Genomic DNA, 66,892 nt, shown 5'->3' on the forward strand with positions numbered 1-66,892 from the left:
TATTACTCATTCAAAACTCAGTTGTGTTAATAAAGAAACAAAATCAGAAAAAATAACAACGCAGGAAGTTGCTCATATCAAATATAATTTATGTAGCATTCTCAACGTGTGTTATTTTCACAATTAATTCCATGTAAGTAATATAAAAGTTCCTAATTTCGAAACAGATTATGATAAACGCTATTTATTTCTTAATAAGTGCTTTGAATAAAAATAAAAAGTCAGCTTTTCAAAGGAAAATATTGTGAACAATGTTCTTGATATTTAAGTTTTTTTTAATTTTTTGGTTGTTGTTGTTGAGCTTATGTTTGACACGGCGTTACATCGTAAACACAAAAATACCCCATTTATTATATTGTATACTATCTTGGTTACGTCTCAATTTATACGTCATGACTCATTTGTAATTTATTCTTTTTGATAAATAAACGAAACTTAATAAGTTATGAATGAATTCAAAGAAGGGATGTGTGTAAATCAAAAACTAAGTATAGCAATTAGAAAAGGAAAAATGATATTAACAAAGGTCTTAATTCAGTAATACCATCCATCAGTATCGCTCCCGCCTTTTTCTTGCACTCTTGCAAAAAAATTATATGAATGGTATACTTATGATACGGATTCCAAAGGGACAGGAATACAATTTTTTGTTGAACCCTCGTAGTCGTTGTATACTTATATAAATAATATATGTTAACCATTTTATTATTTCTATAAAGAAGTTTTGGCTATCATATACAAATAGAAAAGTATGGCTACGCTTATAGTAAAATATTAATAAGCAAATTTATAATATGGTTTTAAATACTACTATCTAGGATTTTAATGTTATCAAAATATATGTGTAATTCATTTTAAAAATTGTGATGAAAGTAATATCACAATGTTAATCTGAGAGTACTTCAGAAATAAATCGCAGTAGGTATGATTGACTAGTCTGGATAACTACCAGATGATTTCACCCCTTTTTTATGTATTTCTTTTTGGAGCAAAGGCTCTGTGATACAATGAAGACCCAAATATTTGGAAATATTTTCAAATTAATTTTTTAAGTTGCACATGTTAATTTTAAAAATCAGAAGGGAAAGAAATACATCGAAGCTACAAGATGTACAAATGATTGAGCAAAGGTATTAGCTGACAAAAGGGGTATAACATAACGTCAAATTAGTTTTTTTTCTTTTACATTAATAATCGGGAATTCCAATTAGAGAAGTAATATTGAACTCTGATTGATTTCCATGGCTTAATTAAAAAAAATTAGTCAACTTATTTAACTATAATAATATTTTACAGGGGCTTCTGCAAGGGGTGAGCTGGACGTACTGTTATCCCCCCCCAAAAAAAAAAAAAAAAAAAAAGTATTTTTAATTTTTACCAAATTTTTTTCTAGTAAGGAAGAATTTTTTTTAAAGATTTCTTTGCTCAAAAAAATGGTCCAGGATAATTATGCAGCAAGGTAAAAAATTAAATTTTTGAATTTTTTTTTCCAAAAATTTAATTTTTCGTAAATAGTTATGAATTTTTGAAAAAAATTCCACAAATTTAATATTAGAATTTTTTATTATTGTGAATACCTGAGGATTTTTAAGATTTGTTCCAAAAAAATGTAATTTTGGAGAATAGTTATGGATTTTTGAAATTTTTTTGGAAAAAAAATGGAATTTTTTCATTCCAGAAACTAAGCCCCCACCCCCACAGAAAAATTATCATCCGGACGCCCCTGCAAATACCTTGAGATAAAATAATATACAGTTATACCTGGACATACCAATTTAATTCGTTCATAAGCTGGAGTAAGTACGTCAAAGCAGTTTATCCCAAAACAAAATGAAGCTTGAAGTGGCTAACCTGCTCCGTAGCCAACTTTCAACCAGCTTGGTTCTTAATAAACAAAAATCGAATTTTTTGCCCTTGTATCTCAAAATATTAATGAATATTTGTTTCTACCCTTTGCCATAGTTGACGTTCAATACTGCAGACAAAATATTTTAATCAACAATGTTCTTACTATGTTGAACTACCAATAAGAATCCCTTTGTTGAAAACATTATACACGAAGTACTTATAAGATAATCTTGCCTTCGAAAATAAACCTGAAATACGCTCTTATACCAGAAACTCGAAATACATGGTCTGATCGAATAATATATAGTATAAATTCCAATAAATATAGGTAGTAAATAGTTAAGATATTGTTTAAATTATTTTTTATTATAGTTAGAGACAGATAAGTTTGATATAATGTACATAGCAGACAGATTCTTCATGACACGATCCTCTACGATGACGATATATGGTGTGATGTGAGTATCTTCCAACAAATTAATCTAACAATCTAACTGCATCCATACAAATAAGTCCATGAAGTTGAGTTCCTGTGAGCCTGGAGGCCAACAAAGTCAAAAAAAAAAAAAAAAAAAAAAAATTGACAATTAAGTCACCGTTTTCATAAAGTTGTTGATTAATAATAACCTGCAGACTCTTCCAGTTCCTTGCTGACTGTCCAGACAAAGAATTTTTTCAGGTTGAAGAAGATTGCAATCTCGTCCGGCGCTGATCGCAAACAAGGGAACTGCTTTCTCCATGATTGTGGTATAAATACTTCAAGGATCGATGCCATTTGTATAAACTTATGGCTAGCCACCAAAACAATAAACAATGTCCTACCTTATGCTCAAAGTTCGTAATTAAACAACGACCACACGCTCTATGTATAAAAATATTATGTTAAAAAGATTGAAGTGTTGCAGGTGTTTAGGTAACATCATTAATGGGTTTTTGTAAGAGTGCGAGGAGAAGATGGGAGCGAGACATATGGTATCATTGAATTAAGACTTTTATTCCCCCCCTGTTATATGATCATCATGATTTTTTTATTTTTTTTATTGAAAGGGAAGAAATTGAATTGCTCCTATAAAAAGGAGAACTTTCTATATTTAAAATAGCATTGTTGCAAGGAAAATATTATAATTATATTTAAATTCCTATATGTGTATTTATTCTATTATACATTTTTAAAACAATTTACACCATAAATAGGCGAAAATACATAATATAGAGGAAGTAATTAAGACCACGAAGAACTATTAAATGGTGTATGGCAACTTCGTATAAAACATATTCATATAAGGACAATTCGTATAAAACATTTTCTTTTAAGGATATTTCGTATAAAAACAATTTCGTATAAATTTATGAGGAAACGGGGCATAGACTTTATGAATCGTCATTTTATACCCCGAATTTTGGGGGTGTTTTTGAGTACCTGCAATACTTAAGTAACTACTAAGAGACCCTTACATCCTCCCAATTGTATCCCGAATGTTGAGGGTGTTTCCGGATATTGCCGGATCCCAAAACGGGATGCAACTTACCCCCAAAAATTGAAAAAATGATTACAAGCCCCTCACAACCCCCCAAATCGTAGCCGAATGTTTAGTGGTTTTTTCAGGTTCTTATTGGCTTAAAATTATAATCTGCTATATGCTCCTCCTATATGTTCGGGGTACGATTGAGAGGGGGGGGGTATGTGAAGAGTCTTAGTAGTTTCTTCAAGTATCGGCGGTGGGTTGCACACCGTTTTGGGATCCGGCGGTACCTGAAAACCCGGAAAATACTTGGAGAATGGTGAGGGGGCTCTTAGTAGTTTCTTCAGGTATCGGTGGCGGGTTGAATCCCATTTTGGTACCTAGCGGTATCCGAAAACACCCCCAACATTCAGGAGGACAAATGGGAGCTCTTAATAGTTACTAAAATATAGTCCGTACCCGAAAACACCCCCAACATTTGGGGTATAAAATGACAAAAGTCTAGGCCCCGTTTCCTCATAAATTTATACGAATTGTTACCTATTACCCTATTAAATAATGAACAAAAAAGAAGAAAGTGAACAAGCAACAACCGTTTTCCTTTCCTAATCCCTAAACTAGTTTTTTCTTTACACAGATCCCTGTTATACTCATATTATCATAATTTATACATAGAGTTTCATAAAATATGAATGATTATAACAATGAGCGTGAGTAGCTAAAGCTCATATTAAAAAAAAGTGCAATATATAAAATAATGAATGTGACTTTGGATGAGAACCTGAGCAATATTTTTTTATTTTTTTCAAGCAGTTGTCACTATAATTTCATTCTTGAGGAGATAAAATCTAAGTATTGAGTAACTAAATGTGAATGTAATCATGAAAAGCGTCGAATCACACTGAAAATTTCTTGGACAGTTATATTCTATATTCACAAGCAAATCTATATACATTATTAAAACAAAGTTACTCTGTTCATCGACGCCTATTAGCAGCGGGCAATTCGGATACTACTACTATTTAATTAATAAAAGCATAAGTTTATAGGAAAAAGATATTACGCTCGCCGTTTTTTTATGTTTGCATACCTTTTAGCAGAAAGTAAGTTGAATGAGTTTTATAAAATATGTATAACATGATTTTTATTTTCCAAAGCTGCTATCATTACAATTTAATTTATTGAGAGAGGAATATCTAAGAACAAAGTAATAACTAGTGCGTATCCTCATGAGAGTAACAATGAAGTTTTGATAGATAATTGAAGGTGTAAGTCTTTTTTGGACTCGGAGTAGAGTTGAGGATCAACATTAGAGTACTTTATATGTTCTGTCTATATAAGGATTTGCATCCATTTCCTTCCTCCCCACGACTGCTTGCAACTGATATAATAGAACGTCATCACGACTAAGCTCCTCTCCTTCAAATTGTAAAAATTACGACGTTTATTTAAGGTTTCTATTATTTGTACATACCGGTTGGACATATTTTATGCAACTCTTCCTTTTAATATCTAAATAAAAGCCTGGCTATGAATAATGATGAGTCTACGTTAGACCAAGAGCAAAGGAGACACTGCCACTTGCCGCATATCACCTCAACTGAGACCCAGATTTATGTAATTTAAAAAAACGATACTAACTTATATGTTATACCCACCCACGTCTTCATGGCACTTCTTCGACTTCTTGGTATCATCATGGAATGCTGGAGCCGGTCATACTATAAGTTAAAACAAATTGGGAGTTCTTACTTTTTAGATGTTACGTTAAGGTCGGGTTACTCTCATATAGACACAAAATATATTATCACGTAAAAACATGGCATCGAAATTTATTTTTAACTTTTTTTGGTTTATTTGAATATATTTTATTTATTTCTATTAGGTATATCAATATAAAATAAAGGAACTGAATGAAATAGTTAAGCATGAATAGTTCTTCAAATCCAGCTACAAAAAGAAATTGTTATCACAAATGTATTTGACACTTTGGAGAATCAACTTTTTTTCCTTTTTCATCTCACTAGATAAAAGTTTCTCAAGGAGTGTTTTATTCTGTTTGCTAATTCGATTAAATCTAACACGAGGAAGGGTAGGAGGTTCAATACAATAAGGGGATTTGGTCAAATTCTGTTTATTTTTTAGTAATAGAGATTGAGTTGAAGGCTCCTTTGATTTTATTTCTGGTTTTTGTTCAGGAGTAGGTATATGGGAATCATCTTCATTTCTTTCAAGAAAATGATGACCACTATTTTCACTCTTACTCCTATGTTTTCGTTTCCTGGAAGCCTTTTCTTTTTCATTACCACCTTTACAAACTGTTTTTTGAGAGTCAAGAGCTTCTGGATCATATGAATTTTCATCTTTTACAAGGACATTTTCCTCATTCTTTTTGGGATAGTGTGTTTCATTATTTTGTGGAAGGATTTCATTAGTCTTTTTGATTATTGCAATTTCTTCAGGAGGTTCATCGTCTTCGTCACTCTCAGGATTTGCGATATTTTCATCATCACACACTTCCACCTTTATTTTTCGAATATTCTTTTCTAATTGACGTTTTTCCTTGAGTTGCGTATGTAAGAGTACATCTTCCTCATCGTCACTAATGTCAAAAGTATCCTGGATCATTTGATCTTCCTCTTCTTCTTCACTTTCAGACTCACTCAATTCGTCAAAGTTTTTTGTCCCAGGAAAAGACATGAGAGGTCCATTCCAACCAGGAGGATCTTCTTCATCATCGAGGAAATCTTCTTTTTTCTTATTTTCCAACCGATTTTGTCTTCTCTTGGCCTGCTTTTTATTATTTCTTTTCCGTTTAAATGAAAATGGAGTCTTTTCCGTGACTTTTTTCCTTTCCTCCATAAATAGATCAAATGCCTCAGCTCGAGCTTTACTAATGTCTTCATATTGTTCTTTACGGGATTGTTGATCTAATCGATGAGACTCCGTTTGAGTAAACGTTGGATATTTACTATTTAAAAAAATCAGTAAAAAATGAGGAAGAATTCATTTACAATATGTTACAACACATTCATATTGATACCAAACCTTGAAATTGATCTATGTAGTCAGTAATATTTGAGAAGTGAACAAGAAAGCAAATAATAATAGAGAACAAAATAATTATTTATAATAATACAAGTCAACAAAATTATGTATTTATTCCAAGTGTTGAATGGCGTGTTACATACATAGTTTTACCATCTATTTTTTTTATGAAAATGTATTTTTTTTTTGTAATTCAGAAGGTTTGGGACAATATTCCAGAATGAAGGAATTGCCTTTTAACTAAGCGAGCTGTAATTTTAATTTTTTAAATACATCTCAAAATAGTTAGTTAATCCTTAGTGAAAATTTTACTTCAGTAAAAAAATAGTAGGATCAAATTGTTCCCAGTCATTTCGAAGAATGTGGAAAAAAAATAATTAATATATTCGATGATGATTCATGCTCCAATATTATGTAATTATGATTCCCATTCATGTTACACGCAGTTTAAATGATAAAATGTTTAATTATTTCCCAAAAATTGCAATGATTTAGTGTTTATTAATTAATAGTTTATTTATTGTATTATGGAGATGCTTCAACAGCTGAGTCTAACCGCTATTAAAACAGTTGAAGCAAAAAGTATGACAACCATTTCTATAAATAAATTAGAAAGATAAAAAAATATATTTTTAAGAGAAGGAGTCAATCAATCAATGATTAAGACTCATACGTTTGGATCAAATATGTTGGAGCTCAAATGTACCTGGTAAAATCTTGACCGATACTCCTCTATCACGAGATTGTCTCTGACTCTATATTTATTAAGATCCGTTTGTCATTGGAGTATTCTAGTAGATAATTAGACGGTACTTGCAGCATGAATCATCACCAAACATATTATATTGTTTTCTCGCCCAAGTGTCTGTTTGGCAATAAGGTTTTCGGCAAAGTGTTGGATCAAGTATATAAAACGGTTATTATTTTGTTCTGAGGAGAAGATATTAATATGCAAAAGATCGTTTTCAGCTACATTTATGGTATCTGATCCATCATATCTATTATTTCAACAGAAATAACAGAAATAACAGAAATAATAGATTCAATTGACACTTGAAAATTTATAAAAAATATATTTAAGTAAAAATGAATATCTTTGCAATGAAATACAAACTAAAATTGTTAAACTGTGAAATTGTTAAAATAATGTATACTTTTTTCGATGTTTTCTCCATGCCGCAATTTCTTCGGGATCATTTTCACGGGTCAGACGATTGTATACCCCTGTTCTATGTAAATATAAGATGTGATCTTGGAGAACCTAAAAATATATCCCAAATCAATAGAAAAATTTATTCAATGAATCCGAGCTTAATTACACTTTTAGAACCCTTAAAGGGACATCCATCTAGACCACAGACTTCTAAATCTTCTTTACTCCAAGATCCTTCTTCATCGTATATCCAATCTCCTTCCGTATCCATGCTTCGTTTTGTTTATTGTTTTGAAGTAAACATTGACAACAGCTAACAAATAGCTAGAAATATTTATTCGTAATTAAAGCTTTTTAAAACAAAATAGCCAGGGTGACTTTCTATAGTCACCTTGGATAAAGGCAAAGTGCAAACCACGTGGTCAATATTTGTACATGCTAACATTGATTGTGACAATGTTACTAGAATGTCTTAGTAACACTGAATTGTGACAACTTTTTTGTTTTGTTCTTTGTTTGATAGCTATACACGTACGTAGTACGTACAGCTACATAGCTAGAATGTTGTGTTGTGATGGTCGCACTTAAAGCTTTAGTCGCACATTTGTGTTTTTTTATAAACGAAGGATAATATGTAGGGTAGACTGGGAGCAGTTGAACAACTAGAGTTTTGGCTCCATTACTATGGCAAAGATTTCACTATTGCGAAATTTGCGTCTTTACTATAGAAATGAACGTACATAACTCTATTTTTGAGGGTCATCTACCCCCCTTTTTGTACTGAAACGTTTCTGTATGAAATAAAATATGTTTGTTTTGCGTCATTTAAAAAACATTATAAAAAACAAACATATGAATTATCATATAATTAATATCTTATATTATTAAAAAAATTGTCAAGTGTTACTGTATTTCAAAAATAAGACATACATCAAAATTATTTTTTAAACATCTACAAATAATATTGATATTACATTATTGTTATTAAATTATATTTTAATTCGTATAAAAATTATAAACTATATATATACTATTAAATGGAGTACAAAGCAAAGTTCATTATAATTTAAGCGATTCTCATTTGGAAAAGCAATATATTGCATTTGTCACATACAACAGCGACGAACAAATCTACGCTACTGTGATGTTCTAGAACGGAGAGGATTTCCGTGTTTGATCTTTAACTTTGTAACTTTTAAAGGCACTTGGTTTGGTCGTTTTATTCTTAACCAAGTTATTTAATAATGGAAACAAATATATAGTTTATTATTTCTCATACTAATTAAAATCAAATTTAAAAATAATGTAATTTTAACTTATATTTAATCATGACTAAATGTTATTCTTTTTATGCGCAGAAAATGTTATAACTTATTTAATTGATTCCGTTATCACATTTTTTCATTTTCATCCAGAGATTTGACCATGATTTGATTTGTCTCATCAATCCCAAGGTTAATAGAAATAAAACGACAGATGTTTAACTTCAACCACAATTTTTAATATTGGCGTCATAGTGTATGAGTGGTTGCGTGTTTTGTCAAAATCTGTCTTTCTTAGCCAGCAGTCGGTACGATAAATCAAATTGAAAATTCTACCATTACATGATAGTCTAAACTAAGATAACTTGAAATACAATTAGCTCGGACTAACCTTGTATTTCTATTAAACTTGGGTTGGTCAATCCTTGAATCGAAACCAATACATATTCTTATTGCTCATCATATATTTTCATTATTATCTGCCTCTCCCTTCAAAAAAATTTCCGAAAGAAATCAGTGAAAACATTATTTTGTTGTTATACATTAATATTTTCGAATTAGGATGTTTATATATAGAATGTAGATGTTTATTAGAAAAATTATTTTTATTTATATGCGACGTTATTACGTAAGACATAAAGTATGTTAAAATTTTTAAGTAGAGTTTAAATGTAAGTGACGTCATATGTTCAGAGTTTAATTTAAGTTGATTTGATGCAACCGGACCTTTGTTCCCGAGAAAATTAATTATGTGGTCAAGACTCAAGAGTTAACAAGTCATTTTCCGTGTTTAAGATAAGTAAATTACTTATTTTAAAGATTTTGGTAATTTTAAACTTGCGTATTAAAATCTAAATTCTGATACATAGTTAGGAAAAATGGTTTTGGTGACACATTATTTTGAATCAAAATTAGTATTGTGTCAGTCCTTATTTATTCATTCCAGTTCAGTCAGTCAAGTCTTAGGACCGGTCCTTAAGACTGACAGTCCTTCAGATTGTTAAATTGCCATTTAGTTCATGGCAATTTCTGTCCTTTAATACACCCGCAAGTTCTACTACGTCTGATTGAAATAAACAACGCAACATAATTTAACCTTCACACTTATTCAAGTGAATAGAAATGAGAGTGTCCATCAGTGACCCATATGCACTAAAATCAGTTTATTATTGGGGCAATTGATATAAAATTGTCATCATACGAGTGTATTCTCACCTTGCTTTATGATGAGGTATATTTTCCTTTTAGCTATTTTTATCAATTTTCATAATTTTACTCTTCAATTATTTAAAGCAGCCCACTTTAGACATTATGAAATCAAAAAAAGAATTACATAGAACTTGGATTTTTATATTAGTTTATATCAAATAAGGTCCTTCGTATAAAATAAGTCACTGATAAAATGATCAGTTCAATATATATAATGATTATTAACTATTCTCTAAATTATAATTCAAAGTTGGTAACAGGAAAAATATAGAAGCATAGCTACCATATATACATAGAATCCATTTTTCCTTCACCTTTTGACAGTTGAAGTTTAGATGGATAAAAAAGCTTGTCGTGACGGATGACTCTCTCTATAATCGGCCAAATTTTATTTATTTTTCAAAAAGTGGGAGTTGGGCACTAATGTCCCCTCTGTTCCAGTGTCTATGCAGTGGGTCTTCCAAGGCATCTTTAAGTACTTATTTATGTAATCAGTAGAAAAAATACAATGGCTGTAAATCCATATCAGAAAGTTATTGGTCCATTAAAGCTTAATTAAAAGAAATTTGAGCTTGTACCCTACTATTAATCAATTATGGAATGTTATAACTCATTAACACGAAATAAAAACATTGTTTTTATTAGTATATGTTTTATACATGAAACCCTATCAAGATATTTTTTTTTTTTTTTTTTTGCTAACTTAAGTAACGATACACTTAAGACAAAATTTAAGCATTGCGGTGGTTTGTGGTGTTTCCATAGATAAATCAATATATAGGGTCACAATGCATACAAAAAGCTGTTCCATAGCCTTCAGCTGTTAGCTTTGGTACTATGTAGGAATATATTCAGGGCTGTCATTCAGCATTTCATAAAATTCCAAGATCACCCCTCCCCCTAAAAATCCCAAGAGTCAACTCTGAAACCCTAAAAAATAATTAAAGTTCACAGAATATCAAGACAATTTGACTCTCACATTGAATTGAGTGTATTTAATTTTTTAAGTGTTTCTCTGTATCGGGATGAACAAACTCCTGTTCAAGTTTCGTACTAAGGGTATAGAAAGATGACAGTTGGATCATGTTCAAAGGTTCTTTCTAATATATTATTTAGCTTCAGTTAAAATCAGACGAAACGGTAACGAGTTGAAAACGACTAATCGAGGAGAAAACTCTTAAAGGCTTAGATCAGGGATCCTCCACCTTTTTTTAGTGATGTACCACTTGTAAAATATTTATTTAATCCAAGTATCCCCTTACAAGCACAAAGCATTTTTGGATTCAATGATAGGAATATATTTAGAAGGGGGTCTTGATTTTTTAGTTTTTTTAAAAAGAAATCCAAAATTAGAACTATTAGGAAAAAATTTCAAAAATTAAAAACATTTTTTTAAAAAACATTTAAAATATTAAATTTTTTTCAAAAACATTTTTTAAAATTTTTTTTTTCAAAAAACATTTTTTTCAAAATATTAAAATTTTTTTTTTCAAAAAACATTTAAAATATTAAATTTTTTTCAAAAAACATTTAAAATATTAAAATTTTTTCAAAAAACATTTAAAATATTAAATTTTTTTCAAATAAAAATTCAAAATCCATATCTTGCACAAAAAATTAATTTTTTGGAATTTTTTTTTTTTCAAAAATCCATAAGTATTGTCAAAAAATAGATTTTTTGAAAAAAAAAAAATTTAAAATCTTTATCTATTCGGAAAAAATAATTTGTTTTGGAAAAAAATTTCAAAAATCGATATCTATGCACAAAAAATTAATTTTTATTTCGAAAAAAAATCCAAGTACAAAGCTGTTCACAAAAAAAATTAATTAAAATTAAAACAAGTTGAAATATTATATTTTCTAGTTAAAAACGAAAATTTCACAATTGTCCAGTGGGGGGGGGAGGGTTACAGCCCCTCCACCCAACCCCCAGTGGACGCAGACTTTTAAAATATTTATTCAAATCTCAAGTACCCCCTGGAGTGCCTCCAAGTACCCAAAGGATACGCGTACTCCCATTTGAGAACCAATGGTTTAGATAAACAAAGTTTGAAGATATAATCAAACGAGAGTAATCAACAGATCATGAGGGTTGTTTACTTATATAAGTTTGTAAATAAGGCGGCAGAGAGTGGCGCCGTATTGTGACAAAATATTGCAACTCATTTTATACAAGTGAATTCAAGCCAAAAAAGGACTTTATCTTTTAGTGCAGAATCCAAAAATGATCCCAGTTTTTTCTCAGTCCTCTGAATTCTGAAATATCTGGGATTATAGTAACTTCGGCACTACTGTCGTTCAGAGTCATTTTTCTCTTGTGATATAAGCTTTGCTTTAAGCTTGGATTTTTCACATTTAATAATGTTTTCATTGATAATCATCGTTTCAAATCTTATTGAGTTTTCCTGCGATACTAGAGCTGTTCATCTGTTGAAGAGTCGTACTGGACGTTAAACAGCCCCCTTTAGCGAACAAGGGCACTATATATATATAAATATAGTTTTTATAGGGATCGTTGTCAGCAGCAAATAGGGAAGACAAAAGTTCTAAGCGGGTTTTTTTGCTTTATTTTGACAATAAAATTAACATAGTTAAGATTATCCAATTTAGGTGGTTCCAAACGGATTTCTGGCTAATCTTCAGTTCCTGAGCAATGGAGTGAATACTCACATGCCAGTCCAACTCGACGATTTCTATTATTTTATCTATATTTTCGACGTACATATTACCCGAACGGAATCGTTGGAACCACTGCCTTGATGTTGGATTCGATACTGTATTGAGCCCATAAGCAGCACAATTTTTTGGGCCGCTTGCTCCCTCTTTCATCACGAGGATTTAGACGATTTTCATATCCCTAGTGATTGGATAAAGTTATAGTATTATTTTTTTTGTCTTAAAACAACGGCTTTCATTAATAAAAAAATAGTAATATTGATAAAGCGTAAATGTGTATCGCATGACAATGAAACACAATGCTTAGGGGTTTGATTAATTAATAGTGGGGCCATTAATCAATTGCCTTGGTTTATGAGATACTTATTCCTCATGCATGTTGCAACATGCAATTTGTTACATAGCTGTAAAGAGTGGATTATATGTGGAATGAATTGATTTGATTTTTAAATACGTATATTAATGGTTTAGTTATTGTTCAAAATAAAAGATATCTTAAAATGGAATATTATCTCTAATTAATTGAATAAAGAAATAAAACTAATGAAATTTGTTGGGGTTTCCTTTATTTATGTATTTAATATGAAATAATAGAATATCATTGGTAAATGAATATTTTCTGCATCCCAGAATAGTGATCAAGGAGTAATCATTATGCTATAAAATTCATCGAATCCAATTTGTCCATTCCCATCCAAATCCGCTTCATATACCATTTCATTTAATTCATCATTAGAAAATTGCATATAGAGCCGTGATGTTACGTGCTTGATTTCTGCAGTTGAAATGAATCCATTCCCATCCTTGTCAAAGACGCGGAATATCTGAAATATATAGGCTCTGTTAGTCCATATGCATGCAAAATCAATTAAGTGGATCTGAGATTTATTGATTTTCAACTGGTCATTATAAATCAGAGGCTCTACACTAATTTGGGAATATTGAGTGTTTGATGCTCAAATCGTAATCCAGTCGATAACTCTCATCCTAAATAATAAGAGACCCATGTTGTTAAAATCCATATATTTTTATGTAAAAAGGGCTCAAATCCAAGTCTAATATCACCTTTTGACGTTGAAGTTCAAATAGAATCTCTAGTTTTTCTCATGAAAACAACAACTCCAGTCCAATTCATGTAACTAGTGGTCACACCTCTGTTACAAACCGAACGGAAATATAAGGGGTTAAATATTAATATTTGGGTATGTTATATAAAAGCAGTCTATAGGATACAGATGTACAGCTAATAGATAAATAAATCATGCATAGTTAGAGTTTAAAAGTTGTACTTGGGCCTTTTTTTTTTAAATTCCCAAACTAGGTAGTATTTAATATATGCTTGTATCAAGGATGGACCCAAGTACATACATACATTGGTTCCTACTTGTACTTAAGTGTAATTAATTGCTATAATTTACAACTTCTACTTGTTGTAAAAAGTAGTCTTTATGAATACTTGAACACTTCTAAGCACTTTTGACAGAAAATAATAAAAAGTATGTAACTTATTACGTTTAAAAATAAAAAATATTTTCAGTAATAAGAAATATGTACATTGTACGTGTGACAAAGTATCGTTACTTATTTAGGACTTCAGTCCAATCCAAGCTATTAACAGAAAATTAAATTTATGAGCAAAAAAATTTAAAAATAAGATTTTTTGGAAAGAAAAATTTAAAAATCCATAGCTATTCTTTAGAAATTAAATTTTTTGGAAAAAATTCAAATATTACATTCTTTGCTCTGCTGTATAATTTGCCCGAATGACGAAAAAATTACTAGTAAAAAGAAATAATTCCTTTATTTGGAAGGAGGACTACAGACCCTCCAACCCACCCCTACAGACTCCCTGCTGTCCTCTCCATTTTAGACAATAAACTGTCTTGTTCACAAGGAATTGACTGACTCATAAAATAATGGGATTGAGACAAAAAATTAGTAAATTTATTTTTCATAGTATTTAAACTTATACTTAAATACATTGCAGGTACTTATAATTGTTCTTAAAACGATAAGTGAAGTACTTGATTTAAGTACATTATCCTAAGGGCATTAGCAGCATTTAAAACAATTTGTACCATAGATAAGCAATAATGCATACTTAAAATAGGGCAGTGAACATCATGACAACCTAAAGGGAGATTCAAAACGAGCGGTTTTTTTCAGTAGGGATTTTTTGACAGGCGCGAGCGAGTTTTGTCAAACTCATACGTCATTTTTACTCAGTATTGTTTTACAATTCTTCATGAAAAGATATACGCCACAACGACGTGTACAAATTGTTCAATTGTACTGTGAAAATCAGCATTCTGTGAAAGAAGTTTTTTGCAAATTACGCCCAACTTATGGTCCACATAATGGACCTTCAGAATCCACAATTCGTAGAATAATCGAAAAATTTGAAGGGGCAGCAGTTTGCTGGGATGTCCCGTCGTCCGGTAGGCCAGGTACAGCTCGCAGTGTAAAAAATATTGCGGCCATAGCCGAGAGTGGCCGCTCTCAACAACTTGGCTTGTCGTATGCAACAACTTGGCGCATTTTGAAGAAAAATTTGGGTTTAAAGGCATACAAAATACAGCTCGTGCAAAAATTGAAGCCGCGGACCTTTGTTTGCGTCGTGTGTTCAGTGAATGGGCTCTTGAACGTATCCAAGAAAATCTGTTTTTCCGTGCCAAATTTTGTTCAGTGATGAGGCGCATTTCTGGCTGAATAGCTACGTAAATAAGCAAAATTGCCGTATTTGGGGTGAAGAACAACCCGAATTGTGTCAAGAGCATCCATTATATCCATTGAAAACAACCGTTTGGTGTGCTTTGAAGGCTGGTGGAATCATCGGTGCCGCCCAACACGTTACCGTCAACGGCGAACGTTATCGCGCCATGGTAACATACTTTTTGGTACCTCAAATTGAAGCACATGGTCTCCACGATATTTGGTTCCAACAAGACGGTGCCACTTGCCATACAGCGCGCGTAACAATGGACTTATTGGGACATCATTTTGGTGAGCAATTAATTTCACATTTTGGCCCAGTAAATTGGCCACCAAGATCGTGTGATATCACACCTTTGGACTTTTTTCTTTTGGGCTATGTAAAAACAAAAGTCTATGTGGATAAACCAGCGACGCTTGAAGCATTGGAAGCAAATATTGAGCGAGTTATTCGTGAGATTCCAGTCACAATGCTCGAACGAGTCATCGAAAATTGGTGCGAAATAATGGACCATTTAAAGGCCAGTTGCGGGAAACATATGAAGGGGATTATTTTCTAGAAATAATTGTAAAATATTGTTTTTTCGGTTCATAATAAAGTTTTTTACTATCATATTTTATGTGTTTTATTTTTACAATCCGAAAACCGCTCGTATTGAATCACCCTTTATTACATAATGAACAAAAAAGAAGAAAGAGCACACCCAACAACTGTTTTCCTTTTCTAATCACTGAAATAGTCTTTTGTTTACACGGATCTTTTCTTTAATTATAAGCAAACATTTTAAACCTGACGAATATCCTCAACGGTCATTTCAAAGCTTTTCTTTTTTCTCATGAGACCAATAAATTCCTGAAAATTAATGGAGCCGGACATATCTTTGTCTGCATCATCAATCATTTCTTGAATTTCTTCATCAGTTGGATTATATCCTAAAGGTTGCACATACAAAGAAAATATGAAAGAAACATTTTAAAATGAAAATTACCCATCATCCGCATCACAGCTACCAGTTCATGAGAGTCAATCGTTCCATCCCCATTTTTATCAAAAAGTGCAAAAGCTTCTTTAAATTCTTCAAGCTTTTCGGGAGTTAGCCTGATTAGCCCCTCCACTTCATTAAAATAATCTTCTGTAGACATTCTTGTACATCTAATTAGGAATAGAGCAGATTTGGAACTGTTACATAAACTGTGGGAAGCCTTTATTTTATAGAGAACCCAAAGAGAAAGCTCTCCTTACATAGTTGTGAAACTATTGACAAAGTTTCAAACTAGAGCATTGGAGGACTTTTACACGAATAAGATATATTTTTACGGATAATAAGGTTCGAATTGAAATGTAATCCAAATATTCCAAAAGGGAAAGAAACAAAAAGGGGCCAACATTTATCTATAGCTCAGGCTATAAAGACTGAATGCAGAATAATAGATGTAAAATCAGTTATGCTAATTGGGAGCTTTTTGGGCATGTTAAAAAAAAAACTGAAAATCTACATGGTATCCAAAACAAAACTTTTTTTTGAGCAGAGTAGCTTAACCATTATTACGTAGCCTTAGATCAGCTACGAGGAGCTGTGACAAGGGGAAAGGGGGAGTAGGAAATCAACAAGGACCTGGGCCAGTATTACACCGATGACGATCCTCAGTTCTACTCTGAGTCTAACAAGGACTTACAATTATGACTGTAATATATGATTTCTTTAGAAATGCAGGTGTTGATTAGCCAAAGAATTTAAAAAAGAGTTGCCTCTACTTTGTATTCTACTTTTACACTAAAAGTGGGATCAATGAGCCAGTCTGTGGGCGAGAGTTTCTTTATGTTGCGTTTTGAGATGCGAATATTAATCATTTTTTTAAATCAGGATCACTTTTTGACAATAGTACCCAGATAAGATGAAAGGAGGTTTCTACTGAGGTGTTACAAAGGAAGCAGATTTTTTTTGTACGTCTACATATAGGTTGCAAGTCTATGTCTGAACTATTTTTGCATCCAAGTTGTGTAAGGGATGGAATCAATGACTTTCCCTGCCGTTCACTAAACTGGCAGTCATTATAAAATATAGAACAGGGAGATGATAAATTACCAATTGTTTTCGGGCCAATCTTTCTTACATTTTTGGAAGAAAGATTGAAATGAGTCTTTAAAAAAAAGGAAGAGTATAATAAGTAATTTTTTGGTGGTGGAATTAATTATTCCAAAACATATGAATAGGATTACATGTACTAAATTTATATACATAGAAAGGAGACAATTCCAAATAAAAAAAACCTGAAAGGAGATGGAATGTTTACGAGACTGAATGACACAAAAATGAGAAAAATTCGCGTTTACACATAAATATCCGTTCAATCTTCAAAGTTGTATCTTCCCGACAAAAACAGATAGAGCGAGAAAGGGCCAAAGAACAAACAAAAAAAGACTTCCTGTGGTTTGTAAACGTGAGTAAATGCGTTTATATTTCAACGCGTAGAGGTCATCATATTATAAAACTCTTCATAATTAATTTGTCCGTCACCATCTATATCCGCCTCCTCAATCATGGATGTGATCTCCTCACTAGTCAAGGTTTCACCTAGATTCATCATGACCACTGCAAGTTCTTGACGATTTATAAAGCCATTGCCATCCTGAAACAGATAAAAAATTAATGTTATATATTAATACTAGATATCAATTTTTAGCTACATCAGTAAATCAATTGATTATCTACAAAAATATCATTTTCTACATAGGGGTTATAGTTTATGTTGTCCAGAAAAAAGTACACTTTTTAACCCCTTCCCCCTGTCTGTGTTCGTCCAAAACTTGATATCCCCCTCCAACTGAAGAACCTTAATTTTTAGATCCACTCCCGGTATGTACTTATAAGTAAAATATATTGGTATCCCTCCCCCCCAGGCCTCTCCCTGTGACGACCCTGTTGATATACTTCATATTGAAAAGGTTTTGCTAATTAGTGAAACAATTATCACTTCTCAATGTTGTGAACTCTGAAGTATCTCATACACCCTCCCTCCCCTCATCCTAAGAAATCTTTAAATCGTTGTTTCCCCCTCCCCCCCGGTCAACTGGACATCATAAATGTATGACCCATATTACGTACAAGGAACCAATTGCTGCCTGGCCAGAAGCCATATGACTTGTCTCGCCCTGGATTGAATATATTTTAAAGAAAAAAAAAGCAAATGTTGTAAAAGATAAAACAACACCCGTGAAAATTGTTTAGGACTCAGTAAATTTTGTCAATTTGTAGTCTAGGATGCAGTACCCTTAATCACTGACGCCAAGGGGCAAAAACCCCCAATAACTTTTTGTGTAGTAATATTTATCGGCCCTAATTATAGTCACTCAAATCAGGCCTCTTCAGTGGTGCCAGAATATATTTGGAGGTTGCAAATTATATAATCGTGACGTCATATTTTTATTAACTCTATTATCAGAGGTGTTTGCAGGGTTTGGGCTGGAGAGGCTAGAGTCCCCACCCCCCAATCAAGGATTTTTTTTTCATTATCACAAAAAATTATCGCTTTATGGGAAAAATTTCAAATGGCGAAATAGATAAAAAAAAATTATAAGTTTTATTTTCTAAAAAAAGGTCATTTTGTCATATTGAGACCCAGCCCAACAATTTTGAGTCTATTATACAAATTAACCAATTATCAATTTGGGTATTTTTTAACAAAAAATTTTAATGGGCAATTTAATGTTTTTTTTTAACTACATAATAAAGGAAATTAATATTTATTTTTTTATATCCCGCAGGCCCCTTGATTATAGAAATATTACACTAAGTATTAAAAAAGTGGGGCCAATAGCCCGTATCGTTCTGGTACAGCTAGATAGAGTTCTGTCAGTCCTGATTTATTCGATCCAGTCCAGTGTTAGGAGCGAACCTATCATTCCATGGGATCGGTCCTTTAGAATGTCAGTTCTATAAGGGATTAAAAAAAAGAAATACGAGTGACGTCATCAAAGAGATAAATGTTTAAGCTTTTAGGACTGATATGCAGGACTGAACTGACTCAACACTACCAGTAGCCCCTCAAATAACAAAACTGTGATTACTGTACTGGGGAATATTACATATCTATTAACGGCCTTCTCAATAAGTTGACCCTGGTCACTCCTGTGAGTAATTCCCAACCTTTCAATTGATGGTTTACTATATTTCTTTTGTTAAATCGTTATTGTTTCTTTCTTTTTACAACATCAGCTGGCATTAAATTATTATGGATAAAACTATAAACACTCTTGCATATAAGTGATATATATTACTTATAACAAGCTGAAAATTAAGTATTTTATTTATTGTGTAATGAGTTTCAGTCAATTATTCAAAATATTAATAATTAACCTAGAGAAAGCTGTATCCACAACTGACTCCCACATCCGAGTGTAGGGTTCATTTCATTAAGTTTTAAACAAAGTAAAGCTGATTAATTGACACAAAAAGTGTTTCAATCCTTGCATTTCAGTCATGACACGTACACTCATAGTTAGTACTTCATTTGGATATAAGTTAACAAGGTCGGATTAAGCCTAAGTAAAAATAGTGGTTGAGCATGCATATACATATTGGAAAGGGCACACACAGAAAGGATACAGAATATTGGCGTCCTTATGCCAAATTCAAGGTGCATAAACCCCTCTAATCTATAAATAAAATCTCTAAGGATTCCCCATGAAATTTAAATGTGATACGATTAAGAAATTTTAATGAAAAATGGTCATATAGTTTAACCTAGTAATGAAAAAAGGGGAAAAGGGAGAGCAGAACCAGAAAAGGAGGTTTCATATTGATTCAAATTACATTCGTGATTTTAAACCAGAGTTTGAATCACGAAGGTAGTCAAACTAAAATTATATCGAAATATGTGAGAGGTTGAGAGATTCATTTGGGATTCTTGGTGCCGTCTCTCATTAAGGAAACGTTCGTACTCAAAAGCGTATGTAGATTTCAAGGCTTTAGCAGTAGTGAAACTTTGTTCAAATCGTATGGAGGGTACTCCATAAACAGGTATGAACCTTGTTTACTTAAATTAGTTTGTAAATACGGCAAGAGAGAGTTGCGCCGTATTGCATTAAAATGATACAACCCCCTGAAAATTATAATTATCACATAGACAAGAGCAATCTATACTTATATTACAAGTCATTTTTGCATTCAATTAACTTTTTTGATACATAGATCTATTGACCTTTTATAATGGATTGTGATTTTAGATTGGAGGTTTCCGGATTTATTCAGATTTAGTGTTGTTTTTGTCCTTATTAAGGATTGAAAACTGCAGTCACTTACAGTTCAGTCTTGGTTCGATCTAATTCAGTCCTACATATCAGTCCTAAAAACTTATAAAGTTTGGTCTTCGATAACGTCTCTCAACTTTATTGTTGTTATGAGTTCTAGTACTAACAGTCCTAAGGAACAACAGTCGTAAGGACCGGCCCCAATGACGAATAGTACCAATCCTAAGACTGAAATGAACCAAATAAATAAGGTACAACACAATACTATTCAGAGTTGCTGATTTGTATCGTTGAATACCATAGAGTTAAAATTAGAGAGGGATTTCGCTGAGCAAACACAAGGGACACTTTTGGAAGCCGAAAGTTAATTGACCAAAACAATGGAAAATATAGTTATTCTTACATAAATCTCTCCAGATCTTGCTTGGAATCATTCTATACTTCTATAAGAATGGAAGCATTCCATATAAATCAAATGGAAAATACAGTGAGGACTGATTTTAAAAATATTTAAAGCGTCCTCTAATTTGTTAGCATACACATTAGTACATTTGGAATGTTTTGGGCAACTATGACGTTCTCAGTTTCTTCTTCAAGGCATCACTCATTTTTTTTACCTCTATCTGGAATAATATTTCATCAAATGTTAACCTAAAACTGCTCATTAATTTTGTGAGTGTTTATACTCCTATAGTTTGATAGGTGAGAGTAGAAAATTTCAATTATCAGGTTGTCACAGTGTAAAAAAATAGTTATTTATGTTTTTTATACATATAGGTAAATAGATATAAGTACATAGGATTTGCTTTATTGCACAACTGTCTCTTTAATGTATCAATAAATCCATCCTAGTGACTTTCCACATTTCCTGGTTGACTTCTAAGACTAAAAAGACTTCATTTATCCAACATCATAAAAAATTCCGTATAGTCAATCACTCCATCGTGATCAACATCTGCTTCTTGTATAATTTCTTGAATTTCTTTTTCAGTCATCGGCTCACCCAGGAACCGAAGCATGATTGAGAGCTCTCGACGATCAATAAACCCATTACCGTCCTGAAAAATGCACACAAAGGTAATAATATTTAGAGATCCACATGTGAAAGTCATGAAAAGGTCAATCGTTTCTGTTTTCTTTTCTTTTATTTGAAAGACCAATCAAAGGTTAGGGGTTAGAACAAACTAAAGCAGACAGAAGAGGTAATGAAGAATAGAAAGGCCCATTCGATACTCACTCCATCAAAAACTTTAAAGGCCTCTCGAATCTCATCTTCTGCATTTTGATCATTGATTTTTAAAGCCATCATGGCAAGAAACTCTGGGAAGTCGATGGATCCAGTCCCATCTTTATCTACTTCATTCACCATATCCTGTAAAAATAAATTTCCTAGTTAATGTTGAGAAGGAAAAGAGTTTCAAACTACCGAAGTAGACTTACTTGAAGCTCAGCCTCCGTTGGATTTTGCCCAATGTGTCGTAGGACGGCTCCAAGCTCCTTCGAGGTAATTACCCCATCATGATCCGTATCAAAGGCACAAAATGCATCTTGAAACTCACCTATTTGATCCTCCGTCAAGCATTCGTTAGCCATAGTGAAGAGTAATTAACAGTTTTGCCTAGAAGAGCGTCTGTATTTGATCTCTTGGTTTTGTCTGTCCACAGTAATTACTAAAGTAGGAACAAAGACAAATATAATTTTTTTCAGGGTAATAATTACTAAGTCTTGTTCTACATAAATATTTTGTTTACTTCAAGTTACTTACAATTGAACTATTGCCAAAATCTTCCTATGATATTTGAATAAAAATATATCGTTGAATTTTACAAACTACCTTTTTCATTATTATTTTCCGCTACTTCATTCAACCCAAGCTCTGAATATTACATTTTGAACATTCGTAAGTATAATATTCATCAATTAGTCATGGAATTTTAACAGTATACGTAGATTAATTGTCACTTTATATAAGTTTAAATATAATATTAAAATTTGTCAATTTTAAAATGAATTGTATGTATACACATAGAGATCAGTGCCTTTCTTTCAGACTGAAGTACTTAATATATATATATATATATATAAAATAGGAGTACATATTTGCAGAAACTGTATATGCAATGATAAATATATGTGTTACATGATAGGGCTTAGGAATTATTTTTTATTACTCGTCCTGACGTTCTTTCTAAGGACATGATACTTCTTGTACAAAGTATTTCATGATACTTCATACGAAAGCATTTTACTTCAAATCGCCGAAAATCTTTTTAGCTCCTATACACAGCGTATCTTTGTGAATTGGTAATGAATCTTTGGGAAGGTTTCATTGACTGACTCAATAATTTACCGACTTTTTTCCGTAATATGAACTGGTAGAGCAATAAAAAATCTTGTGAAACACATTTCTTCATGAGATCAAGGAATATTGAGATGGAGACCAAGAAAAATCGTCTGTCCACACTTATTGATGCAGGAATGAATAATGACCAGATCTCCTGCATCTTCTCGTGCTCCAAAACGATGCATCCTGCTTGATTACCACATTTAAAAAGTTTAAGGACGACAATAATATCCTTGAGAGAAACCCTGGAAGTGGTGGGCTAAAACAGAAAAGGACAGCGGACTTCATGAACATGGTTTGGTTTAGAAAGGACCTCAAGATCGTCACAGATGTGTACTTGAAGATCAAGGAGACACTGTTCTTTCCTTGGCGGAAGGGTAACTACCTCAAGGGCAATTATTTTGTCCAGCAAGAGTACACATCTGACACAAGGTAAAAACAACAACTGATATAGACACTCAAAGAAATCGTGTGTCAGTGTTTCTTAACATGGGAAGGAGTATGACAAGATCTTCCACATCGTCCCATACTCCAAGGGTCTCATTAGCCAGATTAAAAAGCTGACAACAAGAGCCTTGAGAGGAAGCCCACAACTACTAGGCTAAAAAAACTCAAATGTCGTGTAGAGGCAACATGGCTATTTTCTGGTGAATATGGCCTCCATCATCACTAGACTGCCACCTCCTTGACCGATGGATCTAAGGTGAAGAAGGCCCGTGCCACCTCCCATTGGGATGCCCTAAAAGCTAATGTGGAGAAGAAGTGAGTTAAAATATCGGAGGAATACGTGAAGAAGACCTGGAAAGCTTTCAGGACTAGGATTGAGGCTATAGTAGAGGCCAAGTGTGGTCACATTGAGATTTAATTGTAAAGTAAAATAAGTATATAAAGTATCATTGTCCTACTACTTTTTCTTTTTGAGCAATTTGATAAAGTTGAGTTTGGGGAAATTTGTTCACGATTCGCAGGGACACATTGTCGAGTCAACTAATTGTATCTCTTCTCATGGTAACATGAAAATCCTATTTTGAAGCTCAAACTAATTATCAGGCTTAACTGGATGATAGTTCACGAAACCTTGCAATAAAAAGTCTCCTAAGACAGTGGTTTTCAAACTTTTTTTGCCCAAGGAACACCAAAAGACAGATAAACATTTATTGATACACCTATTTTAATTCATCACATTATATGGATTATTATAAGCTATTGCAAATAATACTTGGTTGTCACAAATCGTAGAACACACTTGAACTTGCTTCAAGACACACTGTTTGGGAAACATACCCATTAGAACTGAATATAATCTTATTTGGATGCGAATATGTGAATTCCATCAATTCAATAATTTTTATTCAAAGATATTTGAATATTGGGCAGAATTGCCGTAATATCTAATCAAGCACAAATGTTACCTTTTGATTCATACACTGCTGTCCTCAGCTCTTGTTGAGATAATATTTTCTAAACGTGGTCACTTATTTAAGGATAAATGCCAGAGTTTAAAGGATGAAAAATTTGAAAAAAAAAAAAAAAAAATTGTCGATGAATCAAATATTTAATAATTAAAATATAAATTTAGATTTTTAAGTTTTATTTATTCTCGTACCTTATTTCTCTTCATTTTTTCATATAAATAATTAATATATATATAATTCAGGAAATTACCTTATTTCTCTTCATTTTTTCATATAAATAATTAATATATATATAATTCAGGAAATTATTTGCAATCATAAAGAGTTGTCAAATTCAAGTATTCCCTTACGAACGAAAAATTGAGCGCCGCTAATTTCTAATTGAGCGGGAGCGAGAGTGTGCTCACAAAATGAGTAACTGAGTGCAAGCTGGAGGGGGCTCAGGATTTCTTATCACTAAGATTAAAGGCTGAAAGGCGACAATAAGATTCATAAGAGAAAGCTATGAAGTGCTGAGCAAAACCAAAAAATGTCAGCGGACATCCTGGACTTTATAGTTTCCAAAGGGTCTCAAAATCGGTGTAGACGTATACTTGAATGTAATGAAGACAGTGATATTTCCTAGATTAAAGACCAACAAACCCACGGAAAATTATGTTTTCTAACAAGGTTATGCCTCCGTTCACAAGCTCAAAACGACTCAAAAGTTGTGTGAATATAATTTGGCGAATATCTCTCTCCGGTCAATGTTGCATCCATCCTCTCTAGACTGCAACGCTCTTGACTATGGGATCTAGGACGCCATCGAGAAGAAGGACATGTGCCACCTCCCATATGAATGTCCTAAAGACAGAGAAGGGGTTGGCTGACATGTCGGAGGCTTTCAAAAAGGCTTTCAAGTCTAGGATCGAGGACATAGTGGAGGCCAAGGGCAGCCATTTTGAAGTTAATTTTTTTATATGGTAAAATATGTTCTTACTACTTGTACTTTTAGAGAATTATGATGAAGTTGAGCTAGGTAAAATTTGTCTCAGGATTCACAAGATACATAGGTGGTTGCAGGTTGTTAATGGATGGTATTGGTAAGTAATAATCGAATATTAACCGACAGGCTACACTTCATGATTTTGCAAAGATTAATTTCAAATTCATAAGTATTATATTCACAAAAAAATATTATTATGTCATAGCATTTATCTTAAATAAATTACACAGGGCCCTAAGAGTCATATTGACAGGGCAGTCCCTCCATTATGGAAATATAAATGAATCAATCAGCTCCTTACCTTGAAAGGGAAATCTTTTGAAGAACGGGAATATATTGTAGAAAATGGATTCTCTACAGAAAAATACTCAGATAGAAATCAAATCAGTTATGTGGAAAAACACTTATATTAGCACTTTCAACTTGAGGGCAATTTCATTCATCGTAATCACTGAATTACTCTACAACTACTGAATTATCGATTAGTTATTGTCTGTAAGAGAGAGGGAAACAATCCATTTTTTTTTTAACTTACCTGTAAAAAAAAAAAAAGTTTCAATGGCGTCCTTCAAAAGAAACTTTGTCCTCGCAAAAATTACGACCTCTAAATTATTTTACTAACAAAAATATGTAATAATAGGAAAAAGAGAGAGAATGAACGGACGGTCAATGTATATAGGTACATTTATGAAAGCAAGAGTGAGTTACACTCCGTGACATGAGGAATAAATGAAGCAACTTGTGCTCTTCTTTATATTTCACAAAATATACACATAGCTATATGCATTTTAAAAAAAAAAAAAAACAAACAGAGATTAGTTGATTACAGTTTATCGGCAAAAAGTGTTTAATCCTTGTTTTGATAGGTAAATGATGGGTATTACAAATTATTATGTCAGAGTGGTGATCAGTAATCTTTAGGGATGTGATGATTGTCTAAATCCTCATGGGCTTACATTGTAGAAATAAGTACAAAGTGGGAACACAAAACTTGCAGTAGCATTAAATTGCGATTTTATGCCTGTTATATCTAATTAGAAGGCTTCATTACGGAACCAAACGACAGCTAAAACTAAAAATGAGCATTATTTTTATCCCATGTATCTAAGTCTAAAAATGTCGGAAAAAGGCAATACGTGTGCACTGTACAATCTCCTCCGCACCGGTGTCAGTGCCGATAAAGCTGCAGAGACTGAAGGCATCTCTATCTCCCAAAGAACAACCAAAACTTTGTCTCCAACAATATGGTTGCCTCCCCCAGCCCTGATCTCAGCCTCCTTGGACTTGGATGACATATTCACAAATTGTTTTTGACCTGTTTTGTATTCATTGCATAAAAATAATGTTTTTCGTAATTTAGTCATGCTACTCATGCTCAAGTTTTGTATCCCAACTCTATAAATGCTGGTATCCTGCAAGATATTAGTGCTGTTATTAATTATCGCTAATTATGAAAGTCCGGTGTAGAACGGGTTGTTGAAAAAAAAAAAAACTGAAAATAAACATGGTAACCCTAATCATTTGAAGAATGTTATGGAGGAGAGAAATAATGATTTTCATGACGTTTCATTAGATTAGCTACATTCAGCTGTTACAATGGAGGAAGGAGAGAAGGAAATAAAGAAGGATATTTGCTAGAATTACTCTGATATAAATCATCTATTCTACTTGAGTCCAATAAGGACATACAATTAAAACTCTGCAACAAATCCTCAAGGTCACGCTCCTTATTTTATGACACACACGAATGTTCAATTAGGTTTTGAATGTAATTGAGGACTGGGACTGAAGATTTTTATTAGAGCCAGACTGATAGAACTGCAGTCTTTTAAGTTTTTTTTAGAGCCTTCCAATACTATTATCAGCGGGTATGTCGTCTATCAACGTTGACAACATATACTTTTTTTTTTATTTATCCTCATGAGGATTTAAATAATTTTCACAATCTTAGTAATAATATACATACAAGGCTGAATGAATATTTCAAAGAATACGAGAAAAAAAGACATGGGTGTACTGGGTCAAGATTATTCACATGTATATTTCTTTAAAAACAAAGGAACTAATAGGGATTGAGAATGATATTTTCGTTGAGTAAGAGGAATGCCACAAATTTATTTTATGAAATGGGCATCTGCTTTTCCCTCGTAATCTCTCTTACACCCCAGCCAGCTAATTCACTAATGCTAAGTGTATTCAAATGAGAGTTCTGTGGCATTTTTGCAAAATTAGCTAGGTCCTCCTTCCCAAAACAACATTATTAAAAGTTTTATAGTTGGATCCCCCTGTGCAAAGAGTTGTAAATCCTATGCAGTTTTTAGTAGCGAGTTTTTTGTAGTTATCCACTTAAACAGTATTTTTCATTTTACTGAGCAGTTATCACTATTCTTTAACTATTGAAGAGTGACCATCTAAGTATAAAGTAACAATGAGTCTATGTGCTCATGAAAGTCAGAGGGTAACAATGAGAATTTACTATCGTAGTTATATGTTTAAGTCTTTGTTGTACTCGGATTAGAATTGTGGATAGACAGAAGAGTGATTCTAGCCTTTATTTCATATTATCATAAAAATAACGCATGCTTCCTAATTAATGTCATATAGAGTTTTCAAAAGAATATACTAAAATATAGTAAGTACAAAAAGACATAATTTTCGAATCCCAAACAAATGTAGCTCTTTTTATTTTGATAAATATGAGAAAAAACTCATTATTCATGATGTAATCAAATAAATACTTATGAGCTACAATGACGTACATACTTTGATAACATTCGAACAGGTCTATTAGTGTTGTGTTGCTCGATATTTATTCGGTACAGTCTAGTCTTGGGACCGTTCCTATCGTCCTTAGAACTGTCAGTCCTTTGGTCTTCAGTATCAATGTGATTTCACGCTACCTCCTTGGCTCGAGTAACACAACACAGGGTAACACTTTGTTAGTAACTTATATAAGTGAAAGGGAGCACACCCTCAATGATAGTCCAGGGGATTGATTTTACCTTCTTTAGGGCCCAACAAAACTAGAACTAACCATAGAGATAAAAAAGATTGTTTAAAGAAGAAGTTGCCTAAAATATTCACACTGTAGTAGTAATAAATAGATATATTAATAACATAGAGGGCGCTTCAAATACTTCTAAGTTAGATCCTCACTGTATTTTCATTTGATTATATTTTTCATAATTGAACTCTTCAATTTTTATAGAAGTACAGAATGATTCCATACAAGACCTGGAGTCATTGATGTAATTATAACTATATTTACCTCCACTAATGAAGGTAAACAGAGGTTATGTTTTTGCTGTGTTTGTTTGTTTGTTAGTCACCAGGATTACAGGAAAAGTTCCAAATCGATTTTATCAAAGTTGGTAGGAATATAACATATGGTCACAGTAAGAGGCCATTAAATTATGAAGAGTCGGGGTCAAAGAAACAACCCAAAACCTAAAAAATATATAATTGGCCATAACCTTAGGTTTTGCTTTAACGAGTGCCCATTGTAGGTTCTATTGTTTTAGTCAACTAACTTTCAGTTTCAAAAAAGTCCCCTTGCTTTTGCTGAGTGTAAGCACTCTTTGTAATTTATCTCTATGGACTGGACTAGACAGTTACAAACTAATATCGTTAAGGATGAACTATCGATTCAAGGGGAAAAAATGAATTACAATTTATATAATAATGGAAACTCTCTACAAGAAATATGAATTAATAACACATGATTTTTAAATGTCCTTTGTTCTTCATTGTCACTTATTTCTGCATAGCACGGCGTTACCTCACTAACACAAAAATACCTAATGTATTCTGTTGTCAGATGTCGATTCAGTCGTCTAACTAAATACGTCATGGGTATTTAATGATTTATTATTTTTGGTAAATACTCTAAGTATTAAGTTATTCTATACTTATGTTTTGTTTCCAAAAGAACAGGAATACAATTTCTTCTTGCCCCCTCTTCCTTTATATATGTATGTAATGGTCATTTTATTATTTCTATGAGGAAATTTTGGCCATCATACACAAATACTATCTATAGCTACGCTTTTAATAAAATATTACTAAGCAGTATTCTAATACACTTTTGAATAAAATACTATGTAAGATTTTAACTTTATGAAATATATATAAAGTATGTAAATAATGACTCAAGAGATAAATAGCAGTATTGTTATAACTGACTTATTTGGCTAACTACAATATGATTTTGGGTTTTTTTTTGTTTCTTTTTAGAAGAAAAGTGGCGTTATACAATAAAAATAACTACGCGATACAAGAAATGAAAAGGAATTACTCGTTTTGACTTTTATGGTGTATGAAGTTTAAAGTTCTTTTTTAAACTCAAACCATCATTCAAAAGATAAAAACGACAGAATTGTCAGTAATTCTATATCAAAGCATTATTTGAAGCCCTATTTCTCAAATAAAAGTTATTTGATAATTATAACATCATGTCACAATTACCTTTGGCGTCAACAACAGGCTCGACTCGACCTCGGCAACGGGTGCAGGTCTTGATGACGGTATCCTTGGGAAGATTTTGAGGATCCTGTACCTCAGCTTGGATTTTGTGTTACAAGAGAATGTGTTGGTGTCTCGCTCAATTGAGCCCATTCTTGTTTTAAGAAGTTTGTAATTTCAAGATTGTCTCGTCCGGTTCAGATCGTAACAAGAACACTCTGCCATTTCCACAGTTCTGGAATAAATACTTTGTTGATCGACATCAAACCTACAAACAACGTCATTCTTAAATATGCACTCAAAGTTCGTTGTTTAACAACAGCCGCACGCTGCAAGTTTAAAGTAATTACTAGGACGGAGAGTAACAATGAGGGTTTACTCGGGAGTTATAAACAGTGCTCAAGTTGTAAAATCAAAGTAGGGAAATTGTCAGCGATGGGTTCTGATTATTGGGGGCTTGAAGGTTTCTCCCCCGATAAAATTTTGAAAATACAGTAAGTTAAATTGCAATTTTAACGCAATATGTGCATATATATAGCCAATAAATAAATATACTATCAATAATAAAATACTTTTTTTGAATTGATAACCTTTAACAGAAAATTTGGGACTGCTGTGGCATAAATATGAATAATGAATGGGCTGATGCCCTGTGGTTTATTGGGTATAAAGCAAAACATATGCATTATAATTTTACGGGACGGGATTGCATTCCTCAGTCCTAAATAAGGCCTAATACAATAGTACAATATATATTTATACTAATTAGGGCTTGGACGGACCACTTAACTTATGGTTCAGTATGAACCGCAGTACACCAATTTTTAAGTATGCATGGAATGTATGTTACGAGTTCAGATACTCTCTGGTCATGTACCTTAAAAAAATTCCTTGACGGGATGATTTTTGAACATTTTCATTGTAGGGGATAGAATCCTCCGTCTCCCTACAACTCAAGTGTAAGACCTTGTTAGACTCAGAGCAGAATAGAGGATAGACATAGGAGTAATTCAGGGGCGTCCACAGGAGGGGAGCTCGAAGGGCTGTAAGACCCCTAATTGTTTTATGTAAAAGTTTAATATTTAATCTAATTTTTCAAAAAAAAACTTGTAATTTTCCGTGAATAATTATGGATTTTTGAAATTTTTCTCAAAAAAATTTAGTATATTAAAAAATTTTCAAAATTTTTATTTTATAAATATAATTTTTAATATTTTTTGTGACTTGTTGTGAATTTTTAAAATTTAAAAAATAATTTACTTTTTTGAGAATGACTATGGATTTTTTTAATAATACTTGTCTATTGACGTTTTGTTTAGATAGAAATGTCCAATTTTATTTTAAAAATGACCTTTTTTTGGAAACGTGATCAACTTTCGATTCAAAACTGAGTAGTTATGTACATATATAAGTATTGCCGATATATTGCTTAAATTATTTTTTTATAGTTAGAGACTGATCAATTTTACGTCTTTTACATAGTAGGTAGATTTTTCATAAAATGATCCTCTCCGATAGCGATAATAAGTACATTACGAACAAGTAAGTTCATGAATCTGAAAATCTAAGAAAAACTAAAGATCAAATTGTCTTCCTACGGAGCATCTCATTCTTACCACGAAACGCCAAACAGTTTGAGTCATATTTCAACTTAAGCTCTCCAAAATGAAGTTTAAAGCTATCATTCATCTCCAAAAAGATCAAAGTCCCCTTATCCTCCACTATTCAATTTCCGTCTTCCTGATCTCGAATGAGCATCTTCAAAAATCTTAGAGATAACTTATTATTTTTATTAACAAAATAGTTCCAAGGGGATCAAAAAGGGTTTCTGTCCACCGAAACATTTTTTACCTATTGATCACGTGGGTTCACGTTTTACTACTCGGTTTAAAGTTTGGGGTTTCCTCCGAAAGAAATTGAAACAAAAACCCAAAATCCCTTGGTAATTAGACAATTATTAAAGAACTATGCAAAAATCATTCAATCATTCCACTTTAACTAATCAACGTACAGAATATTGACTAAGATAGAAGAAGAAGAAACATCAACACTTGATATCAGATAAATTTATGTCAGCTGCCCCCCCCACACATAATGATATACATGTAAAAGTACTTTTATAAACTTGAAAATCAATAAAAAAAAAAGAAGAGAAACATATATTTCAAAATAAAGGTTGAAATCCAGTAGAATTGTTGATTCTTCTAGGAGAGATTACAATCCTATTCTCTCCTTGGATAAATTACAATTTTACTGAGGGAGATAGTAGTTTGAATATTTGACGAGGTTGCGTGTTATCGAAAATATGACACCAAGTGATACCTTCTAATGAATCGTGACCGGTAACTTAATTTTCAGTAAATTCACCCCGTGTCTTTTATTCCCACTTTGAAGCAGGATATTTAACAACGTCATACAGTTTATGTTACTACACTAGTAAGTAGTTTTTGTGTAGGGCTGTAAAAGGGGGCTTGGGAGTGGGCACTCGGTACTGGAGATGAGTGATGGATGGGAGACGGATACGAATGATTTATGGTATTTATGGATTAGAAATGACATCATGATAAATTTTTAATAGTGAGTAGAAATGGAATCCCAATCTGTTGATATACCCTGGGAAATACATGTAAATCCCGTCACTACTCCTCTTTTTATTGTCTATCAGTAGAATTACTCACTCCTACTCCTCCTTATCCATCGACAATCATTAATTCCATAATCCCCTTTTGTCTTCCCTTCCTCTTTTCACAATTCAAATCTACGTAAATAATAACTCCAAGCAAATTGCTCAGGCCCCTCACTCCATTTTCCAGGATCCCTTACTCTCCATAACTTCAAGTTCAACTCTGGATTGAATCCTACATGTTACAACAATGATCATCATTTATGGGATCGTGCTGGGACTCGTAATAGATTTCTAAAATATATCATTCAACTGAACTGTTATAACAAAAGAACTGATTCACTAAAAAATGGAGTGTTTAAAAGAACGAATCATCAAAAGAACTGATTCACTAAAAGAACTGATTAAACAAAAGAACTGAATCCTTTACAGATTATTCGTATTTCGTACATATTCAGGTGGAAGTTCCTCAAACTATTGAATGAAAAAAAAAATCCAAAAATACATCCCGGCCCAGCGGTTGCGCAGGTTTTCTTAACTGAACATAATTTATTAACTAAAATGAACCCTTACATTAACATTGGGTTAACTAGAGAACAAGTTAAATGTTGAACTGAGCCCAATTAAAGTCAGCCAGCTGAATACTAATTTGTATTTAGTACAGTTTGATCCAAATGAATACTATAATGTTATAATCAACGATACATCATATTTTTTAAATGTATATTAAATGATTTTATATATAATAAATAACAATTTTTTCATTGCTATTTAAAATTAAATTTTTGCTGTATTGGTTCTATACAGGTTTTATTGAATATCTTTTTAAATCATTCCGAAAGTGGTAGCAAAGTATTTTTATTACAAAAAAAAAAAAAATATATACAATTTACGATTTTGAACAAGTTATTACATGTTCAAGAAAATTATAAAAGTTGCAACCAAAAAATGTAATGAATCATTTTAAATGAAGTATTTACGGTACAAGAGAAGAGAATCATGTAACAATTGAATATTCCATGGATGATCAATATGTTAATAGTGCCATTTTTGACTATTTCAATACAAATGACTAAAATATAAGTATTCTGGGGCACATTGACAAGTTCAAATGCCCACAGTTATATTCCTCATAGATAGAAAATAACCAAGTAATTTTAAAAGATCAAAAGAAATTATAGGTTCAATATATAGTTGATCATTAAAATGATCAATCTTGTAATTAAATAATTTATGTTAAAACAAAGAAATTGCAACTTGTACAATTTATTTATAAACGATGTCCCTTGTACACAAAATACATATATATGAGGTTATTCTCTCTCATGCAAATCTTACCTTGACTAAGCTATCTGTGCTCTTATTTTTTAACCTTGTTAGATACTTAAAAAAGCTTTCTTTATAATTATGTATCATATATCTTGTTGAGGTCAAGCCGAACATAATTATGTATATTAATTTTTCATTGAATTAAAAACAGTACATATTTTCTAATAAATTATCTGTAGAAGGCTCTATAATGATCATTTTGTGCCTTCCATGGATCATTGATATACCCAGGTGAAAAAATATGACAATGACAGAGCGTGGGACTTTTTGTAGCTGCAACTAAGGTTAATTTAAATACAAGGTTATACCATAACGCATCAACAACCGAGTTTTGACTTCCACCACGCTTTTAATATTGATGTCATAGTAGATGAGTGGTTACGTTTTTTTGTCAAAATCTGTTTTTCTTGCCCAGTAGTCGGTACGATACATCAGATTGAAAATTCTAGCAAGCCCGATTAAATTATGTTCTAACCTTGTATTTCTATTAACATTGGTCGCAACCTATTTTCAAAACTGTTATCATAATGGTTCATAATGACGAAAGAAACTTATTTGTTGTGGAGTTATAAGTCTAAGTCCTTGTTGGACTTGGAGTAGAATCAAGGATCAACATTTTAGTAATTCCTGCCCAAATCATTGCTAGATAAGTCGGTTTTATGTTTGTATGCTTCATCTCATAGCCGCTTGCAACTAATTTAATTAAACGTCATGAAAGCTAAGCTGCTCTTCTACGTTAATTTTCAGTTTCTAATTTTTAATATAGAGGCAAGTCTCATTATTTTCAAATATAGTCATTGATATCAATGAAGATTAATTTATTTATTTATCTCAACATTTCATTATCTAAATTGAGATCAAAGCATAGGAATAGGAGTAGCATGTGTACCCTTAAAAAGTGGGCATGCTCCCCCAGATTTTATGTCTCACCCCCCCCCCCTTTTAAATGAGGAATTTCTGTGAATTGCTATGGATTTTTTAATTTTTTTTTTCAAAAAAATTAATTATCTTTAAATACCCATGGACTTACGATATTTGTTTCAAAAAAAATTTGAAATTTCATTTTTCAAATTTTTTTTCCAAAAAAAACTAATTTTTGTGAACAGCTATGGATTTTTGAATTTTTTTCCAAAAATTTAATTTGTCAAATTGTTTTCCAAAAAAAATCATTTTTGTGAACATCATGGATTTTTTAAATTTTTTCCAAAAATTTAAAATTTCCAAAAAAGTAATTTATGTGAATAGCTATGGATTTTAGGATTTTTTTCCTAAAAATTTCATTATTTAAATTTTTTTTCTAAAATAAACTAATTTTTGTGAACAGCTATGGATTTTTGAATTTTTTTCCAAAAAATTTAATTTGTCAAATTTTTTTCCAAAAAAAATCTTTTTTGTTAACACCATGGATTTTTTTAAATTTTTTTCCAAAAAATATAAAATTTCCAAAAAAGTAATTTATGTGAATAGCTATGGATTTTAGAATTTTTTTCCTAAAAATTTAATTTTTCCACATTTTTTTCCAAAAAAATTAATCTATGTGAATGACTATGGATTTTTTAAATTTTTTTCCAAAATTTAAATTTTATTTAAATAACCATGGATTTTTTAATTTTTTTCCAAAAAACTTAATCTGTGTGAATCGCTATGAATTTTTAAATTTTTTCCCAAAAAACTTAATTTTCTTTAAATACTCTTGGATTTTAGAATTTAAAAAAAATAATTTTTGTGAATCACCATGGATTTTTAAAATTTTTTTCCAAAAAATTAAATTTACTTTCAATACCAATGTATTTATTAATTTTTTTGCCTAAAAATTTAAAATTTCAAGAAAAAACTAATTTTTGTGATTTTTTTTCAAAAGAAATCCAAAAAAACAACCCTCCCCCCCAAAAAAAAAAATATATATATATATAATTGTGCGGACGACCCTGCTTAAGGAGTCAAGAGTTTGATATTCAGATGAGGGTAGATGCTACATTTCTTTAATATTATGTATGTAAAATATACATGTCCCTAATATATACAAATAAATAAGCGTCATTCATTTTCTTATTTTCTATCAGGGGTCGCTTTTTGATAATTTTTTTCGAAGATTACTATATCTTCTTTCCTTGATTATGGGTAAAATTATTATTTTTGATGGTAGCTAAAATATAGTTTTATTTGTATATTCAAAAATTATAGATTTAATTTTGTGTGTACAACTTTCAATTACTTTGTAAATTGATCACTTTCTATGAAATGTCTAACGACACAATTTGTAGTTTATTCACCAATCGTCATAGCGGGAGCATTGTTATTGTCTCAAGTTGGACGGAGAAGCTTGCATTTGGCTGAAAATATCCTTCGTAGGCATCACAAGATGAATGTACAAAGTAATAAAAATTTACTAAAGTCATTGGTAGTTCAAAGGCATATGAATTCATTACGATTGAAAGACGCTCATATTCACTATATGTCCACGAATATCTCCGTGAATATCTAATTTATTTGAACTTGTTTTTGCTAAGGACGCTCATGATGATCGAGATAATAATATCTTATTATATTTTTTACATAAGAAGTACTTTTATTATTAATATTTGTACCTAGATTCATAAGAAAAAGTAGAAAATGGCGCGCCTCTCGTTTTGAATGTAGTGTGACGACATTTTTTGATTGTTTTTTTAGACATACTATTATTTTATTCTATAACATACTTTCGACGAATTACAGGGGGATATATGTACAAATTTTGAGACTCAAACCCCCATTTTTTATTTCAAAAATATCATTTCAAAGGAGGACTTATCAAATTTTTCCTTGTTTGGACAACAATTAAAATAGTTTTTCCATAAATTTTTTTAGGCATCCCTTTTTGGATGTTAAGTAATAGTCCTTATGTGCAGGTTTTGAGACTTATAAATTCCTTTTCCATTAAAAAAAAAAATTATCAATTATCATTATCTGTGTTTCGCTTTGTCTTTCACGTACTAGTAATAACTTTATACCTATATGTTCTCTCTTTACTAATATATTAATAACGATAACAGCTTTGAAAATTATAAAATTCTGATCAAATTGTTAACAAGAAAAATCCACTTCATGACGGTTCATTAAATTAGCTTTGAGCAGCTATGAGATAAGAGAAATAAACACAAATCCCACTCCTTATCTAGCAATGATATAGGCAAGAATAAGATAATTAATTTCCCTCATTTTCAATCTTCAATTCTACCCCGAGTCCAACAAGGACTTAAAATTATTAATCGATAACAAATCCGCAGGGTTACTCTTTGTCTATTACAAACTAATGATTACTTTCTAGTATTTGTCGTCTCTTCAAGAATAAAAGATATATAAAACGGCTTTGGAAGATAAAAATCATCTTCAGATAGCAATTACCAAAAGATAGATATTCCATTTTCACATAATTTTTAAACCAATACCTATAATAAATATTGAGGGTAGAGGGACTTTGCCCACCCGTCCACACTGTCTATGACTGCAACCTCTATGACGTAATACAGTATAAATGTGAATGTATTGTTATTCAGTATACCGGTACTAGAGTGATACCAGCGACCTTGTGCATTTAAAACGGTAATGTATTAAACAGCTTTTGAAATTGATATTTCCATCTCAACTACTTAATGTACGCAATTTGTAAAAATAACATTTTGGTTGGGATATCAACCGTGTCAATAGTGGATGGCGTCTTTGATGATAGTAATTTAGTTGGCAGTGGGTTCCAACCGTTTGTTAGTCACATTGGTACGAAAGTCAACCTGTGAGCCGGGATTACAGTCAATGGCGTCCCTGATTGTAATACATGAAGGTTGCTGACTCTAAATCAAGCTCTTTGGACATGCTGCATATCCCATTGGATGAGCATCAATTTGTGTCTCTGCAATGGATATTGGCAGATAATGTGAAATCTATGATTTCAATGATTTTGCACATCAACGACCTTTATCAGCTATTATGCACATTAACAATCTAATTCAGTTATTCTGCACAATGCACATTAAGTAGTCTTTTTAGCATGTTAACAGATTCCTTACTTTAATGGCAACATATATATATATATATTAATTAAAAGAACGTTTGTTTGTCTTTTTGTCTATTTGTTTGTCATTTTTGAATATATACTTAGTATCTATTGGTGACTTCACTGGATGTATTATTCACACATTTCTTCTCCTTTTTTTAAATTATTATAAAACTTTTGGGATATTTAAGAATGAAGGCTTAAGGATAATAATAATAAGACAAGGAAGAATATATCTGATCGAAATGCTTGCGGGAGCACATCAGTAAACCTGCCTTTAGAACTTAAAGCTCAGTGCACCATATTAAAAAAAGGAAAGGGAAGTATATATACAAAATAATGAACGTGACTTTAGATATATAATTATAATTGTATAAAATATGACCTGCCGGTCTGTAAAAAATAAAATAAAAATAATAAGGTGATTCCAACAATTCAAAGAATATGTGGGAGGAGAGCAGCTTAGCTGTCATGACGATGCATTGGTTCGGCTATAGGAAGTCGTGAGAGGAAGTAAACACAAATCTCACTCCTCATATAGCAAGGGCATATATGCTGAAACTACTCCGTTGTCGATCCGCCAATACACTTACACTTATAACTCCCGAGTAAACACTCATTGTTACTCTCCTTCTCTCATAAGCACATGCACTCGTGGTTAGGCTATATACTTGGATGTTCTCTCCTCAAGAATGAAAAAACAAAATAAACAGTCTTAGAAAAAAATGAGTACTGTTCAGGTTGCCAAAAGTATCCAAAAAATGCTTGAGATTTACAACCCTAATTATATACTGTAGATGAGGTTTAGAAACGAACGTGTACAGCTAAAGTTCAGTACGTCATATTTAGTACATACATTTTGGGTTCTAAACCCTTAGCATTTTTTAGCGTGCAAGTTTTGTTGTTATTGACATCTTGAACAATGTTTTGGTTCTTTCTCAAGCTGATATTATGGTTTTTTAATTCTTGAGGAAAGAACATCTCAGTTTTGAATAACTACGTGTGAGTGTGTTCATGAAAAACAGATATTAACAATGAGAGTTTGCTGGGGTAGTTATAAGGTTGGACTCGGAGTAGAATTGAGGTTCGAGTAACACTTAGGATTTCTTGGGGTGTTATCTTCTATACTAATAAAGCAAATTTTATCTGTTTGTCGACGTATAAGAGCTCGGAGCATTCCCGGTTACTAGAACTAGTATAAATATATTTTGAATCAATTTTGATCAACAAAACTTTCATAATATAAAAGTTCTACTCCTTCCCTTTGTCTCAACTCATTAGGAAAAAAGGCATGTTTGTAAAGAAAAACATAGCTATTAGAAAAGAAAAAACAGTTCATGAGTGTGGTGTTCCTTCTTTTTTATTCATTTTTTGATATCTGTGGGTCTGTTAACATCTCCCCCTAAACAAAAGGATTTATTGCATAACTTTGGTGTACATTGATTTAAAAATGCAAAGTAAAATAAATATAGAGTAAGTTACGCATCGTCGGACTTTCTGAATAGTCAGACACTTAACAGTTAAGTCGCAACAATTCTTAATTACTTCTACCTAGGATATGAAAAGAGATTGTTACGTAATTTCACACAATTCTAAATAACCCTGTTAAATTTCAAATCGATTGAGGCTATGGTTTTTGAGAAACAAAAACTTTAAATTTCGAGGTTCTAATAATTTGCAGTTAAAATTCAACACTTCTTTATTTTCTGATAATGTGAAGATAGTTTGTCTTCAATTGGTTAACGACAATGTTAAAGCTCTCAATGTGTGTTTGTTTATCACCCTAGTGGTAAAAAATAGCAATATTTGTTGATTGTTGTGAATAGAGACTATTCAATTGCCAATTACTTATTACTAATAATTAATAACTAATAACAGTCAACCGGATCATATGAGTTTTCAAAATTGTAAAAAGAAGCCATATTGATACTGTTTCGTCGTGGGATGCAATAATGCTTATGGAAAAGGATTGAAAACGTAAAATTGTTAAGTTTCCCACTTCGTAATATGAAACAAAGAGAACTCGAAATGAAGGCTATTAAAAGGGTGAATGAGGATTGGACTATGTTGAAACCTCATTATTGGAGTCGTATATGTTCCAAATATTTTAATTTCCGCAAAATACAATCCCACTCGCGGTCATCCGGAGTATTTTACGACATTTTTTCCTAAGTTCCATGTCAATACACAACACATCAACATATTCACCTTATCCCTAAGACAAAGGTAAATCGTAAAATCTTTTAAAAGCACACGAGTCCTTTGACCAGAAGCCAGACTCGATTATTTCCTTTAAGAGCTGTCATTTGGCCTAAACGCTACAACGGCTGACCTTGTACTATGGGGTTTTAACGCCTCTGTGTTAATCCTCGTGTTCTTCTGAGTGTCTTAGAGCCACCAAGTCAGAGTTTGTGTTGCTGTTCCTTTTACCGGATCTATCTAGGTCGGAAAAATGTGAAGTGAACTTTCCCTGAGTTCTAACACTTTACTTTTGATAGCAAGTACATGATGCACCGGATCAAACTCCGTCTTATTAAAAGGAGCCAGGGTAACAACTCCTCTCAAATGTTGTGATGTAAAAAAAAAAAATTCTAGGTTCATGAACGGAATGAAAATAGATCAATTCCCATTCTCTTTATCCTTCAACACCATTATTTTTATCAAGCTCACTCGACTAACTGTTGCCAGAACTAGTAATGCCTAAATATAAAGAAAAAAAAACAGATGGGAGTCCTTGTGGCTCTAAAAACTGTATTAAAACTCTGACATCCCATGTAGCTTTATATTTAGGCAATGGAGGTTTCCAGTTGAATAGACCCTTCATGAGTCTACTAATATTTGGATTGTTACGAATCAATCCTCTGTCTACCTGATGTCACAAAATAGCCACTCTGTGACAAGACACACCACTGAACGACATATTTTTTTTCTTGGGCTAGAAAGGACAGATAATTAATTACTATCTCCACATTTGCTCTTAATAGATATGTCCTATAATGCGAACAATAGTAAAAAAAGAAGATTCAAACAGGACTTATAGGCTTTGCCTGAAGATTCCCTCACATCTCCCTACATCAAATCAATGGCATCTGCCCCAATTCCCTGTATTTACCAATTTCTTCTTAAAGTCTCCACGCCGTCAAGGCTCCTAAGTTTATTTTTGGGGGCATCAACTCATCCAACATGGAGTTATGACTATAGCTGGAAAGGTCTCATCTCTCGGAGTCTTGCAATTACCTTATGGAAAAAGTATCCTCCTAATTCCTTACTCCCATTTCACCGTAAACGTATCCATCCCTAGTGCCTTCTTGTCTGGGACCCATGACTAAAAGCGTTCTATCTAATGACAGTCCTTGGACGCAAAATAGTCCGTGACTGATAGGAACCATGTGTTTGTCATATATTATAAATATTGAAGAGGATGTCAACCTACATGTTTCCAGAAATGTCTGAACTCTCCATGTATATAGTGCTCGCTAGATTGATGTAACGAAGAGTGACGAAAAGCTTCATTTAAGTCCAGGTGAATAATCATAATGAAACTTCCATTGATCGGAGTAATCAATAATGTATTTGTTTTTCTATGACGTAACGGTAGTAATAGCCTTATAACAATATGGTTCGAGCTTGTGAGTAAATCTCACTGATTCGAACATTAAACCAATGAAATCATCCCAATTTCATCTTTATCTTCTCTTTGATCTAATTTCACTACGTTTTTCTTTTCTTTTTTTTTTTCTTGAAGGAGAAGAAACCATGGTGAAATATTTGGATTTACAAGAAATAAAATCGAAAGATTATACTTGATTTTTTTTTTTAAAGAAGAGGTTTTGTCAAAAGATCCTCAAAAAATGTATATTTTAATAGTCATAGTATGTACATCCTTTTAAATGTAATCCCTTACAGAATATATGTTTTAGTGTATGATTGTACCCCCAATCCAAAAGTGTTCTTATTGACTTTGCTCCGGTCCTTTGCTTCCGTCTGTAGGGGGTGTTCGTGGAACATTACAAGTGGCGACGAAGATGGTGAAACTACTACCAAGGCTCACGCTCGCGGAGCTGAGACGCAATTGTTCCAGGTTGGAACTAGGAAGTGAGGACGAATTGAGGGGTAAAAAGAAATTGGAACTCGTGGCATTGGTGAGAGAGTATATCGAGGGTTGTGGTTGTGATCCCAAGTCCTTCGACTTCAACGATGGGGCTCAAGCTTCTCGAGATGGTGCTTCAGGCATGACGGGACAGCTTGGGGTACGGCAGCCCTCTCCATTTGTGATGGATGGTCCACGTAGAGGCCATAAATGGTCGTCATGGTGGGACGAATTCGAAATATAGGTGTCCTTGTTTGGGGAATTGTCCCCGGAACGTAAAAAGTATCTCCTGCTACACTGTGCTGGGACAGAGGTCCAACAATGGTTTAACACCATACAGATTGTTGCATTGCCTTAGGAGGATGTCTTCACCTCGACGGTAAGGGCAATTCAGGATGCTTTCTCCCCAACGGAAAGTCTGTTGTTTGAACGCTTCCGGCTGTCTGAGATGAAACAGGGAGTCGGGGAGCCTGTGGATGATTACGTGACTCGGTTGCGTGGCCAGGCAAAGTTTGGTCGCTTTGCGTGTGGGAGCTGCAAAGTTTCGTTCGAAGACGAAATTATTATCGACGTGGTATAAAGAACACGTCGTCCCCGCGGCTCCGCCAAACTGTCTTCGAGAGAGGTAGCACGAAATTGACAGACGTGTTGTCATTAGCCAGAGCATTGGAAACCTCCATCAGCCACGCCAAAGAAATGGGATCGAGTGAAACTGTAATGGCATCCGAGTATAAGGGGCCAAAAGGTCTCCGTCGCTCCAAAGGGACGTGGTCGACGCAAAAGGCTAATCCAAAGATGGACAGAGGGAACTGCAAGTTTTGTGGAAGAAGCCATGTTTTCCAGAAGACAAAATGCCCTGCGTTTGGCAAGGAGTGTTCCCGGTGTGGGAAGATAGGCCATTTTAGAGTATGCTGTCCGTCATCTGCGCTGTCTAGTTCTTCCATCTCTTTCCAGTTGAATGATGGAGTAGGGGATAGGGCCTATGCCTTCCTGAGGATAAATGGGAGAAGAGTTAAAATGTTACTCGACCTTGGATCGAACGTAAATATTTTACCAAAACATCTGGTGGATATGTCAAAGGCGATCAAGAATACGGGTCCAATAGAGGTTTTTGGTGGGGGAAATGTCAAGACTCTGGGCTCTATCAGGTTGTTGGTTTCATTAAATGGTTCTGACCCGGTGGTTCGTAGGTTTATTGTATCTCCTATTGGGCAGCCAATCCTGGGTTTCCGTAATTGCCTGGATTTTGGGTTGGTGAAATTGAGCAATTCCATCAACGCATGTACGGCTGGCGCTTCTACAGAATCCCGTGTGGAGATTGTAAAGAAAAAGTATAATATTATATTCGACGACTCCATAGGAAGTACAATGAAACATACACAAGCAGTGATCCACCTGCAAGATAATGCTCGTCCCCGTTACATCAGAGCACGTTCAGTGCCACTCGCACTCCACGAGAAGGTCGCTGTGGAGATCCGAAGTCGCTCGATGCCCAGCCCTAGTTATTACTATTTCAAACGATAGAAGGACATTCAAAATCAAGGTTAATAGAAAGAGCTGGATGGACTTAAGACCCCAATGTAGTCGGACATGCTAGAATTTTCAATTTGATACACTATGACGTCAATATTTTAAAGCGTGGTGAAAGTCAAACATCAGTCATATACGCGTTATGTTATAACTGTTGTAATGTGAGTCTGTTGCATTTCTGGCCCTATAATCTCCAAAAAGGAAGGGGTTTTTTTTCTATTCTTTTATTTAGTGTTGTGTCGGTCCATCACGTTATCAAAAAAATAAACCCATAATAAAACTCTTGTCACGTGACTCGGCCCTGCATCGGTCTACGGACTGAAGACGTAGACCACAAAAGAAAGAAGCTTTTAAAATTATACAACTGGCATGCGGAGACACAGGAATGCCCTATTTGAAAATAGCAATAAATTGAATTATCATAATTCATATAATATATTATATTATTTTAAAAAGTTGTGTGACGTCAAATGTTTTCTTTTTCTAATTTATATCGGTCAAGACCACAGTTCATCGACTCACTCAATTTAGACCGATGGTAGTCGGTTCGGTTCATTCAGTCCAGACCGACCCAACACTTTTTTAATTATATTATTCATTCCAAATATATAACTATATACCGATACACCTATAATTATTGACTAGTGTTTTATTAAAGAGTCGTTAATTTCATTATCCTTTGTTAACGAGAGAGCCCTAAATCCTCACATGGTCCTTCGGCCAGCTTAGAACCCAAGTTGGATCGGGGCTTCTCGAAATATTCAAGGATTCATTTGATATTATAAGATTTTGATATATTTTCGGAGGATTGATTGAAAAACGTGGAGTTAGAAGCTTGAAATGATCATTATAAAACCATACCGGTGGTATTTCAAGCTTAAAGAGCTCATTTTAAAACCAGACGCGGTGCTGTTTAAAAATTGAAGGTCTCATTGTAACAGTACACCCATTCAATCGGGCTTCCTTGAGTTTATTGAATAGATTCATTTGATATTAAATGAAAAAGAAATGATGGAATCTAAATTGATCAATCAATGTGAACGTGCTGGAAATCAAGAGCAGACGTTGACGGTCCCTGAGTTGGGTGTACAATCGACTCAGGAGAGAAAATATCCTGTTCGAGATCGACCATACCACAAAGAGGACAAAGTCATTCCTAGGGAAACAGCTACCATATCTGTAAAACCAGTTCCTTACAATTCAGAAGAGACATTAGAGTGAGATGTTGTTGATACTCATCATCATGAATTGAAATAGAAAAGACCACATATAGGAAGTTATATAAAAATATTATTAAAAGGCGATAATTTAACATCTCAAACCATGCATTGAAAGATAAAGTAAAAAATTATTTAATATAATCTAAAAAATAATAATATTGTAAAATTACAAAACATGGTAAAATTGTCGTGGGGGGTCGAACAACTTTACAACTTGTCTATCTATTTCAAACCCGAGTTACGAGTACAGAAGAAACATAGAGTAATATATTTTTTTTTTTTGATTTATTTTTTTTCTAAATAATCCAATAATGTTGTGAAAAGAAAGTAACTTGGATACCCCAAGGTTAATAGAAATATAAAGTTAGACCATCATGTAATCGGGCTTGCTAAAATTATCAATCTGATGTATTGTACCGACTGCTGGACAAGACAGGCAGATTTTAACAAAAAACGCAACCACTCATAGTCTATGACGTCAATATTGCTAGAATTTTCAATTTAATTTATCGTACCTGCTGCTGGGCAGGAAAAACAGACTTTGACAAAACACACAACCACTCATCTACTATGACGTCAATATTAACAGGGTGGTGGAAGTCAAACATATGTCGTACATGCTTTATGGTGTAACCTTGTATTTCCATTAACCTTGAGACACCCCACAAATTATAAATTTATCTGCGGCATAGTTTGGCAATACAAGATAGATGCTACAAATATAAACGTGTTATTTCTCTTAAGTTGTACTTTTCTCAATTAGTGAGACTTTCTGGAAAGATCTACAGCATTACAACCTGGGGTTTGTCAATTCCAGTAAAAATTGAGTAGGATATACAAAGACACAGAAACAGAAAATGTCTTGTTCTGACGAACCCGTTATTTTTCTGGGGGTTCTGTTGGAATCTGACTCTTTTGCATATCTGGCCATATAATCACCTATTGGCAACCCTGATTAAATTCAATTTTTTCCCCCAAAAAAGAAAAGGGTTTTATTTCTATTCGTTTATTATATAATATATATTCTATAACTCTATACCGATACACCTATAATAATTGTCTAGTGTTTTATTATAGAGTAAGTAATACAGTCCATTAATTTCATTATCTTTAGTTATTGAGAGAGGCCTAAATCTTAACAATAACCTTGTATTTCTATTAACCTGGATTCAAAATAAAATATGTTGACTTATCAATATTAAGTATTACGTACATAATATCTTGACCCATGTATCTGCATGTAAACTGAGATGCATGCATATTCCAATTTCAAATGAAAAAAAAGAGTAAGTATAAATTCTTCACAAGAAACAGCAAGAAAATGCATCAAAAGTCAACATAAATTTTGATGTTTCCTATTGCATATGCGAGTACATGAATAATATTTCATCTTTGATTAATTATTGACCAGTTGCACTGTGAAAAATATATCAAATAATAGTCATAAATTTTATTTGAGGGTTCGATAAACATTATGAGTACATACATACTATGTATGTACAATTTGTACAAAACATCACGAACCTAACATATCTTAGTGTTGGATCGGTATAATAAAAAAACTAAAAATACTGAGACAATATATCTCAAATTAAAGTATGAGTTGTGTGGCTAGAACTTATAATACTCAAGTATTATAAGTTCAGTACTAATCAGTGTTGGATTGGTCTAAAAAAGACTGCAGTCCAATCAGTCCGGTCTTACAAAATTTGGCAGTCCTAGGACAAGTCTTTTATGACAACTACAACAGTTCAAATCACGTAGTTACAAAGCCTTTTCAGCAGTTTAACATAAATTCTTTCAAGAGAGGAAGGGAAAAAGGACATTCGCTAGAATTACTCCGATGTCGATCCCAAATTTTACTCTAAGCCCCACAAGGACTTACAATTATAACTCCGCAACAAATACTAAGGGTTAAGCTCCGTTTTTTATGGGTACATACGAACGTTCAAACAGTTTTGGAATATAATTGAATCTATTTAGGAAAGGAGGTTCACTACTCAGGAATTAAATAATAATGACAACTGCTAAGGAAAATAAAATTCGTTCTTCATACTACCAATTACAAATTAACGGGCTAGCTAAAAAAACACACCAGAATACATGTATGAATATAATATATGACCGAATAATAAGTTGTATTTTTGACATAGGAAAATTATATTGATAATTATTTAAAGATTGTTATCATTTAAATTCTTATTTCCACTCTTAATCTTAGTATCAAAAAAGGTCCTATCCATTTCTAATAAAGTATCTGAAGAGCTGTTGGAATCCTCATCCTCACTTTTATTATGCATTTCTTTCCAAAGAACCAGGAAAACTTAGTCAAAGAGACGAATAGGTGAATTCCTCTGGGCAAATGAACGTTTGAATACATGAGATAGACTCCAAATAAAAAGTTTAAGATAAACGATAACTTTAGTTTTTTCATATATAATAATGTTCAAATACTAAGATAAAATTGCATTAAAAACTTAAAATTTTAGAGACTTCCTCAGAAACTTTATTCTTAAAATGAGCATAAAACAAATAATTTAAGTCCAAAAAAATGAAAATATAATTCCTAGTGACATCATTTTAAAACAACCCATTAATTTAAGTTTTATATACCTCACATAGTAAAAAATTGTTGATTGTATTACTTGACAAACTCTTAAGCTTTCGGTTAGATCCAAATTAGACCATTTGATGGCATATATCCATCACTTACTTTTATTTATGTATTTTGGAAAGAGGAACATTTAATGAACGAGAAGCATAGAAACTTTCTATCTGTAGCTAATTTATTTTTTCACTGCACTACACATTTATCAATAACATTATGAAAAGTATATTACAATTATTAGCTAATTATAGCAAATAATTAACATATGCCAACCAAAATAGTAAATTAAATCTATCCAAGACCTTTCAAATAGATCTTTTTTGGCGGCTGACAATTTTATTTCAATCAACTACAAGAAGTAAAAAAACATGTTCTTCTACTGTAATTTTCACTTGAGTCTTTTACCTAAAACTATTCAAAAATAAAATTCCATAATTATACCATGAATTTAAACCATAATGCAGCATACTTGAATTGGATATTACTAATGAGACTCTCCTCATTCGAAAATGAGTCATTAAATATCATTTCCTCATTAGTAATATCCAAAGTAAGTATTGCAAGGCATGAATCACTATGAGTTAATTTTATTGTTTTCATATTTTGACTTCGAAAGAGCAAGAAAATTTTAGACTGGAGCACATGAACTCATTACAGGAAGGTGAAAACATCCTTTCATAGGAACCTTCAAATTTGATCAACAAATTTTTAATTAATTGATATGATCAAACTAATCCAACGATTGCAGATCTTGTAAAAATTAATCAACAGTTTATAATAAGCTAGATACTATATAAAATGATAGTGTAGAATTATTTAAACTTATGGAATTCAGAAATGAGTAAAATACCTCCTGATTTTTTTGTATACTTTCTCTTTGATAATACCATTTTTAAGAGCTAAAATAGATTAAACTTCTAGTTGGTTATGATCTATAGTTATTGTATGATAAAGATTTTTTATTATTGGATTTTTACTATTATTATAAAAACAGACATAATTAATGCTTTCAATATGTTATTTAAATTGTATTATACCTACATCGCTTTTAGTTATGAACAAAAATTGAGCTTCATGTTCAATCTAAATAGCTTTTACAACTATGTTTAAATCCAGTTTTTCTTTCAGTTCAGATACAATGACAATTTTTTATGTTTTTACGGTGTTGAGCATAATTATATAAGTATTTTGAAGATTGAATGACAGAAATAAATCTTTCTTCAACAAAATGTATTTGAAATGAAGCAAAAATATAAGTTTCTTTTGAGAATTAACTAATTTTCCATTTGAAAAATATTACAACAAATAGAAGGGTGAGGTTTTTTAAATTTATTTAAAAAAATATTTGTAAAAAATAATTTTTAAAAATCAAATAAGTTGTTTCCATACTTTTTTTTTATACAAAATTTATAAATAGGTGTTTAGAATATTTATACAGAAATTTATAGTAAGACCCGTCGCTATTCTTCAGTGTTTGACTGCTACGTGTTCAGTTATATTTATACTAATGTAGTAGTATTTACATTAAATCCAAAAATATTCCAACGTAAGACTTGGAGCTCACTCCTTGTTTAAAAATTCAAATACAACTATTTATTTATATCATTCATCAATGTTTCTATAAATGACTAATAATGAGTTTACATAGTTGTCCTACGTTATTATCAACAGAAAAAGTGCAGCTTCTGAGGTTTCTTTGGCTCTTAAAATTTCCGCTCATCCATATATCTAGTAGTTCATGAACCATGGCTAAGGTTGTGCCTCATAGTAATTTTATTTTTGAACATTTTTACGTAGTTAGCATACCAATAATTCATACTATTAACTAAGAGTTCTTTATTGGTGATCATTTCCCTCCAGTAATCAAATAGTTATTCAATATGTAAAAACTAATAAATTAATATTTCATATATATATGCTGTGTACAAGTTGTAACTTATACAACCAAATGGTACAAGGTGCAACCAAAAAAGTGAGATGCATAATTTTAAATGATGGATTTACAATTCAACATTCCATGGATCTTCCGTCTTCTATATATTAATTTTTAATTATTAACTATTTTATTACAGATTCCTAAAATGGAAGTATTCTGTGACCCGTTATAAAGTTCGAATGCTCACAGTTTTAATACTGATAAACACATAATATCCCATTCCTTTTCTTAAATCAAAATGAAGTATTAATGTATACTTAATAATTAGAATGACAATTGTTGTAATTACCTCCGCCAACGAAGTTGAACTGAGGCAATGTTTTTACCCCCGTTTGTTAGTTAGCAGGATTAGACCAAAAGTTATAGATCGATTTTGTTCAAACTTGGTACAAAGATTGTGTATGGTCAAAGTTATAGGCTATTAAATTTTGAGAGGTCAAGATCAAGATAACACAAAACGTAAAAATGCATAATCCATCATCATAACTTTAGAATAAATTAAGATACATAACTCAATTTTACTTTAGGCAGAGGTTTTGTAATCTACCGAGTACCCATTTTAGTGAAAGAATGCATTTTAAGATGACGAAATTGCAACTTTTACAATGTGCTTATACAAGTTGCAACTCGAACATACAACGCAACTTGTATACAAAATATATGTGTTTTTAAAATGAATAAAACAAGTAATTTTATGACTATATGTCCTCTTCATATCTCATAACGCCAAAATCTTTCATCCCAATGCGCATTGTCAATATCAACATCCCATAAATACTATTTATCTACAGTATCTTTAATCATTTAAAATATTAGGAAAATGTTGTCCTCCATTTAAAATCCACTCGTGACTTCAATTCTGAAGCAGTCTAATGTACATAAATGCATGATATGTACGTATGCATGTAAGTGGATCCCATCATAACCGGTTTCATTCGTAAAACAGAACTCTAAACTTCCTACCCTACAGAATAGCAACTTCAAATCTTCCCACACAACATTCAATGCGTGACTAATCAAAGTTTATATCTAGGAATTGTATGTTTTTTTAAGAAAAAGATAAATTTAGCTGGATAGTTATCATACGACGCATAAATTCAAATTATCCATTTTTATGTATTTCCTCAACTCTGATTGTGTGTAAATGTTAGACTCTTTGTACATAGTTAAGGTCACATGAATACACAAACTTGATTAATAGTAGATACAAATATACCAAAATTCAAAGATTAGTTCGAAACATGCAAAAACACGTGGATTTAAACGGTGACAGGAAAACTTGCCCTAGGAGTACTCGCATGGAGGTTAATTCGCCTTCTTTTATTTAATATAAGTAATAAGGTTTTAAAAATGAGTTTGAACAAATTTGTTTACAAGTATTGCCCTAATACACACTAAATAATCCCCTCAGATCAGCATTATCATATCAAATTACAGAAAAATGATCTAAAAATACTCATTAGTATCTTTTTTAAAACATAATTATTTATATCGGATAAAAGAAGGCGAATTTTACCACGGTAAACTTTCCACGAGGCGAGTAATGACAGGTTTAATTTTGAAAAAAAATCGACCTTCCGATTTAAACATATACTCGAATAATTCCGATAAGGAACAGTAGAATCCGAATGAATATATCAAACAGCTCTTATACAACAAATATTCATTAGTTTTAGATATATTGAACAATGGGTTATATTTATCGAGTTATAATTTATTCTTTTAAAATTTTACTATATACTTTATGAGCAGAATCTGTAACACGGTCGAATTTATCTGCATGTTGATGAGTAGTATTCCTGTGGTAATTAGAATTTCCTAGCGGAGAGTTCCATGGATGCTCCCAATGATTTCGAGCTTCCTTTTTAAGCATGGATTTTGTAAGTAAGGACTTCCCGCTCTCCTGACTCAATTCATCAATTGATGGGAGCACTACTTTGTCAAACACGGATAAGGCCCCAGTATTCAAGTTAATATCACAATGCGAAGGGTCCAAATCCTTTGTATCAAAATTTGAAGGAAAGCGAATAGGAGTTATCTTAACCAAATGCTTGACGTCGTATAGTTTCTTCGAAAATGATGGGAGATTAGGAAGCGCGACAACTTTGCCTATACGTGCGTGCTGGCCCAACCCAATGGACTCACAAGTTCGCTTATGCCAATAAGGTTCGTGTTTTAGAGTTTTTACACGTGACACTAAGAACACAGGAGAGTATTCGGCTTCCATGACTAAATCATCAATTTCCTTATTGCCCGAGGCATAGTAAACTATTTTAGAGCGGATTTGATCGTAGTCCTGGTCTTGAGCCTCATTTTCAGGGAGAGTTTCTCGTTCCACCGTGGGCTTGATGTATTCGATGTTGTCGAAGTTCTTTTTATTCTTGAGCAAATCTTTCACCTCAGGTGTTAATATGTCCTTCGAATGCAAACTTCCTCCTTTGATATAGTAATTGCGTCCCGTGGCATAACGTCTCACGATATTCAGAGGCTGGATCCACCTTTCAAGCATGTTTCAGTTTCACGTAGATTTGTTTAATATATTAATTGTTATTATTAGAAATAAAGTAATAAACAAACAATCAGAGGTTGCGATAGTTTGTCAATAAGTTCCGTTCTTTTTTATTACTAACAATCACTAATAAGAATAGTATTCTGCATTAAATTCTAGGGACCTGGAATAGTTACTGGAAAATTGGAATAATCACATATAATTTTTTATTTTCATATGAGGGAAATATAAAAGAATTGATTAGTTAAAAAAAGAGTTCCTTCAAGTTTGGAAAATAAGAAAAACAACCTGAGCCGAATGCGTCATTATTTTATATGTCTAGAATTCCATGACTTGGTAACCTTTAATTTTGGCTAGCAACTATTTATGTGGTCAAACTCGTGTCTTTGAATTAATGACTTGTAAGTTCGACTTACCAAAATGTTGAGGAACTTGATATCCAACTTGGACGTTGACGATGTACTCGACTCCTTACCAATAAAACTAGTTCAACTCACAGAATAATAAAAAAATTATTATCAGGAATGAATTCTATTTGTGAGAAGTATCAACTTATAGAAACGACTTCCTTAGTAGATTATATACCTACAATCTTTCTTAATTTCACAATACTCATTTACACCATTTTTTATAAGCGAGCTTAGTAAAATTTGTTAACCATTATCCTATATTGATTAGATATTCAATCTGTGAATTATTTAATTCTCCACTAGATTTAAAGAATAAGCCTTCATTGCTTTATGTATGTTCAGGAACTCATATCTTTCATATTACCTTGAGTACAGTACCTATAAGGAATAAAGACATGCTTTTAGAAGGGGGGGAAAAAGAGTCTTTATTATTTGGAATTAGATATATTCCGTCTGTGTTTTGAACTTAATAGAATTAGATTATTACCATAGGCGGAGTTTAAAATTTGATTTAGTGGGGGGAGCAATTTGTAGATATTTTCATACAAATATACATATTCATGTAATAAATCTTCAAGATTCATCCCTCTGGCAAACTATGTCTATGATTCTTACTTTAAAAGAGTGAATTAATTTCTTTGCCCCTCTGGAGTCCTTTTAATTGATAGCAGTATAATTGTGAATGAAATATTACAACCCCAATTCTTAATAAATATGTATATAATTAATTGTGTCATGACGGACTACATTCTATATATCCTTTTATTTTGTTTTGAAAACTAGTTTTTCCAGTCATTCAGTTATCTAAAGATGAAGTGCAGAAAATCCCTCCCTAGAATTGCATTGTTTACAATAAAGTATGATGATATTTTATGATGATTAACATATTATAAAATATACATATATTCGTGTGGATATATTAAAATGAGTTTATTGAATGTATTTACTATAGCATAGGGGATGGTCCTTCAGACCAAAGCTGTAAACAAGGTGACTATGTATATATAGGTGGGGCAGCAAGGAAATTCTACGCTTGTATTTTTTCCATTATCAAGGGAAGAAGGAAAATTTAAATATAGTAAAACGATGAGAAGGTAGGTCGGAATTCCCAATCGAAAACCATCTAATCACTCCCTTCCTATCAAATAAATATCCAAAATACGGGCATCACTGAAATTAAGAGAAAAAGCTACATCAAAAAAGCTATCTCCTTCAAATCTAAAATTTTTGAAATCCTTTAACATAACTACTATTTAATATATATTTGAATGTTTTTGATCTTTTTGTTGTTCTTATCAGCTGTCTCTCCCTTCAATTTTTTTCTCAAGTAAGCAATCTATATTTTTTTATCTCTATGAGGGGATGTGTATTTTTATGGCTAAAATCAAATGGCAAAACCTAATTGACTTTGTACAATATGAATCCATTTTTTTTTCCACAGCATCAGAATATCTTTGTTAAGTCACGTGATACAATTAATATACCTTCCACCAAGACAATATTTTTGAACTGAAATAAAAATGTTTTGTATTAAAATAACTTGCGTAGAATAAATATTTCAATCTGAGAGGGATTCAGATATTATCTTTAACATTTTTCTACAAGTCAATCACAAAAAATTTTTTAAAAATTATTAAAGGTAATATCTGATTAACTTGCGTTCTTCAATTTGAGCTTTTTATTAAGATTATTTACTCTAATTCTTGTACTTGTTTTCAAAAAGGATATTTTGATGACTTTTTTGGACAGTTAAGATATAATTCAGTTAGATTATTCTGCAACCTTTCAAATACGTTTAGGTTTTGGTCAATTGAGTTTTCAGGGTTACAATGAAAAGCTTAGAAATGTTTTTTTCTAGACAATGACAAAATTTCAAAAAAAGACACGAGGGGATTGTAAGTTATCCCTTATCCCAATTCAATACAAGGGTTAAACGTTTCTTCATAAAATCCAAAGTATTTTGTCTTTCCCCTAGAATTGGATAAAAGGTCTTTAAATTTTTTTGCCAAAAATCCTGCAATATAAGCCAGACCCTGATCTGAACAATAATCGGAAAAATGAGATGATATCTGCTGTAAGTACTTTTTCGACTTCAAGAAGTCCAGAATCTTTTAAAGTTTCTAATGATTCATTTGCATCCTCATCATACTCCCTTTCTTGTATATTTGACGAAAAGAAGTGACTAGTTATTGATTTCGTAACTATTTCACCATCATCCTCATCATTTGACTTCTCTTCAACAGTTGGATTTCTTAAGACAAGTTCATGATTTTTTCCAATTAAAATTACTTTTTGTTTTCTGAGGGCTTCCTTGAGTGATAAATGAGTAAGTCCTGGCCTTTAAGTAAAGAAGCTTAGCCTGGAGATTCCGCTCAAAATCATTGGATGTAAAATGCCTATCACAAATCTTGGTATTCTTAATTTTAATTGGCTCTTTTCTCCTGTAGACTGAGATCCAAACACAATAGATCATCAAATTTATATGAGGAAATGCAAACTACGGGGCATCTCGTAGATTGGGACAGCAGGCCATGGCACAAACACACTTTGAGCTCCGAGATAATGTCATTTATGCTAAACATATCCAAGTTAGTGCACTTCAATGAAAATATCTTAACTGCCGCAATAGTGACGTCACTACGTCAGCTGAGTCCGCTAACGCCAACCAGACTGACTTAGAAGATCATCGTTGCCTTACCTTTATATATAGTCACCTTATCTGTAAACCAAGTGGGGAAATGTGTCTGTTTCCTTTGCTCTGCGAATTTTTTTCCACAATAGATGTCGCTTTTGATATACCACAAGTGACATCACTTTATCTTTTTCTCTTGATACGTATGCAATTATTTCTACCTATCTATAGATTAATGAAAAATAACAGGAAGAAAGAAAAACAATAAACATCCAAAAAGTAAAAAAAAATATAAAAACAGGCAGCCAGGATTGACCAATTTTTATACTTATTAAAGCCCCTGATAATATGCTTTAAAATTTTTATGCAAATTTTTCCTCCTATTTTTGCTTAAAAATGTTTCATCCTAACGAATAATTTTTTTTATAAAAACCAAAAAATTCTTGTTTTGTTTGTGGGGGAGGAGGGGCTACAGAATTTTCAAATCTAAAGCCGTATTTCTTGATACAGCCGGAATAACTTTGTCTCTTAACTCTATAATATTCATTGGTTCATTCAATGTCAACTTATTTGCAGTATAAGACTTATAATTCAGAATGCACAACCCGGTTGCTTTGCCTTCAACGAAGGATGTAACTTACTTTTTGGAAGCCCCAAAAGAATTATGGGCGATATGTTGTTTGTGGAGGTGTTTATTTGTCCTTCTAACATCCATGGAACAAACTTCCTTTGTTAGTTATAGTGTAATGTTCATAGCATCCAAACGTCCATTATATTTGAACATTGAATATTGATCACGTTGGCTTTGTTTCACCTCTTGTCACATATTTTTGGTCTTGGGGTAAAATATATTTTTAGAAAACAATAAATTAGGAGCAAAAAAATTGAGGGCTAAATTAGGGTTGTTCAAATATTTTTTCCTTATTAATCGTCCAAATTTTTTTACGTTTAGGCATCCAGCGTTTACAAACGAGAGCAAATCTAAAGCTTTAGGGATTTTAACGAGTGGAATTCAATAGCAGAAAAAAAACCATTAATCTTATTTTACATTTCCCGTACACCTTAGACTCCTTTTTTACATAATTATTTAGTTTTGACTAGTGCTGTGTCAGTCTTTATTTAGGACTCAAAATTGCAGTCCTGTCCTATTCAAACTTGGTTCGATCCAGTTCAGTCATAAAACTAATAAAAATAGTCCTTCATGACTCCACTTAAATTTTGTTCCTCCTCAGCAGGGGTGTCCGCAGGTTATTGCCTGTAGCCCCCCAAAAAAAAAAAGGAATTTTTAATTTTTACAAAAAATTAAATTTTATTTTTCATTTTTGTTTAAAAAAAAAAAAATTTATCAAATTATTAAAAAAGTTAATTTTCTGTGAAAAGTGAGGGATTTTTCAAATTTTTGTTCGAGAAATTTAATATTAGAATTTCTTTTTTCATAAAAAATTATATTCAAAATTAAATTTTTCAGATTTTTTTCCAAAAAATTCAATTTTCTGTGATTCTTTGTGGGTTTTTGATCTTTTTTTTTTTTAGTTTAGTATTTGAAATTGAATTATTGAGATTTTTTTCGAAAACATTCAATTTCTGTGAATAACTGTTGATTTTTGATTTTTTTCAAAAAAATATTAAATTGAACTTTCAAAAAATTGAATATTTCTTTTTTGATTTTGTTTTTCCAAAAATCAAGCCACCCACAGAAAATATATATATGTATATAATCCTACGGACGCTCCTGGATTATATTAAGATTATGGTCCTTGGACTGGATTGCACAGACTAAATAAGGAATCACACAACACTAGTTTTGACTACATACTTATAAATATGCTTGAAAATCCAAAAGAATTTTGATAATATGGTCAATCCTTTTATAATTATAAAGAGGGATTTCCTTATATTTTTGAGATTGCATTATTGATTTAATTTTTTTCAGAAGTAAATCAAGTAACAGAATTATTCATTCAAGTCCATGTAGCAAAGATAATTCCCCAAGCAAAATAATTCTTCTCTAAAGAAACCAGAAGTTTGAAAATATAAACTTAATAGGCTATAACTCCACATGATTCATGACTAACTATGCATTTACGATTGACCGTAACAAACAAAAAAATCCATTCATTTCAATGAATAAATCCCTTAGTCATACAACTATATTTTTTGGTATAGGCACATATTATATGTTATATGTTACTCGACCATCACTAACAACAATGGATAGAAGGATATTTGAAGGATAGCTAATGGTATACAATAAAAAGTTATTTATCACCTATTTTTCAAAGATAATAAATTATGCATTCGACAGCAGCGATATTTGGAATAATAAGTCTGATAATAATAATAACATACTGAAGGTAATATTAATATTATTTTGTTATTCTTAGACATAAAATAATATAATCATCAACCCATCATTAATATTCAGGGATTATGATGAATGAATTTACACTTATGTAGTTGTACGCCGAATTATAGGTACATAATTAATCATGAAAATCCAATGTGGAATGGCATGCCAAAAAAATCCAAAAATCTACATGGTAACCCTGACCATTTGCAGAATGTTATAGATAAGGGTGATAATTTTGGTAAGAATAGAAAAGCGTGCGAAGAGAAGAGAAGAAATGCTTATGGCATCATTGATTAAATAATATACATCTTCTTCTATCAATCAAGAACGTTATCATTCCCGCCTTTATTATTCAATATTAATATAATATTAGATGGTGATAGTCGATAGAGAACTCAATAAAATACCTAAAATAACGTCGCCTTCTGTCTGGATTTATGAAAATGGAGGCCCAGTAATTTGGAAAATACCTACCGGATGAGAAACAGATGGTTTGTTGGATTTGTCGATATAAATGTGCCTTTAGTCCCCTGTCTATTACACGCCACTTTATCCTCATCTCATAACTAGAGTATGGATATTCATCTATAAAATCAATTTAACGATGAATACATCAAGTCAGACTTTAACTCTGATTTCACAAGGATGCTTATTGTATGTAATATAACCTTATCCATTGCTAATCATCTACGTTCAAAAAATTTATGGAGAAATACACGGGTAAACCTATCCCTTCCCGAGGAACCATCATTAAATTAATGGAGGATGTTGGTACTGATGGCATTTATAGAAATACATATAAAAATGTTTTGAGTCATCCACACCAAATGACGATCAAGTTATCAGTAAAAAGTATTCACTAATATCGAAATGGAACTCTGAATTTCGTACTATCTCACAGTAATTATTCCATTTTTTTAAAAATCTAACCATAAAATATGATTCTATTTTAGCTAAACATATCAAGAATTATGATCATTATGTTTTCGAATATTACATAGTCAATAAATATTCCTTTTTTATCTTTTATATTACTACATAATTAGCTTTTGCTCTAAATCTGTAAGATGGATTTATTTGTAACATTTTTTGTATTAGTATATTTTTCTTCTAATTTTATGATTTTTAACATTTACTTTATTATTAATAGTTAGATAGATTTCATCGGTAGAGATGATATATATATCTATCCTGTGCACAATTGTATAAAGCAACTTCCACATGAAGAAGAGGGGTGATTATCTTTTTGATTAAACTCCACGTCTCGCTTGTGTTTTTTAACCTAAAGTTATGACATATTTAACTGGATTCCGGTGTCAGAACAAGAAGATATTATTTGGTTCAATCTATTATTTCAATATTCTGTATATATAATTTATTGTTATTATTTATATGATTCCAATTGTTTAATTTTGTATATTTAACATAAATGTATGATGGTATATTTTTTATTATGTAGATTATATTTAATTAAAGCCTTCTTTTTTAAACCTGGAACTTAAAATATATTTCGAAATCCTCTACTTTGTCGTTTCATTAGCTATTTTGAGAATAAGGTTCATAATGAATTACAATTTCATGGAATGTGACGTTTTCAAATCTACTGTAACGGATAAAAAATGTCTAAGTCAATTATACGTATTATATCTTCATTAAACATTTTGCTAATAAATACTTTTGTTATACCCTCAAAAATCATAATAAAGCAGGTAGATGATAATCACATCAGTATTTTAAACAATGATACCCTATATCTTTTTTTTTTTTTCATTCTCCTTGCACGCGTCTTTCTCGACAATATTATCAACTTTAGTTATGGAGGAGATAAAGAATAATTTTCATGACGTTTCGTTAGATCAGCTACATTCAGCTGTAACGATGGAGGAGGAAATGAGCAAGGACATTTGCAAGAATTACTCTGATATGCATCCCCAATTCTACTCTGAGTCCAACAAGGCCTTACAATTATAACTCAGCAACAAATCCTCAGGGTTAGGCTCCTTCTTTTATGAGCACACACGAATGTTCAAACAGGTATGGAATATAATTGAATCTATTTAGGAAAGGATGTTCACTAATCAGGAATTAAATAATAAAGACAACTGCTAAGGAAAAGAAAATTCCTTCTTTATACTACCAATTACAAATTAACGGGCCAGCTAAAAAAACATACCGGATTTACATCATTATTATGATAATAAGTGGTTTATGAAATAATATTATGTCCAGCCTGAATGTAAAAGCAAAAGAAACCGAAAAGAAACCTGGTAATCTTAACAACTTGTAGAGTGTTTTGGTAGGAGAGCAGCTAAGCCTCAAGTAAAGCTTTAAACCAATTAGCGAAACATGACCCACATAGTCAAAAGCTAGCAGGGGCGTCCGCAGGATTACAGATATATATACAGGGAGCGGGGATCAAATTATCGACTACTTTAAACCTTGATAACTTGAAGACAACATTATAAAATAAAAAACCGGTTACCAAATAGGAAAGCTATTCTCGTCAGCTGACGATACGTAGTTCAGTTAGAATCATGCTGTCATCATATGAGGGGATAAAGAGCTATAAGTAGAACGAGGAGCTTTCGATGTCTGCCGTAGTCATGGCATTGGTTAATAATGGAGGTGAAATCTCCAATTCAACGATTGCTTCAACCATATGAGTGAATTTACGGACTTTTTAGCGTATCCGTAAGAAGCTAGAGGACACCTGGGATGTTAATGCCACCATAAAGAGGGCACCCAAGGAGGAGGGCGCCTACAGGAAGGTCATGGACACCAACTTTGTCGACAAGGTGAAGAAGATGGTTGAGGAGGATCCTACCAGGTCCATGAAGGCCATGGCGAGGGATCTGGGCTGCCATGAGAAAACAATAAGGGACTGTGTATCTGAGGATTTAAGGTGCAGGAACTACAAGATGCAGGTGGGCCAGATCTTGACCCAGAAGGCAAAGGACAACAGGCTGATGAAGTCAACAAAATTGCTCAACAGGCTCCAGCGCCCAAAGCAGCCCGGGATGCTGTGGTTTTTCTCTGATGAAAAGAATTTCTGTCAAGATCAGAAGGTCAACAAGCAGAACAAACGTGGATAGCCACCTGCACCAGCCATGTGAGGAAGGTATTGAAGACCAAGTTCCCTGCAATGGTCATGGTGTTCGGGGTGGTCAGCAGTGAAGGTAATGTTATGCCTCCCCACATGTTTGAAACGGGTCTAAAGGTCAATACAGAGGTCTACCTGGATGTTATGGAGAAGCAGGTTCTGCCCTGGATCCAAAGGGTGGCCGGAGACAGGCCCTGGGTGTGGCAACAGGACTCAGCACCCTGCTATGTGTCCAAAAATCTCCATGCAGTGGTTAATCGAGAACTGTTATGACGTCGTAACCAAGGATTTGTAGCCTCTTAACTCTCCCGACCTTAATCCTTTGGACTATTTTGTCTGGGGTTATTTCGACAGACATACCAACAGACATCCACATAGTACCAAGGCTAGTCTGATGGACTCCATCAAGGAGTTATTCGGCAACATGGACAATGAGATGGTCAGAAGAGTCTGTGGCTGGTTCAGAGGCCGTATTGAGGCCGTTATTGTTATTGTCCCTGTATATATATTTTTTTTTTTTGGGGGTGGGGGAAGTGGGGAAGTGATTGGTTTATTATATTTTAAAAAAATCCAAAAAGTAATATTTTTGGAAAACAGCCATTCACAAAAAAAAAAAAAAAAATTCTGTGCACAACTAGGGACTCCTTCCAGAAGATATGGCGTAGCATAGCTTTAAACTTTGTGGATTGGCGAACTTGGGAGGAGTTTTACTGTTCTTAATGGCTGGAACCTTAGCTTATGGGTAATAGATAGTAAATATATTTTGTTTGGGGATGCTTCTTTTCGAAAATAGCTTGAAATAATAAATTAATATATTTTCAAAAAAATCAAAACTCCAAAGTTGTTCTCAAAAAAGACATTTCAAAAGTTAAATTTTACCTAAAAGAATTTCAAAAATCTACAATTCTTCATAAAAAAGTTTAAATATTAAATTTTTTTGAGAAATAATGAATTTTTTTGGAGAAAAAATTGTTAAATTATATTAAATTTCTAATTTTAATTTGTTTTAGTAAAAACCTAAAATTCCTTCTTTTTTTTTTTTTTTGGGGGATGGAGTCTACTGCACCTCCAGCCCCCTTCCCGGCGGACGCCCCTGGCTAGAGGCACTGTTAGTTATTATTTAGAGAGATAATTAGGAGTTAGTTACTTATGATGTTATCTAATAGATTTTACTTTTTCAAAGATGCACATTCAAGGTCTGGAAAAGGGAATTCTGTGGAGCATAAGCGTAAATACATCATTGGTTGACTTGGGCCTTCTGAGATGAATGATAACCTTTAACCCCTTTTTTTGAGGACCTCAGTGAAAGTATGATTCATTCTGTGTAGGGTTTCATAATAAGAATGAGCTGCATTGTATCAAATATTATTTACTCTATAGTTTTGTTATATTAACAGATTCATGAACTTTCCCGTTAATAATGTACTTATTAGTCTGATGCTTTACTGAAGATAAACTTGGAATACACAGAAGTTATTACTGGATCAGTAATTTGAAGAGAATCATCTCATGAAGAACCCACCTACAATGAACCAAATGTATAACTCATCAGTCTCCAACTATAATAAATAAATAATTTAAAAAATATATCAACATTTGGTAGTTTTAATTTATTTTTTAAGTGGTTTACTACTAATGCTGTTTTCATTTAGTTTTTATTAACTTGGATATGTTCTGCATCACTATTTCGTATTTACTGTATCTATTTGGAATATATATATAGTTAAAATATTATACTGTCTCATCAATCATCTTCGAGTACACCACTAATCAAATTAGAAGGCTCCCATTAATAGGAAGTATTTCTAGTTTATTTTCGTCTACATCAGCCATCATGTCCTTAATCTCAAAGATCGTCATACAATTGAATATTACAGACACTTTACTCTGATTTTCCTTTCAGCCTCCAATATCCCTCTAACACTGATATAATAATTAGTTCCGTTCAGTTGTCTATACCAGCTGAATCTTCCCTCTATTCTGTTAGACAAGAAAAATCCTGATACAAAAAGAAGGATTCAAAGAGGATTGAAACGAGGGAGAGAGGGCCTAACTAATGAAACCCCTCCTTCAAAGAGGAATCATATTCCTCAAATGCCTGCTGAGAACAACAAAGAATATAAAAAGAAACCAGGCCCAAAAAGAAGTTTCTTTACGTCGACATTGCTAAGGAGGGAAACGAAATCCTAATTATAAGAAAGAACTGTGACCATATTTCTATAATTGAATTGAACAAAGTTATTTAAATACTCGTCATAGACAACTTACGTTGTCTTTCTATACCAATCGGCGACCTAATTCCTTACTCCGAAGGGTGTCGATATAGGAATCAAAGAGCGGTCATTTACGTAAATGATTATTCTTCTGGACAATATGTCCGAAAAAGCATAATAGCAAACCTTTCCTTTCAACCTTATGGGATGAAGTGGAGCGAATGAAGGAACTTAGAAAAGAGAAAAAATACCTCACAGGGTTCGTTGGTGGGGTGACTGGTAACATTGAAGACGAGGTTATTGCTCGCATTATAGCCCACCAATGCAATACTCTTCATATTAAAGGTAAGGTGGAACTTGTAAGATCTGAAATCACTAACTTTGGTGAGGTACTCTAGATATGTGTAAACCCTCTGGTATTTGAAGCCCTGCAATTGATATACTTCACTATCAGAATAGCCTCAGCTGGAAAAGTACGTTTACAAGACCCAAGGAAAGCCCTCATTATCCAACAATATGAAGAAGAATTAGAGGGGGACATCACAAAACCAAATCAGGGAGATGATAATAAATCAAAAACCACTTGTGACACTAGCATAAAAGATTATTCTGCGACTAACAAAAAAAGATAATACTGAAGTCAATAAACAAACTGAGATTGGTAGGGGTGGAATCAAATCAATGGGTGTTGATGGTGCCACTGATGTCAATTGGGCTGGGACTGAAGCTCTAAATGAATATAATGGACCAAGAGAACAAGCAACAGCCCCGCCAAGTACAGAAAAATCGATCAGGATCTACAAAAGTTAAAAACCCAACAGGAAGAGTCCAAAAAGGCAATCCACAATAGACAAGTACTGCAGAAGAATGGATCAAACTACAAAAATCACCCAAAAATTATTGATGATTAGTTGCATGTATATTAACACTCAGCATTATAAAGCAGGAAACTCGGAGCTCAAATTGAAAATATTAGCAATATCCCTAATAACTGAGCCATATCTCAGTAACGGCACGACCAAAAGTCTCGCTCTTAGAGGATTTACAACCCACGACTCACCTGAATCAAATCCAAGGGCTTGTATAAGATCTGCTAACCATTTGAAGGCATGGTCAGTTCTAGAATTTTTAGACAGAGACATCTGCACGATGTGTATGAAAATAGATGGGCTAGTAGTTTATATCTCTGCTGCTTACCTTCACTAATTATAACCTATTGAGAATGAAACAATGTTACGTCTCATTAAGCATTGTGAACAAGAACAAAAGACACTTGTTTTAGCTATGGTCTCAACTGTGGGGTAGTAGAGAAACTAACACAAGAGGAGAGTCTCTTGAAAACATAATTGAAGAAAACAATCTGACTGTCATAAGCAAAGGGAATGATCCTACTATCATCACCCAATGAGCCAGTTCAACTATCAATACCACAATCGTGAATCAACATGCATTCAACAAATTCGAGTTAACAAGGTGACATGTAGATCTTAGACCACCAATGTCTGACCATAGAATATAGTTATTGGATTCGACAAATACATGCAATTCGCGGAACAATCAAGAAGTCTTAGAAAAACTAACTGGGACATCTTCAGGTCCCACACAGAATCAGCATCATTACCGGATATAGGTTCAAACCCAAATGTTATTGATCAGTGCGCCAAATTGCTTAACAAGGCTAACAATTTGGAGTTAGATTGGGTGTCAAAAATAGAAAAACTATCAGAGCGAAATCCATTCCTTGGTAGACCAAAAATCTTACCACCCTACAGTATGTACTCAGTAAACTCGGACCAAAGTTTAATAATCGTATATACCCCAGAGATGAATGCCTATGTATACTAAGCCTATAATATACATAACCCTTTTCTAGCCCAGCCAATCAATTGGAAGGACATAAGCTCAACTTGCAATGTATGTATGGAAGAATTGCAAAGTGCAGACTATCTCATCAATAGATGCCCTCCCCTATCTTACGAGAGATATCAAGCCATGAATGAGGAAAACGAAGACATTCGTATATTAAAATTTCTGTAATGTATTATAAAAATTTAATATTGAACAAAAATTTTATGTAAGCTAGGTTTTAGAATCTGCTGTAGTATCACAAATGTAGTCATGTTCGGTGACTTATATTAGTATGGCAAAAAGTAATAAATAATTACATATTTAACTGTCAGACAGGAACATGGCAAATAATATATAGTCGAAGTCCTTATTCTCACTGTCCAGCAAGTACTCAGCAAGATCTGCTGCAGCCGAACAAGTGTGCTTAGTAGCCAAAAAGTTTCTTCCTTGGTGAGTCCTCTTTCACCACTATTTTCCAAAACTATGAGAAAGTCAGCAAATTCTTTGGGAAAGGACAAATCAGCAGGATATTCTTTTGTGATGGGGTTTCTAATATTATCATCTTTCCTAATTCCAAATATTGGGGTCTTTATATTTAAGATGTTCCTTATGGTCCATACAAATACAAAAAACTCAACTCTGTCTATGAACTCAGGTCTTTCATTGGAGTAAAACTTAAAGGCTCCAATGTTTAATTCATGAAAAATAGAAAATAGAGTAGATAGTAGTAACAGGTTACTTATTTTTATATGATTAATGATTATGAACTATGGTATGTTTTCTCTTTAAGAATGAAAGAATATTGATGACAGCTTCTACTAATAGTTTGTAGTAATATGGATTGCCAATTGCAAAAAGCCGCTCCCGCTTTTTAGGATATATACTATAATGTCTGATACATGAGTAAGGTTAATAATTTTGGTAAGGATACAAAACCATGCGAGGAGAAGGGAAGAAATACTGATGGTATCATTGTCCATTTACTAAAATAATTAACATCTTCCTCTATCAAGAACGCTATCAATTCCCGCCTTTATTATTCAATATGAATATAATATTAGATACTGATAGTCGATAGAGAACTGAATAAAATGCCTAAAATATCGTCTCCTTCTGTATAAATTTCCGGGAATGGAGGCCCAGGAATTTAGAAAATACCTACCGGATGAGAAACAGATGGTTTGTCGGATTTGTCGATATAAATGTGCCTTTTGTCCCCTGTCAAGAATTCCACGCCACTCATTATCCTCATCTCATATCAAGAGCATGGATATTCATCTAAAAAAACAAGTTAATGATGAATACATCAAGTCTGACTTTAACTCTGATCTCACAAAGATACTTATTGCATGTAATACAACCTTATCCATTGCTAATCATCTACGTTCAAAAAATTTATGGAGAAATACACGGGTAAACCTATCCCTTCCCGAGGAACCATCATTAAATTAATGGAGGATGTTGGTACTGATGTCATTTATAGAAAGCTCATATAGCTCAAATGCATCCTCTTCAAATTCCAAATCATGCTATTTCGTTTGCAATTTCTTCCCTTGTAATTTTAGTAATCAATGTTACTTATAAATTATATAAATCCACAGACGGTTGAAAGATGATGCCATCCCATGAAAACGCCCGAATTTGGCGAGCTAACTCTCATTACTACTTCTAAGGCCAACACAAGCATCAGCAATTTGCACCAAAAAATTACAGTTAAAGAATAAAAGACAAGAAGCTCTGGACTATGCAATGCTTATAAAAGAGGCCATTCTGTCAGTACAAACTCTTCAGAATCATTGCCCTCAGGTTTCTTGTTGCTCAAAACTCCAAAAGTTACACTTGTTCATTTTATACACTCAGATACGTAGGGCTAGACATTGCAGCTTGCCTGCAGGTGAAAGAAAAATCTCCTTTAGGATCTTTTGGTATAACAACGTACTAAATAAGAACTTCCTATCATACTGAATAAACTCATCCCAGGATCTTTAACAGCAGCAAGAAATAGTATCTTATATTACCGGGTATAGGTATATCACAATCGTTGTTAATACTCTAACGAAAAACTAAAATTTGACAAAATTTACCTCGTTCAAGTCCCTTTATACAAAGCCAATAAAGGAATAAGATCTCAAATCTTATCCCTGAAAGTAGAACTATATGATTTGTGAATTATAAACATTATGGAGGAATCTCCATTTATAACTTCCTCTAGAGGATCTTCAAAACCAGTAAGGAATAGTATTTTATATTGTTGGATATATGTAACAATCAGTGCTGTATGTCAGGAAGATTTTTCGGTCCGCTTTACAAGGGTGAACGGTTGATTTTCAGTGGTGAACGCGGGATATTTAAACAGGGCAAATGCTACAGCATAGATTAAATCTTGCAAGAATATCGTCCAATGGACTGTCTGAACATTATTTTCTTCAGGCAAACATTGGGAAAAATAAAATGAAAAGGAAAAACTCTAGACAAAAAGTCAATGCCGACCTATTCATAAAGGAAGGAGTATAATGGAGTATAAAATGCACGGTGCAAGAATGAGAGAAAGTTTTTGAACTATACAATTAAGTCAAACAATTTCAGCCTCCTTAAATATTTTTAAAATAATAACGGATGAAGATAATGAACGAGATT

The 66,892-nt window shown here is 32.6% G+C and overlaps 4 protein-coding genes and 1 long non-coding RNA gene across 9 annotated transcripts; all 5 read right to left on the reverse strand.

Annotated features, from left to right (window-relative positions):
• Positions 1 to 5,142: 5,142 nt before the first annotated feature.
• Positions 5,143 to 7,990, reverse strand: LOC121127992 (uncharacterized). 2 transcript variants are annotated; one of them, XM_071892827.1, is made up of 4 exons: positions 7,904 to 7,990; positions 7,679 to 7,836; positions 7,514 to 7,620; positions 5,143 to 6,282 (listed from the first exon to the last, which is right to left on the reverse strand). In XM_071892827.1, exons 2-4 carry the CDS (start codon positions 7,781 to 7,783, stop codon positions 5,262 to 5,264), a joined length of 1,233 nt encoding a protein of 410 aa, XP_071748928.1. In that variant the 5' UTR covers positions 7,784 to 7,836; positions 7,904 to 7,990; the 3' UTR covers positions 5,143 to 5,261. The 2 variants fall into 2 exon arrangements, with proteins under 2 accessions (XP_071748928.1, XP_040579504.1); XM_040723570.2 differs by having other exon boundaries at positions 7,679 to 7,990.
• On the reverse strand, positions 6,454 to 7,507 carry LOC139906946 (uncharacterized). The gene is made up of 2 exons (XR_011783205.1): positions 7,066 to 7,507; positions 6,454 to 6,956 (listed from the first exon to the last, which is right to left on the reverse strand). It is a non-coding gene; the product is annotated as an uncharacterized lncRNA (long non-coding RNA).
• A 5,213-nt stretch (positions 7,991 to 13,203) lies between the features above and the next one.
• On the reverse strand, positions 13,204 to 17,407 carry LOC121127614 (neo-calmodulin). Its single transcript, XM_040723033.2, has 3 exons — positions 16,361 to 17,407; positions 16,162 to 16,304; positions 13,204 to 13,483 (listed from the first exon to the last, which is right to left on the reverse strand). The coding sequence occupies exons 1-3, from the start codon at positions 16,512 to 16,514 to the stop codon at positions 13,298 to 13,300; spliced, it is 483 nt and encodes a 160-aa protein (XP_040578967.1). The 5' UTR covers positions 16,515 to 17,407; the 3' UTR covers positions 13,204 to 13,297.
• A 134-nt stretch (positions 17,408 to 17,541) lies between these two features.
• On the reverse strand, positions 17,542 to 25,856 carry LOC121127615 (neo-calmodulin). Of its 3 annotated transcripts, none has more exons than XM_040723034.2 (4): positions 25,668 to 25,855; positions 22,063 to 22,292; positions 21,860 to 21,994; positions 17,542 to 18,002 (listed from the first exon to the last, which is right to left on the reverse strand). In XM_040723034.2, the coding sequence occupies exons 2-4, from the start codon at positions 22,213 to 22,215 to the stop codon at positions 17,835 to 17,837; spliced, it is 456 nt and encodes a 151-aa protein (XP_040578968.1). In that variant the 5' UTR covers positions 22,216 to 22,292; positions 25,668 to 25,855; the 3' UTR covers positions 17,542 to 17,834. The 3 variants fall into 3 exon arrangements, with proteins under 3 accessions (XP_040578968.1, XP_040578969.1, XP_040578970.1); XM_040723035.2 differs by lacking the exon at positions 25,668 to 25,855 and adding an exon at positions 22,457 to 22,634; XM_040723036.2 differs by lacking the exon at positions 17,542 to 18,002 and adding an exon at positions 21,364 to 21,680 and having other exon boundaries at positions 25,668 to 25,856.
• A 24,999-nt stretch (positions 25,857 to 50,855) lies between these two features.
• mRpL30 (mitochondrial ribosomal protein L30) lies at positions 50,856 to 52,240 on the reverse strand. Of its 2 annotated transcripts, none has more exons than XM_040723619.2 (2): positions 52,119 to 52,240; positions 50,856 to 51,865 (listed from the first exon to the last, which is right to left on the reverse strand). In XM_040723619.2, the coding sequence occupies exon 2, from the start codon at positions 51,700 to 51,702 to the stop codon at positions 50,908 to 50,910; it is 795 nt and encodes a 264-aa protein (XP_040579553.1). In that variant the 5' UTR covers positions 51,703 to 51,865; positions 52,119 to 52,240; the 3' UTR covers positions 50,856 to 50,907. The 2 variants fall into 2 exon arrangements, with proteins under 2 accessions (XP_040579553.1, XP_040579554.1); XM_040723620.2 differs by having other exon boundaries at positions 51,991 to 52,162.
• Between the last annotated feature and the right edge of the window lie 14,652 nt (positions 52,241 to 66,892).

The sequence above is a fragment of the Lepeophtheirus salmonis genome, chromosome 13, assembly GCF_016086655.4.
Source record: "Lepeophtheirus salmonis chromosome 13, UVic_Lsal_1.4, whole genome shotgun sequence".
NCBI lineage: Eukaryota > Metazoa > Arthropoda > Copepoda > Siphonostomatoida > Caligidae > Lepeophtheirus > Lepeophtheirus salmonis.

Coding starts and splice junctions, on each gene's coding strand:
- LOC121127992 (XM_071892827.1), bottom strand. CDS start 7,783: ATGGATACGGAAGGAGATTGGATATACGATGAAGAAGGATCTTGGAGT. Junction 7,621..7,678: donor CCTTTAAGGGTTCTAAAAGT/GTAATTAAGCTC, acceptor ATATATTTTTAG/GTTCTCCAAGATCACATCTT. Junction 6,283..7,513: donor TGGAGAAAACATCGAAAAAA/GTATACATTATT, acceptor TTTTTTAAATAG/TAAATATCCAACGTTTACTC.
- LOC121127614 (XM_040723033.2), bottom strand. CDS start 16,514: ATGTCTACAGAAGATTATTTTAATGAAGTGGAGGGGCTAATCAGGCTA. Junction 16,305..16,360: donor AGCTGTGATGCGGATGATGG/GTAATTTTCATT, acceptor TGCAACCTTTAG/GATATAATCCAACTGATGAA. Junction 13,484..16,161: donor CCGTTGAGGATATTCGTCAG/GTTTAAAATGTT, acceptor TATATATTTCAG/ATATTCCGCGTCTTTGACAA.
- LOC121127615 (XM_040723034.2), bottom strand. CDS start 22,215: ATGGCTAACGAATGCTTGACGGAGGATCAAATAGGTGAGTTTCAAGAT. Junction 21,995..22,062: donor CAACGGAGGCTGAGCTTCAA/GTAAGTCTACTT, acceptor TTATTTTTACAG/GATATGGTGAATGAAGTAGA. Junction 18,003..21,859: donor CCTTTAAAGTTTTTGATGGA/GTGAGTATCGAA, acceptor TATCTGTTTCAG/GATGGCAATGGCTTTATAAA.
- mRpL30 (XM_040723619.2), bottom strand. CDS start 51,702: ATGCTTGAAAGGTGGATCCAGCCTCTGAATATCGTGAGACGTTATGCC.